This window comes from Pinus tabuliformis, chromosome Q, assembly GCF_031772625.1.
Source record: "Pinus tabuliformis cultivar Carrire ecotype Pingquan chromosome Q, CPIR1, whole genome shotgun sequence".
Lineage (NCBI taxonomy): Eukaryota > Viridiplantae > Streptophyta > Pinopsida > Pinales > Pinaceae > Pinus > Pinus tabuliformis.
The window spans coordinates 1,375,875,850-1,375,947,938 of record NC_142296.1 but is presented as its reverse complement, the minus strand read 5'-3'; the positions used below and the strand labels follow the sequence as shown (position 1 = coordinate 1,375,947,938).

At 39.0% G+C, this 72,089-nt stretch overlaps 1 protein-coding gene across 1 annotated transcript; it reads right to left on the bottom strand.

The window, feature by feature from the left end:
- Window positions 1-24,467: 24,467 nt before the first annotated feature.
- LOC149225034 (uncharacterized) lies at window positions 24,468-69,099 on the bottom strand. Its single transcript, XM_089386433.1, has 5 exons — window positions 68,622-69,099; window positions 68,439-68,531; window positions 68,148-68,299; window positions 25,014-25,124; window positions 24,468-24,925 (listed from the first exon to the last, which is right to left on the bottom strand). Exons 1-5 carry the CDS (start codon window positions 68,701-68,703, stop codon window positions 24,707-24,709), a joined length of 657 nt encoding a protein of 218 aa, XP_089242559.1. The 5' UTR covers window positions 68,704-69,099; the 3' UTR covers window positions 24,468-24,706.
- Between the last annotated feature and the right edge of the window lie 2,990 nt (window positions 69,100-72,089).

Here is a 72,089-nt window from a genome sequence, read left to right as displayed (position 1 = left end):
GTTTTATATTGGTAATTTTGGTTTCTATTCTAAATTTGTTTCATGATTGAGGAATAAATTGGCATTGGAGACCTCAAAAACCCTAGGCGTCTAGGGTTTTTAGGCTATTTTTGCAGGTTGCTTATTTTCAAATCGTGGAAAAAACCCATTTTCTAAAGGTCCTAGCCCTTACCCAACTTAAAAGGCTAGTGTCTGTGGGATCTATTTTACAAGCATTAAGGAGGCCATAAGCCTTGCAAGGGCTAGATCTCATTACAAACAAGGGTTTCTTCAAATGATTGGAATTTTATCTCTAACAATTTGTTTTGCAACAATTTTGGCTCATATATTGTGTCTTCAAGTGCCAAGTACATTGGAGAAATTTTGGTAAATTTGGGCAAATGATCGTCAAGGCCTTGGGTCTAGGGTTTGAATTATAAACCCTAGTTTTATCTCTGATTTATTACAACAGTGAAATAAATAACAATTAAGCCATAAAAGAACATGCTACATGGTCAAAATTGTTTAAAATTGCAAAATATTCATTTTCATAAATTTTGGCCACTTGGGCATCCCAGATCTAGCCTAGATCTAATTTTTATGCTTGTTAAAATTTACTGCATAACTGAAGTTTTCAGATTTCAAATTTCTGAAGCATACACTTAATAAGGGTCTAAAAATTAAAATTTCCAATTTCTAGTAAATTTTTTTATTTCTAGGCAATTTTGGCAATTGATTGTAGCTGCATTAGCTTGTTGATATGCCAATTATTCACTGTTGCAGGAAATAGATTAGATCTGAAATTTTCTGAATCACACTCTCTAAAAACCCTAAAAATTGTTTTTTTTTTTTCAAGTTTGGTCAATTTACAATTTTTGGGTATTGTCTTTGATATCTCTAGCTTGCTCATCTGCAGGTCAATTTACTGTTGTAATAACTTATTACAGGTCTGAAATATTACTGAATACATCTTCATAAAGTAAGTTAGATACATAAATTTACTTATGCTGGACATTGGAAAGTTTTGTACTTCATATGTTGGGCACATTTTATAATTTAGAGTTATTTTTCTATTGTTGTCATAACATTAATAAACGCTGAAATTTCCTGAAGTACTACTGTTGATTTAACTGTTGAGATCTAACACTACTATGGTTTGCTCTAAGTGTGTAAGATTTCTAGAATTTGGCACCTAAGCACTCCTACATTTAAGCTTTAGATTTGATCTTGTGATAATTGGAATCTAATTGGCAACCTTGTCTTTGGTAATCACTTTAAATCTTGGCATCTAAGTTTTCATTTGGCTATCTTGAATGGTGATTAGTTTATCTTAAAGTAGTATCGAACATTGTTGAAAAATTGACATTTTACATTTTGTGAAATTTTTTTGAAGTTTTGCATTTAGGTTTCTAAAGTTATTTATCTTATTCAAGATTGTCATTTCATCATTGTTAAGTACTCTTCCTATAAGCTAATTCACACTTAAGTGCTTAAATAACATAAACAATCTTAATTCTAGATAATCTCACTCATAATATCTTGCATAAGCATCATAGACCTAGCTTGCATTAAAACATACCTCCTAGCATAAGTTAAATTGATAGAAATCTAGGGCAACCCTTCTCACCTCGCTTGAGGGGCTTGGAAACTCTTCGATGGTTAACAAGGTGACCTTGTAGACGTCAGAGCCATAATCTCTGCAACACTGGAGGCATCAGTGATATGAGCACAACAAAAGGTATTGTTAATCAGGCCCTAGTCTGCTTCCTGTTGGCCTCCTTCCCAAAAACCTACCTTGGAGCCCAACTTCAAAATAGTTAAGGGAATGCCACACTTAGACTAGGAATACAATTAAAATAAACCAATATCACTGCATCTCACATAGATCCTAGGACTTGCACATCATATAGTATAGTTAATCATTCAAGCAGGCGGTGTCCATCTGGTCACTTGGTTTCAAATTACCATAAGAAAAAATTGTGACTTCATTAAGGCACTAGTCTCATACTTAAAGTCTAATCTAATCATTAATCTTGTTAAATTTAACCAAGTAACTAGGCTGCTCATCCGTGTCTGCCAAAAAAATTGGTTTCCAACTTGTTCTCCTTCACCTAATTTCACAGGGACTACCCCCCATAGCCTGTTGTTGGGAGACATCTAGAACGGAGTGGGCAGGGATCAGAGTGACAACCCTCGCCTTGAGCAGTTGTCGCGGTGCCTGTACAATCCAGACAACAACAAATCCTGCATTCATGCTTGGAATATGGCATGGAGATGATAGGCTGAAAGAAAGATTTGGTTCAGCCAATCTATGGTTAGGTGATTCATGGAAGTCCCATACTTGGTTGGCTTATGCATTCATTAATAAGAGTTCATTCTCATTGGTATTTCATGTGTAAATGTACTAGTTTATATGTGGATTTTATGGTTGTTGTATCTTTATTATTTTTGTTGTTTATATGTTGGTTATGAGTATGTTTTATGACAACGATGATGTATGACCCTCATCATGTTTTGATTTGTAAATGAATGAATAATGAATATATGACCTAATAGATGATAATTTAGTTATTGTGATGAGACATCAATACTTCTTTATGAATCTCAGATAAGTATGAGACCCCTATGCTCAGATATGTTGTTATGACTTGTTGAATGCATATTTGTGACAAGTTTGACAAAATGCTTGTCATGGCTAGTAGGCGTCCAGTCAAGTATTTGCATTAGTATTATTATTTCGATGTTACTTTTCATTTATGGAAGTTTCAAGAAGTTCTGGGTAGTAGCCTGAATCATGACCTTGAAAAAGTGGCACAAAATTTGAGGTTGCAGGGTCAGAACTAGTTGAAAAGGTCCCTAGTCGTTGGCATGCCCTTGTTGTGGGAGCGACTAGAGGCTCCCAGTCCTATGCATGCCCATGTCATGGAAGCGACTAAGGCTCTAAGTCAATAAAATGTCAAGTTACCTTGGGGGTTGGTCACCTGGAATGGTTGGTTGGCTCTTGAAGGTTCTGTAACATGTGTAGAAGGTCAGATTGGTTGTGTTTTGTCGGTTCCATTTCCTTAACTGTACATGGGGAGTTGAATCAGATCATAGTAGCCTCTCGTCACATGTTTACCCCAACATAACGATTAACTTGGGTAAATGTGGGAGGAGGGTGTTACATGGAACCTCCCTCTTCTCTGATTCCAAGCTTGTTTTCCAGACCTGCGATAAGGAGGTTCATATTACAACTAATATCTACAAACTCCTCTTCCAACCTTGTGAATCTCTCGTATATTGGATCTTGAGGGTTTCTAACTGTTAAATTTTATGGTATGTTCTATGCTTGCAATAATTACTTCAATGCTTTGTTAGCCCAATACCAACTTTACGTCATATTCGAGTATAAATCACATTAAAACTTCAGTAGCATTCACTTTGGATCATCATTGACAGTGATTGTAGATAGAACATCAACAATAAGTACAAGAAGATATGAGATGATAAGTGAATTGTGTAAAATGAGAAGTTTCAAGTGAATTTTATACTCAAGATACCCAAGAGACATGTCTCTTTATAAATTGGATCATGCATCTTTGTGAATTAAATTCTAGTAAGTTTGCACATTTACAATTTTACCCATATTTGTTAAAGTGTTGAAGAACTCGTAAATAATGGTGGCAGTAATTCCTGATAAGTATATTTATTTACATATTTTTCCTTATCCCATATTTTACGCAGGTACTTGCTTAAATTATGATGGTTAGTAACTTATAGTAAATATGTTATTTATGTGAGTATGAACTATTTTCAACAAAAGGTCATGTCTTTAGAGACATGACTTTTCAACACTAATTATTAGTTAATTATTCATTATTTATGATTGTTATATATATATATATATATATATATATATATATATATATTCATAAAAGGCTTCTAGAAAGGGGATTAGCCCCTAGTTGCACTCTTTAACACTCTATCTCAACTAGGGAGGAATTCCACATGTCAGCATTCATTCATGGATATGTTATCGTCTCCATCATGTGCCATCTATGCAACTTGTCTCGTATTTACTGAAGATTGATATCACATTCCAATAAGAAAGGATTGAAAGAGGGGGGGTCACAAGACCTTGCCACTATTGCCAAAATGACAGAGGCAAGTCCTTATGTCTAGGTATAGAACCCCTACCGATCTTGATCCTTAGAGATCAAGTTGTTGAACATCATGCATCCTAGTCATAGGCAACACATTAGTACATAACGCGTCCGTTGATAGTACTAATTAACCTTAACCACTTTTCCCAACTCATTGGCAAATGAGAGGTACTTCCCAAGAGTGCTAGACTACAAGGGTAAGATGTATGTTGGGGTTTCGGTAGGGGAAGATGAACCACTCACCCTTTTTTCATATAGTTTACTCCATAGGAGAAGGTGAACCACTCACCCTATGCTCACATAGCTCCAAGAAATACCCCAGGCCCCTAGGAGCTCCCAAAGCTCAATGTTCACCTCAATTGGGACCCTCATGGGAGAGTCTTTCCATGACTCCAAGTCTCTTTTTGAGGGCTAATCACTTGGCCTTTCCCAAAGGCTTTGTGAGGATGTTAGCAACCTGTTCATCTGTCCTGATGTGTTGGAGCCTTGTTGCTCCCCATTATACCATATCTCAGATAAAATGGTACCTAATATCAATATGCTTAGATTGGTCGCAGAACACAAGATTCTCTGAAAGGTGAATCCCACTTTTATTATCACAATAAATGATGGTGGTATCCGACAGATGCTCAAATAGTTCATTGAAGAGCTTCCTCAACCAAATGGCTTCACAACAAGCCATACCAACTGCAATATATTCAACCTCAACAATGCTTAGTGCAATAGACTTTTCTTTTCGGCTCATCCACGAGATGGAAGTGGATCCCAAAGAGAAACAACATCCATATGTGTTTTTTCTATCCACTACAATGTCATCCCAATCGACATCAGTATATCAATGTAATCTCAGATCCCCAACAACGTACCTCAGTCCATGGTTGATAATACCATTAAGATATCTTAGAATATTATTTGAAACAACCCAATGCATATGATGAGGCTCAACCATAAATTGACTCAATGTATTAACAACAAAGAACATGTCCAGTTGTGTGTTCACAAGAACATCAATGCTCCCACAAGTTTTCTATATTCGGTAGGATTTGCATAAACTACACCAACAACGTTTCCACATAGCTTCTTGAAATTTAGTTTCGTCGAGGCACTGACTTGAAGTCCACCATGCCACATCTTTCTAATAACTTCACAATATATTTTTGTTGAGAAAGGAAACCTCACCCGGTTTTTGCTAGACCTCTAAGCCTAAAAAGTAATGCATCAAACCTAGGTCCTTAATCTTGAATTTAGAAGTCAACTCCCTCTTACATTGATAAATGAGAGGGTCTGCACCAGTGAGAAATAAATCATCAACATATAAGACCAAAATAAGTGGCATGTCCTTTTCAACCTTGAAGTATAACTTTGGATCAACATAGCTCCTTGTAAATCCCAGTTTCATGAGATAGCTATCAATCTTCTCATACCATGCCCTAGGGGCTTGCTTTAACCCATAAATGGTTTTCTTAATCTCGCATACATGAGTTTTTCTATCTTTCTCTTCAAAGTCCTCAGGTTGTTCCAAGTAGAATTCTTCCTTAAGTGAGCCATGTAAGAATGCAGTCTTGCCATCCATTTGATGCAGGTTCCATCCTTGATTTGCAACAAGAACAACTATGGATCGTATAGTGGTGTATCGAGAAACTGGAGGAAAAACACCATCATAGTTGATTCCTTCCTTTTGTGAGAAGCCACCAGCCACGAACCTTGCCTTGTATTTCTCAACACTTCCATCAACTCCATGTTTAATCTTGTAGATCCATTTCAAAGTGACTACGAACTTGTCCTTGTGTCTAGGCACCACTTCCCATACATTGTTCTTCATGATTGACTCATATTCTTTGGCCATAGCATCTTTGCATACCTAGTTCTTCACAACTTCTTCGTAAGTGCAATGTTCGGTTTGAAAGATAGTACTCATGGCAACCGAGAAGCCTTGATACTTGGTGACCTTCTGACTTTCTTGAAAAGTTCCTCTTGTGGCAACATGATTTTCTGCATCTTGAAGTGTATATCGTAGCCATAGTGGTCTTTTCGTTGAGATAGAGGGATCACAAGGAGGTGGATCAAGTGGATCCATCGGGTCATCAACATCGGCCATATGTTCATCCATCAGAGGTCCTTCTTGAATTTTAACATCATCACCATCATTCCTTGTGATAGGTAGATCCCTTGCTTTTCCAAGGGCAGAGTCTTTATCAAATGTAACATCTCTACTTACTACTACATTTCTATGACTAGGTACATAAATTCAATATGCCTTTAAGTCTTCACTATATCTAACAAATACACCTTTCTTCCCAGATGCTTCCAACTTGTTCCTTTTCTCTTTTGTTACATGAAAATATATAAGACAACCAAATATTCTAAATGTGAAACATCAGGTTTCTTACCAGTGAAGATTTATTTGGGTGCCTTGAAATCCAAGCTTTTATGAGGAATCCTATTTTGAACGTACACAACAACGTTCATAGCTTCTCCCCATAAAAACATGGTAGGCCTTGATCATGGATCATGGCACAGGTGGCTTCCATAAGTGTACGATTCTTTTTCTTAGAAATCCCATTTTATCGTGGATTGTATGGAATGGTGAGCTCCCTCTTAATACTTGCCTCGTTGCAAAAGTCACTGAATTCATTAGATCCATATTTGGTTCCATTACCAGTTCTCAATGTCTTGATCTTCTTGCCTGTATGATTCTTCACCAATGCTTTGAAAGAGTGAAACCATCTAAATACTTCATCCTTCTTCTTCAAGAAATAAATCCAAGTTTTGTGGGAGAAGTCATCCACAAATATCACATAGTATAAGTATTCTCCTAATAAAGTCACAGGTAAAGGACCAACCATGTCAGAATGGATTAATTGAAGAATATCAGTTGTCTTGTTCTCACTAGAAGGAATGGTCCCTTTGTATGTTTTCCTGCTGCACAACCTTAACAAACTCCTTCATGATTCATATGAAATTCGGGCATCCCTATGACCATCTTCCTTACACTTGGTAAGGTTTGTAATGTAAATGAGCAAATATTTGGTGTCATAGCTCACATTGAATAAAAGTGTCATTTTCCAAAGCTCCCAAATGACTTCCACCAACTTGATAAAGACCATCAAGCCTAAACCCAAGAGTAAACACATCTCTAAATTTCTTATTCCATGCATGTACTTTTCCATTAGCGAAAGCTACCTTGAAGCCTTGTCCTCCATTGCATAAATAGATACCAAATTCTTCTTCAAATCAGGAATATATGAAACATCTTGAAGATGTATGGTTTGAGCATAGTTCAAGTAAAGAGTAACAATTCCGATTCCTTTCAAGGGGTAGGTGGCATTATCTCCAAGAATAATATTTAGATTAGTCTTCCTCTCAACTAAATTTGAGATATCTTCCTTATATCCAATGAAATTCCTTGAGGCTCTACTATCAATTAATCATTGATCCAAGGTGTCCGGAGGAGAGGTAGTAGATAAAGCAGAAATGGGATAATACTCATCTTGTTTTTCATCAACATTATTTTCATCATACCTAGCATTTTTTGTCCTATTGGGAGGTCGATTATTTCCTTCTCGAGTAGCATGAGCATTCCATTTTCCTTTGTAGTTAGACATATTGTTTCTTTGATTGTTGTTGTTGTACCTTGGAGGATTCTTCATGTAAGGATATTCTCTAACATAGTGGCTAAACTTGTTGCAATTCAAACATCTTCCTTTGCCTTTTCCTTTGAATCCCTTCTTAGATCTTGTTATCACTCTAAAATTTCCCGAGGGTTGCCGTGAAAGAAATAATAGAGGTAATCACAAACCTACTTTTTAGATCATGATCTAGCATTCCTAATGCTCAGAGAGGGCTCTCTCTTAACGATTTAACTTTGTTGAGTTAATTTATTTTAGGCTAGTTATTTAAGATTGGTTGGTTTTTGATTTGATTTGGTGGTGGAATCACTGATTTGGATGGATAGATAAGTGTCTTTATACCATTGGGCCATGGAGTCCAAATGTCAAGAAAACAAGACTCAATCAAGTTCTAAAGATAGTGTTCATAGGGCAAAGTAGCTGAGTAATTTCAGATCTTTTAGGTTGGATGGTGAAGTGGTTTTTCAATTGGGGTCAAGGAGTAGTCAAGGATTCCTCAAACCGGAAAATGAAGGAAATGAGAGAGGTCAATCGAACCTAGGGAGCAATGAAGAATTCCCTACTCTAGATATCAGAGGAAAACATAAAAATGAATAACTGTTCAAGAGGACTCTGAAGGTTTGTGTTTTCTTGTATTTATTTGAAAGTTTATTACTTAATGGGGTTGTGTTTGTGCAGGTAAATCTCTCCATAAGAAGGTTGAACATTTTGGAAGCATGCTTTGACTAGTGGATATCTCTGATTTAGCTTATAGGGAGAGATGAAGTATCTTGGGGTGACAAGATGCTTGGGAGGACATCTGGTTGGTTGGCCTATGTGTTGATGTCTAGATCTTGAAGTAGGGAGGGTGGCGTTGGTCTTGGAGCTCTGACCTTGGATATGGGCCTAAATCCCTGAGCCTGATGGTACCTAGAGTGGCTAAAGCTTGAGTACACCTTAGTCCCACCCGATTAGAGTATTGTTAAAATTGGCAACTAGGGCCAAACTCCATGTTGGTCATCTTATTTATGGCAGCTGATATTTTTCTTGAATCCCTCTCATTGAGAGGTGTAAGATTGATCTAAAGATCATCTGATTCTAGTAAGTATTCATGGAGTTATGAATTTATTTGCATTATAAGACAATTCGTCAAGGTCGGCCATCGACCAAATAAACCCCACATGTGCTCAACGTTTTAGTATAAATAGAGGTGGCCTTCAAGTCATTTCAACACACTTGGAATCTCTTTCTCTCTCTACTTGTCTTTGTGTTTTAGTAGGAGGAGAGATTCTAAGGAATAACGTTGCCCTGATCCAGAGGGCAAAAAGCCAGAACTGCCGGAAAATCTGGAATTGCCGGAAAAGTCGGAAATGCCGGAAATGCCAGAAAATCCGGAAAAGCCGGAAATGCCGGAAATGCGAGAAATGCCGGAATTGTCGGAAAAGCAAGAACTGCCGGAAAAGCCAGAAATGCCGAAACTACAGGAAAAGTCGAAATTGCCGGAAAAGCCGGAAAAGTTGGAAAAGCTGGAAAAGCCGGAAAAGCCGGAAATGTCGGAACTGCTGGAAAAGCCGGAATTGTCGGGACTGCCAGAACTGTCGGGAACAACCGAAACTGCGGCAACTGCCGGGAACAGTTGGAACTGCCAGAACTGTCAGGAACTGCCGAAACAACCAGAGCATTTGTCTTCGAAGGAGAGCAGCATGCAAGGGACAACTAACTAACATTGGGAGATTTGTATGGTACTTAGCAGCAAATACACCAAGCATGCAATGTTACAACTAGCATGCAAGGGACAACTAGCATGCAACAACAAGCATGCTAGGGACAACAAGCAAGCAAGGTGTAGCGTACACATAGGTCAGGATGGCAACATGGTGCAGAAATGGCACATAATGCAGTACAGTGATGGGTACAGTCATGATTAATGAAGCGTGATGAGATGCAGCATAGTGATGATGGGTGCAACATGGTGCAGCGCAGGGAGGTGCAGCATGATGACGAAATGCAGCGCAACGAAAGGTGAAGGAGTCACCTTGGAGAATTAGTCGAAGCAACATGTCTTCAACTGATCTCATGTATCATCTTCTTAGAGATGATCTATGCTCTTATCTAGATAAGTCAAAGTGTTGACTTCTGTTGTAAACGTACTATCTCTCTCTCTCTGCTGAACTATTGAAGAACTTATAAGAAGAATTGATCAAAGGTTTCCCCACTTTGGGGTTTTTCCCTGGCTAGCACCACATCTTGTGTCCTCCTGTCTTGGCTTGTCTTCTGCGAATTATGTTTATGTTCTATCCGCAGTTTACTTTAATGCTGATGTGATTGCTAATCTAGAAAAGTTATGGAGCTAACTGTGAAAATTGAAATAAATTGCTCTAAGCATAGAACATACCTAAAATTAACAAGTACCTTGGTCAGGTATCTAATCTATAGCAATGTGTGTGTTGTGAGTTTTCATAGAGCATATCATTTTGAGATCTTCCATGTACCTATGGATACATGTAATTATGAATACCTCCCTAGTTAAGAGAGAGTATTGAAAAATGTAACTAGCATCAGTCTTCATAATTGTATTTGAGTCATGATGTAATGTATTTGTCAAAAGAAAGAAAAATGAAATTTTATTATAAAAGAAACTGACTTATTAAAACATGGGTTTCATGCTTAGGTCAAAGCCTCCATTGTAGGCTTCTAGGGTTTATGTCTATTGTCCTTGTCCATGTCATAATGTAAAATTCCTGTCTTGGGATTTATCAATCAAGAAAGAAATTTATTTTAATGTAAAATAGGTCATTTAGGCCTCCTCCACCAAGACGACCTCAACCTGGATAAGTCGGCCTAATTAGGAAGGCAAAATCTACTATATAAAGGCAACAACTCGACTCATTTGGAGGGAGGAAAAATCTACAATATAAAGGCAACATCTTGACTCATTTGGAGCACATCCATAACAATTTTGATCTGTAGTAGTTGGAGGAAGAAAAATAGAGCGAAATTGCCAAAAAGGAAGAGAACATCCCAGGGAAGGAGAAGGAGACATTTGTCAAGCAATAAGAAGTTATTTTTCTCTCTTTGAATCACACGTGCAAAATTTTGAAGCTATTGGGGAGGCCGAAATTTCATATTTGCTATAGGGTCAAAATTCTGGAAGTTGGGGGTCGAAATTCAGGATTGTTGTTGGGTTGAAGCTGTTGGACAACAAGAAACTACTAAAATTTGCATAATCATCTTGGAAGGCTAAATTGATGGAGGAGGAAGGTCTTTTGGTCAAGCCTAAGGTCTTGGTTTGTCTTAATTTGATTCGAATCTATTAGTAGAAGAGTTTGATTGGGTTTTCCCCTATAGAGGGTTTTAGCCTTGGATGGGTGCCTATATTTGGTGTCCCAGATCTTCATGTTTGGATTTGATGATAGCTTGATGCAAAGAAGATAAAAGAAGAACATAAAGAAAGTTAAAAAGAATACAAGAATATCACAAGTAAATGTCAACATACGAAAATCTTTCCGACTTTTTGATTTAAGCCTATGTTATTCTTACAAGTAAGTAGTCTTTAAGCCTACGTTATTCTCCTCTTCAGTTGGTCATCCTTTGACAACAATAACAATTAATTTCTCAACAAAACCTAGATTCGTCGACCACCGTTAGGGTTTTATGACTTTTTTCTTAAACCAATCTAATCCCCTGCAACCCCCCACAATATACCCAAAGAAACCTATTCTGATACCAATATGATCTATAAACTGCCATGGATATTTCACTAGATAGTTCGTCACAACATATCTAATAAAATTATATTGAAATCCAAAATATGTATTGTGAGGGTTAATTTTCCTTAGATTTTCTAGATTTATTAAATTACCATTTTTTGCTTACTCATGCAAAGTATAAAATGAGAAAAATAGAGAATAGAAAAAACGATCACTCATAAACGGTTAAACCACAATAACTCTAAGATATGACCTATTATTTTGGCAGCTCAATGACAATTTCCAATCATTGGACTAGATTCCTCATTCCAAGAGGACCAATTTTGACTTCTGAAGCATTGGATTCGAATAAGGGAAAGTGTATTTTTGATGTGAAGCCCACAATATAACATTTGATCTGGTCGGCCTAGAGGACAAATTGTCCCTCCTCCAACGCTTATAAATACAAGTGACCTCCACCTCATTTGAACACTCATTAAATCACACATCTTCTCTCTCCTCATTGGTTTGTACAAAATTGCAGGGTCTCTTCACACATGTGGACTAGAAGAAGAATGAATTACAAGTGGCCAAAATTTGAAGCAGTTATGTAACTTTGACCAATGTTGACTTTGACTTTCTGTGGTGATTTTTGGTTTTGATTTTTTGAGGGAATTTCTATTTGGGAGGCCGCACTTTTTGGCATAAAAAATCGAGATGTTTGACTTGGATTGACTGAAAAAGAAATTGCAGACTTGACCGCAGAGTTTCTCTCACCTTTGACTGAGTTTGACTAGATTTTCGCTGATTGTTTTGGGTTGACTTGGACCAGCAATTAGAGCCAAAATTGTGGGATGTTGGCCGAGCTCTCGAAGGGTTGTTTGACAGTTGACTAAAGGACTACTTAGGGCACGTTTACTGTTGTTGAATTTTTTAGAATTGTAGACTTTAAGACAATTAACCAAATTTGGTTATTGGCACATATTTTGATATTGGTTGGTAGATTTATTATACAAGTCAAAACTTTGACTTTGATATTGTTTATGGTCTTGGGTTCAATGTACTCTTTGTTGAACATTTGAAGACAATCTAATAGAAGAAGAATTACAAAGGGTTTACCCCCTGTGGGATTTTTCCCTACTCTTTCACCAAATCAGTGTCTCTTGTTGATGCATTGATGGTCTCTTATTATCATTGCATTCACTGTTCTATCTTCAATTACTGTTGATGATTGGAAGAATTAATAATTGTTGAATATATTGCTAATTGAAGAATTGAATTGGGCTAAAGTAATTGATATAGCATAGAGTAGTGGAAAAATTAACATGGTATCAAAGCTAAGGTGAAGGACAAGCCCAAAGGAGACAAGAGTTGAAGCAATCATCTTTGGAAAAGTTGAAGGAGCCTATCTAATCAAGTCAAGATGTCTATCTCTTACTTCAAGGAAAATGAGAAGTTGGGTGACACAACTTTGTTGCTTGGAAAATCATGCTGGAAATCATATCAGATGACAATGATGTCTTGTGTACATACAAGGAAAAGTTCCCGAGCCTTCAGAAAATGCTCTCGCTATTGCCAAGAATAAGTACAAGAAAGGTGAGTTTAAAGCAAATAAAATGATAGTTGATGGTGTACAAGATCATTTAATTGCCTATGTTGGAAATTCGAAGAAGTCTAAGGATATGTATGACAAGTTGGCCAGCATGTATGAAGTCAACAATTTGAATGAAATCATCTCCTTGAAAGACCAACTCAAAGATATGAAGATGAATAAAGGATAATTTGTGCAATCCTATATCATGATGATATCTCATCTTAAAGATCAAATGCAGTGAGTTGGGGAAACTGTGTCAAATTCGGTGACCTAAATTTCTACTGCAACAACTAATTAAATTTCTCCTACTTGTTAATTTCTGAATCAAGTTATTTACAGTGTCACATAGAAAACATCGAAATAAAATCTATTGTAGCCTTCACAATATAAAATATTGCAGAAACAAAATATTGCATAGGAGAGGAATAAACACACACACAATTACACCGTTGTTTTTGGACCAATGTCCCTGGAAAGACCCAACTTGGGAAAACCGGTGCAACAATTGAGGGTTTTATTATTATGTAGTAGTTTATGACTACAAATCTTTAGATGCCCAAACTGGCAATTTGATACAAAGAATAAATTGGCAAAGAGGTAGTGAGAAATATTCTCACACTGTCACTGGTGATCCGACTCTAATCCAGGCTCTGGATGGCTAGCCCCATGCTACCTCTGCGTGGGCTCAATTGCCTCTGCGTCACAGCTTCTAGGAGCTGCGCCACCCTTCTAGCGGATCGATTTACTGGCTAGAACTCGACTCTCTGGTCCTCCGGTCTCACACCCCAGTTTCCGACACTAGATCTCGACTGCTCCCAACAAAATTACAGACTCCCTCTGAAGCACTGCGCTACCTCTCTAAACCTCTCGTTGCCTTCTCTACCTTGCACTCTCTGGAACTGGAAAAATACCCTCCAGTATACTATCCCTGCCCCTCACTGCAAGAAGATCACTTGATCTCTCTCTAGCAACTCAACACTGCTACTCTTGAGAAATTCGATCTCTAGATCTCACTATCTCGGTGTGTTCTCCAAGTGCCCATTGAGCTCCTTCTTATAATCTTTCGTTAGAGCACCAATGATAGAGATTAAAACATAATCAAAGGCTAAGATTAACTGGGTGTTGATCCTCGTCTTCTTTTAGAAGATTCACACCAGATTTAATTAATACCCTTTAATTAATTACATTTCCTAAGTTTAGACTTAGGTATACCTTAAAAATGATTAATTATTTTAATTAAACCATCTCTAGGTGGAATTTTCCCAAATGATTTCTAGGTCTTGGAGGATGCATGTGTCTTAGCTTCTCTACAAAATATTGAGGCTAGATCACATTTGATGCTACAAAAATCAACACTCCCTCTTAGCGAGGAATGTGCTCTAGTGTTGCAACCCATTGAAGCATCTCTCTATCTCTGCACCATCTCCTGCTGCACTGCTGATTTCTAGCCCCATTTCCCACCAACTACTGCACAACTCTGATTGTTGCATCTGTGTTGTTGCTAGCCCTATTGAACTACTGCCAACACTGCATCTGCATTGCAACCCTCTCCAATTGTTGATGCTGCAATTGCAACGAAAAAGCATCCATAATACTGAACTAACTGTGGTTAGTATGATGCATCCATCATTCGAGTTCTAACTACTACTAGCCTTTGTGCTGTCATTGAAGCCTCTGCGCTGCTGCGGACTCTGCTCTGTTGCCAACTCTGCTTTGCGCTGCTCAGTCTCTAACTTTCTATTAGCTATTGCATCTGTTACTCTGGCCCCTGACTGCACCAACTACTAGTGGTCCATCCCGCTACTGCTCACCATGGGCTCCCGTAGCAAGGTACTGATTTAAGAGGTGGACCTCCTCAAGAATCATGGCCATGTTGTAGCTCTTTAGGGCTACAATTCTAGATCACCCCACCTCACCCCTGGAGGCATCTCGACAATCATGGGAAACTCTTCCTCCAATCTGGAGGACAACCTATCGATCTCTATGGATGTAACCTGTTGGTCTCGCTTCTCCTCCTTGTCCTTCTTGCTAAGAGGATGTTGAGTGTGTAGTGGCCAAGCTCACCACACCTGAAGCACTCGATCTTGGAAATGTCCTTCCTCCTGGGCTGCTCCTACTGCCCCTTAGATGTGAGGGCCACATCTTCCTCCTCCTTTACTTGCTTCGTCACACTGTTGTTGCTAGCACCACTGATGGTGCTCTTCACTAGATCTCGCCTCATCTCCTCCTACTGCAGATCAACCCACACATGTTCCCAATTTGGTAGTTTCTCTTTGCCCGAGATACTCTAAACAAAAACTTGCCATTCTTCGGAAACGTTGTTCAGAACTAATCGTACAAACTCTGTAGGTTGGGGCACTATCACTGGCGATCTGACTCTAATCCAGGCTCTAGATGGCTAGCCCCACGCTGCCTCTACGCAGTCTCTACATGGGCTCATGTTTCCTCTACGTCATAGCTTCTAGGAGTTGCGTCACCCATCCAGCTGATCGATTTGTTGGCTGCAACTCGACTCTCTGGCACTCTAGTCTCACACCCCGGTTTCCGACACTGGATCTTGACTACTCCTATAAAAATTACGGATTCCCTCTGAACCACTGCACTACGTCTCTGAACCTCTCGTTGCCTTCTCTGCCTTGCACTCTCCGAAACTAGAAAAATCCCCTCCGGTCTACTATCCCTTCCCCTCACTGCAAGAAGATTAGTTGATATCTCTCTGGCAACTCAGCGTTGCTACTCTTGAGAAATTCGATCTCTAGATCTCACTATCTCGGTGTGTTCTCCAAGTTCCCATCGAGCTCCATCTTATAATCTCTCGTTGGAGCACCAACTACCAATATTAAAACATAATCAAAGGCTAAGATTAACTGGGAGTTGATCCTCGTCTTCTTCTAGAAGATTCACACCAGATTTAATTGATACCCTTTAATTAATCACATGTTTAAGTTTAGACTTAGGAATACATTAAAAATGATTAATTATTTTAATTAAACCATCTCTAGGTGGGATTTTCCCAAACAATTTCTGGGTCTTGAAGAATGCATGTGTCTTAGCCTCTCTGCAAAATCTCGAGGCTAGAGCACATCCGAAGCTACATAAATCAAAAAATTGTGTCTGACAGAGAGTTGGTGTTGGCAACTCTTAGAGATCTCCCTCCTATTTGGGAAACATTCATTACCACCATAAGCAATAACAATAGTTTCCCGTCATTTGATGAGTTTGTTGGAAAAATCACTCAAGAAGAATCAAGGATGATCTCAAGAGGTAAGATTCAAAAGCATGAAGGAGAACCCACTGCTTTTGTCGCTCATTATAAGAAAAAGAAAGGAAAATGAGGTTCATCAAGTTCAAGGAACCCTCTTCCTCGAAATTCAAATATAAGGAATGTAAGGGACAAGGAATCGTCGCACATTGGATGCTACAATTGTCACAAGAAATGTCACTATGCTCGAGATTTCCTTGAAAAGAACAATGCTCCACCATACAACACTAGAAGCAACAATAATAGGTTTAATAATCAACGACGAGGAGATGATCAAAGGAATGATCGTAATGGAAGAGATGAAAGAAGAAGAGATGCTCTGAATGATCACGATGAAGATCATCGTCCTCAAAAGAAGTCAAGAAATACCAGTATGAAAGTAATGTTGCTACTAATCAATTTGAATATCCAGATACTTCGGATGGATGTTTGGTTGATAGTGGGGCCTCTCATCATTTCACTGGGTATAAGGAGGTTCTCTCTAACTTGGTAGAGAGGGAGTCAAATTTGAAAATTATTATTGGAGACAACTCCACTCATCCCGTTAAAGGATTTAGTTATGTTAAATTCCATTTGGACTCTAGGGAATTCGTTTTGCTTCATGATGTGATGTATGTGCCGAGAACGAAGAAGAATTTGGTATCTATATCTGTTTTGGAGGACAAAGGAATGAGAGTCGCCTTCATCAATGGAAAAGTACTTGGTCTATGGGATCCCCTATGAGAGATGCTTTCACAATAGGATCTAGATTTGAAGGACTCTATAGAGTCACTGGAAGACCCCTTCTAGCAATGGTTCATGATACTAATCATCAAAGTGAGTTGTGGCACCGAAGATTGGCTCATCTCCACTATGAAGCTCTTTCGAAATTGAAGAAGTTGGTCTATGGGATTCCTGATTTTCAGTCTCACCATGATGAAGTATGTCTTGGATGTGCCAGTGGAAAGAAGACAAGGGGACCATTCCCCTCTAGCAAGAACAAGACTAATGACATCCTCCAACTCATTCATTCTGACATATGTGACCGATGCTCGTACATTCGCTTGGTGGCCATCTCTACTACATTACCTTTACTGATGATTTCTCAAGGAAGACATGGATATATTACTTGAAGCATAAGGATGAGGCCTTCAATTTTTTCAAGGACTTCAAGGCTTTGGTCGAAAATCAAACAAGGAATAAACTTAAGAACTTCAGGTCTGACAACTATGGAGAGTACATTTCAAATGAATTCATAGATTTTTGCGATAAGGCATCAAGAAGGAGACAATTGTGCCCTATAATATCGAACAAAGTGGAGTGGTTGAGAGAAAGAATAGGTATATTATGGAAGTTGCTTGAGCCATGCTCCATGATCAAAAGTTGCCAAAGTTCCTTTTGAGTGAAGCAACAAATACAATGGTATATGTTCAAACCAGGGTGCCTGATCAAGCATTGGACAATAAGACTCCCGAAGAAGTATTCACTGGTGTCAATCTCAGGAGGAGGAGGCGGAGGAAGGTCCCTTCCTTTCCCAGGGGCATCATCATCTCCTGAGAAGGAATGTGATGATATAGATATTTTAGAAGGTCCTTCCGTGCCTGAATTCGAGAGAGACATTGTTGATGATCCCATGGAGCCCATGGACCCTTTGGATCCTCCTCCATGTGATCCCCCTACCAGAAAGAGGCCACTTTGGCTTTGTGACACATTATAGGAAGAGAGACATTCCCGCCAAAGGGACTTTTAGAGAAAGTAAGAAGTCATGCAGGTACTAGGGGTATGTTGTAGCGATGAGCAATATGATTCAAGCTGAGCCTCCCACCTTTGAAAAAGTCGTTAAAGAACAAGTCTGGAAGGATGCCATGGCCGAAGAATACAAATCAATTATGAAGAACAACATATGGGATGTTGTGCCGAGACCGAAGGGAAAATCATTGGTGACTTCAAAATGGCTATTTAAGATCAAGCATGGAGCTGATGGAAGTATTGAGAAATATAAGGCAAGGTTCGTGGCAAGAGGATTCTCCCAGAAAGAGGGAGAAGATTATGATGATATATTTGCTCCTGTGGCCCGATACACCACCATTCATTCGATAGTTGCCCTTGCTGCAAGTCAAGGATGGACCCTTCATCAGATGGACGTGAAGACGACATTCCTCCATGGCATGTTATAGGAAAAAGTTTATGTTCAACAACCATAGGGATATGAAGTAGAAGATCGAAAGACACACGTTTGCAGGTTGAAGAAGGAATTTTATGGCTTGAAGCAAGCCCCCATAGCATGGCACGCTCACATAGATAGTTACCTGATGAAGTTTGGATTCACAAGAAGCAGCGTTGATCCCAACCTCAACTTCAGGGTGGTCCAAGGTATGCCCTTGATTTTAGTTTTATATGTTGATGATCTATTTCTAACAGGTAGTGAGCCCCGATGAGCGAGTGTAAGAGCGAGCTAGCCCATGAATTCAAGATGAAGGACCATGGACTCATGCACTACTTCCTTGGACTTGAGGTGTGGCAAAGGCCTAATGAGATTTTCCTTTCACAAGGAAAATACGTCGTAAAGTTGTTGGAGAGATTTGGAATGACATAATGCAAATCCCTGCCCACTCTGATGGAAATGAATTTCAAGAAGCTATGTGGAGAAGCTGCAGAACCTGATTTGGCAAATCCATCTGAGTATAGATAGTCGATTGGGGCTCTGATGTTCTTAGTGAAAACCCATCCGGACATATGTTATGCAGTGAGCATGTTGAGTCAATTTATCATTGAGCCTCGCCATGCACATTGGATTGCTGCAAAACACATTTTAAGATACTTGCATGGGATGAACACCCTTGGTTTGAGATATTATGCCAGAGACGTGAGACTTCATGGATATATTGATGTTGACTGGGCAGGGAACGTTGTTGATAGGGAAAACACTTCAGGATGTTGTTTTAGCTTTGGATCTACCATGATATCTTGGATGAGCAGGAAACAAAAGTTCATAGCTTTGAGTATTTCCGAGGCAGAGTATATTGCCACTAACATGGCTAGATGTGAAGTAGTTTGGTTGAGAAAGTTTTTTGGAGAGTTATTTAAGCAGGTCCTGGACACTATTGTGATATATTGCGACAAAAAGAGTGGGATTCAATTGGCAGAGAATCGCGTATTTCATGACAAGTCCAAGCACATAGAGATAAGATATCATTATATTCGAGACATGGTGTAGAGAGGAGTCGTTTGACTCCATCACATATCGACAGATGAGTAGATTGCAGATATTCTCACCAAGGCTTTGCTGAAAGGGAAGTTCTTGGTCTTTAGAGAGCAACTTGGACTGATGGATGTGACCCCTTCGAATGAGGGGCATCGCTGATCGAGAACATTGAGCATAACTCTTCCCCCCTTCGTTAAGCTCCCAAGCTGGGAATGTAGCATTGAGGGCTCTTGGGGTTGAGGGGTCTCTGGATAATAGGGTATCTTCCCTATTTGTCACCCATAGGGCGTATGTGATTCTTGTCCATTTTGACAAGTCAGGTATCTCCCCCTATCTTGGTCTAGCAGAGTATACCCTAGTTGGCATCATACCCACAAGTTGGGCTTGTTGGGATTGTCCCTCCCCGTCTGGCCAACAGGTTGAGGAGGCTTGGGGGTGTGTGATCCTTACCTTTGGTAAGTCGGGTATCTCACCCAAGCTCGGATTATGATGTAGGTGTTCTACCACATGACTCTTAAGGGTCATTATTGGGAATATCGGTAGGCAATGGGATGGTTGTGATCCTTGCTTGGTAAGTTGTATCTCGCCTATTGATCGATATAGGGTGGAAGCCATATGCTCCCCTATGAGATGACTTGGGGTGAGAGTGTCCCATAGGACCTTCCCTACTGTCATAGACATGAGGTGAGAGTGCCCCATAGGACCTTCCTCATTATCCTTAGAGGGTAGTAGTTGTAGCTCCCCAATGATTCTTCTTCTTTAGATTCGAAAATGTTTTAGCATATAGAGTTGAGCAGAGATGGGACATGATTTGATGACAAGAAATTTGCGATGATCACATGATGTAGTTGGAATTTTTCCCTAGCTGAGAGGGAGTGTTAATTTGGTAGCTCAATGATAAATTCCAATCATTGGACTACATTCCTCATTCCGAGAGGACAAATTTTGACTTTTGAAGCACTGAATTAGGATAAGCGAAAGTGTATTTTTTATGTGAAGCCCACAATATGACATTTGATCAAGTCGGCCTAGAGGAAAAATTGTCCCTCCTCCAACGCCTATAAATACAAGTGACCTCCACCTCATTTGGACACTCATCAACTCACACATCTTTTCTCTCCTCATTGGTTTGTACAAAATTGCAGGGTCTCTTCACACATGTGAGCTAGAAGAAGGACGAATTACAGGCGGCCAAAATCTAAAGTAGTTCTGCAACTTTGACCAATGTTGACTTTGACTTTTTGGGCTGATTTTTGGTTCGATCTTTTGAGAGAATTTATGTTTAGGTAGGCCACGCTTTTTGGCACAAAAACCAAGGTGTTTGACTTAGGTTGGCCATAGAAGAAATTGCAGACTTTACAACTGATTTTTCTCTCTCCTTTGACTAAGTTTGATTAGATTTTTTTTTACTGTTTTGGGTTGACTTGGACCAACAATTGAGGCCGAAGTTGTGGGTTGTTGACGGAGCTCTTAAAGGGTTGTTTGACCATTGCATGAAGCATTGGTTAGGGCAAGTTCACTAATGTTGACTTTTCATTATTGCAAACTTTAAGACAGTTGAACAGATTTGATTATTGGCACATATTTGATATTGGTTGGTAGATTTATTGTACAAGTCAAAACTTTGACTTTGATATTGTTTATGGACTTGGGCTCATTGTACTCTCCGCTGAACATTTGAAGACAATCAAATAGAAGAATAATTACAAAGGGTTTTCCCCCTTATGGGGCTTTTCTTTAGTCTTTGACCAAATCAGTGTCTCTTGTTGATCTGTTGATTGTCTCCTATTGTCATTTCATTTACTGTTCTATCTTTAATTTCTATTGATTGTCTCCTATTGTCATTGCGTTTACTGTTCTATCTTTAATTATTGTTAATGATTGGAATAATTAATTATTGTTGAATAGATTGCTAATTGAAGAATTGAATTGGACTAAAGTAATTGATATAGCATAGAGCAATGGAAAAATTAACATGACCTAGGAAACCCTTTTGGGAGAAAATCCCACTAGAAGGTGAGCTTGCTCTATTCTCTCTCTGAATGCAATTGGGGCAAGTACAAAGGAGTGATCCCTGTGGCTCGTGTGCTGCTACAAAATAAAAATCCTATCTATTCAACCTTTTGTCTATCCATTCTCAGGTACTTTGCTATCTTATGGAACAAAATGCACTAGAATATAATGGAACCCCTGTTCCTCCTAGTGGTTGGGTTATAACACAGCTCGATAGCCAACTTGGGGTTAAACTTGACCCACTCAACCCTCAATATGAGTTACAACTCAACCCTTCTAGACTATTCTTCATAGTGCCCATGTGGCTAGCCCCTTTTCCATGAGTAATGGGTGTTGACGTGGCATCCTCTCAAATAAATGTAGTAAATCATAATAGGTAAACTTCCAGGAGGACAACTTTTGCATCCAAACTCCAATTGATGCGATTCTTACATCATTGGAAAGGTCTTCAAGTGTAGAATAGCACCAAGGGGTTTCACACTTAAGCAACAAAGTTTTACCCCCAAAAAATATCGTTTAAGATCTCAAGTTGACCCCAAAAGGTTCCTGGCTCTAAACTGGGTCTCACAACTAAAACTACTCTTGTAAATTGATTTCTCTAATTTTTCCACCATGAAAGTGTCAAGATGGATGACACCAGATAATGATCCAATTTGGAACATATTTTTAATACAGTCCTCTCCCCCTCCCTCCCCTCGTTGCATCACATCATTCATCCCAATCATAAGTTGAGCATATCTCAACTCCAAATAATTACATGAATATCATGGTTGGTCATACATTTGTCAAATTGTGTGTCATGATGTTGGACATGATGTTATCTAAGCTCTTGAAGGATGGAAATCACAAAGCTAGGGGTTTGGATGGTTTCAATAGAGACTTACAAACTATTAACCACAATTTCACACTTTGAGCTATGATTGAGGAGGCTTGCTAGTAGTGCTCTAAAGGCTTCTCTTATGTTGTAGACTTTATGAAGGTCTTTGGGTTGGTCAACTTTGCACTACCCATGGATTTTCCAACTTTGCTTGAAGCATTATTGGAAATAATAGGCATGCCCTCTATTGCCAAGTCCCTTTTTGTGTTTACATACATGAGCTCGAGGACTTTCTTCGAAATAACACGCATGTTGAAGATTGTTGTAAGTTACATAATGTCTTGATAGCTATACTACTTTTTGGTAAGAATGTGGTCACAATCACCTATTCTCTTGATGGTTTACAAAGATCATTAGATGCTTTAGCATGCTTATGTGAGCTTCACATGTTGGTAGTTAACCTTAGTAAAGTATAACATTAAGGTAATGATCTTTAATACTTCCAGGGATGCCTTATCCAATTTCCAATTTTCCTACAAGGGAGAGCCCGTGGAGATCACAACTGCCTATATGTGCTTAGAGGTTCAATTCACCAACACATTCTTTTACCTTAAACCTATCTCTCATTTATGCATTTTTCCTTATAGTGCCAATGCTTTTTGATACACTTAGGGTATCCCTTTGAAGTGGGCTCCACTATCATTAAATCCATAGTGTTTTATGGATCATAGGTTTGGTGCCCCAATTTAGGATCTATTTGTTGGGAACATATCAAAGGGAGTAGACTAATATGCTCTAGCATATGATCTATTGCAAGCATATAATTCCTCAATGTATTTTTCTGGGGATTTGTTGTATGGCCTCTCTATCTCTAGAGCATTTCAAGCTAACATTCTATCTTCATAGAAGTCCTTGGGTGACTTAGCCTCAAGTCATGAGTGATGCCAAAATCTAACACCATCTTCTTTGAAGAGAATTACTTCTTTAGGTCTCACTGCACATTGCCAATGTTGATATTCTAAGAGCAATTTGTCTCACCAAACAATAGACATCTCTCTATTTATTGAATTCCCCCATTCACATGCTCCTGGGATGTCATGCTGAGCCTTCTTCCCATGCAAGTTGTGATCAATAAAATGGTTAGAGATGATATTTACTAGTACTATATTGAAGTTACTTCAACTTGTCCCCCAAAATCTCTTGGGCCCAAAAATGGCTTTCTATGATGAGCATTTCTTATAGATTGTCAATGGAACCACCATCAAACCTAATTATTTCCAATGTCATTGGTCACACAGCACAAAGGGATGGTTTCCTCCCACCAACTACAGGTAGAGATAGACTACCATACTCCTCATCGCAAGAGTCTATCGTCTTTGTTCTCTCTGAAGGATAGAGAATGAGGACTTAATTTTTCAAGTTCCTGTCTATTATCATATCTAAGGGAGATACCACTACCTATATAGAAATTCTATAGGCTCCTTCTCAACCTCCTCTTATTATCCCAACTAGAGATGCTTGCCTTTCTTCCTCCGAGAGGTTGTCAGCTTTAGAGATCAAGCTTTATAGGAGACCCCTAGTGCCAACCCTAGGGCTATTGGACTAGCCACCACCTTCTTTCAACCCATTCTCTACATTGGGGGCACTAAATGTTCATTACATGTTATTCCACACATAAACAGGGCAATTCAATTAGATGAACCCTGTGTTATACAACTAGAGTAACCCAATATCCATCTAGGCATCATGGATCTACTTCTATTTGAGATTGATGACCTTGACATTCATTTCGCTCACTTCTAAAGACAAGTGGACACATGCATTACAAGCTTCCTTTTTATTATCGGAGGTTCATCGCCCTTGAATGGTAGGGGCATTTCCAAGGGAGGCACTCTACCTCCTTTGAAGACAACCCAACCTAGCCCTATTAGCCTCAAGCATTCTTCCATGAATATTATCAAATTTTGTGTCAACTTCTAGCTATGGTCTTCATCTTCCCTTGAAAGCATCTCATACATGTACTTGGGCTTTTAGTTTAGGTTTACCAATCAGTTTTACACTAGTTTATCTCTTATTTCGAATCCCATTGACATAATTTGGGAATATGTGGACATTAATATAAATTATTTCCTTCTAAACCAAAATATTATCCTAGGCATCAAAAACATTCTGCATTCCATTTCAAAATAGTAAATACATTTAAGAATAGTGCATAAACCAAAAGTTTCTGAAAAATGGACTAGCAAGTCAATTTTCCCAGAGATGACTATAACATTATGGATGCTTCCAACTGCTTTCTTCACGTTGATGTATTTCTGAACATCTTCCTACTAGCTAATAATGTTATTTTTCTGAAGTGAAGGATTACATGCTTGAAAACAAAAATCTTTAAGCCACCTATTCGAGCATTAATTTGCACTATCCAGTCTTTTGGAGTGTCCTTGAGATTTCATCTGCTTCAGTCCTGATAATTTGAAGCCGCTTTAGAAGCTTTGACTTTTGCGGACTATCCAGCTGCATTTCTACATCCTTGGTCATCATTCTTAACAATTCAAAGAAGTAGCTGCCATTTCTCACGTATTCTAAATTGCCTGTGAATGTTGCTGACCGTTCTGATGCCCTGTTTTTCCGTAATAACTGTTAACCATGCAACATTTATAACTCTAATCAGAAATCTTCATATCAATATATTGAGAGTTAATAATTTATTGTTACAGATTCAAACCTGATTTAAAAGTTGTATTTCTGGGCGCAATGTCTTCCCTTTTTCATCCATTGCCACTTTTAGCGCACACTCTATCTGCTTTACCATATCCATGTTTCCATCCTTCCTGGCCTTTCCAACCATTCAAAAACAAAGAGCCCATTTCCTTAAAGGCTACACTTGAAAGTGGTAAAGAGATGAACTCAGAGAACTATTAGGCAATAAAAATGTGAACAATGAATTCAAAGAATGAACTCACTTGAAGTAGATGCATTAAGTCTGAAAGTAAATATATAGCGATCCATTTAAGCCATCATTTAGATGGAGCATTTTTAGCTATTGCAATGCTTCGTCCTTAAAATTATATTTCTATCTGACAGTGAAATGAAACAAGTTTGCAAAGCTTCTGATGCTGTTGTCTGTAATTTCTGAGTATATAGTTGGACCTTATGCTAAGAAGAAAGTGATACTTCATAAAATGAACTTTAGGGCTATCTACCAAGTTTGGCATACTTGGGTGACAAATACAGACCTGAAACAGCAAGAAGTTTGTGGCCTTAGGCAATTAATGAAATTCTACTAATTTTTATAAACAAAAAGGGGGCAAACTTGGGTGACAAATACAGACCTGAAACAGCAAGAAGCCTGTGGCCTTAGGCATTAATGAAATTCTACTAATTTTTATAAATAAAAAGGGTTGGTTTGATGAATTGAATTTGTTTCATGAACAATTAATAAGCAAACTAAAAACATAAGCTTCTCTAATCTGCGGAAACAAATAAGATGTCTCATAGAGCATACAGAAATCAAATAGAGAATTGTTTTTCACATTTGGAGCTAGACTAATTTTATAACCCTAAAATTTGTGTTGGTACCTCTATTGCAAATTTAGAAATTTCACCTCAAACAATAGGTTTCCTTGCTCTAATCCCTAAGAACTTCAGCCTTAGAGTAGATCTGAAATATTTATTTACCGTGGCATACAACAGACAATTTTATTTCACTTCAACCCAGCATACTAGGAAGCCAAAGAGAAAAGATAACCAAACATATGCCAACAAGTTTCAGAGCTTAGGGCACACTTTTCCAAGCATATGTGAGATCACTTTATTTACAGCAGAGAATCTGTTTTGTCTTATCTTATAGATATATGTTAAATTACTTAACAATTTCAGCACCATGTTATGTCAAATCAACATAAAGAACAAGCACTGGAAATTATCCAATTAAGAGGACAATGCAAGCTGAAAATCAAATCTGCAGTTACACAATTTTGGACAGCTGGAAATTTCATATATATATATATATATATATAGATGAAATGAATACATGTACATTTTCACAGCTTATCACAAGCTGGTATAATCTTAAAGCTCTCCACACTAGCACTGTTGTCTTCCTTAGATTTTACAAACTCTAACCATTTTTGCATGTAGGTTTCCACAGTTAATCATCATATTGGATCAGTGCTTTGGAGTAATACTGTGTGTTCTTTGTGAAACGTCTGATATTTGGGGTCAACGCTTCACCCATCATCAGGGATAGAAAGTTGAGTTGAGTTGAGTTGGGTGAACTCAACTTTCTATCCCTGATGATCGGTGAAGTGTTCACCCGAAACATCAGATGTTTCACAAAGAACACACAATATTACTCCAGAAACACTGATCCAATAAAACTCTAACCATGTTGCATCACACAAGTACATGGAAAGACAACTCTAGTGCTAGCCTCCAAATCTACCTGTCCATCCTAGGGTTTGAAACCTCAAACTCTGAGTCTTCAACTCTTGCATCATCACAAGCGACAAGATCTCCACGGAATACAAGGAAATAATAACCAAGAATTCTTCCAAGCATAGCATCTCAAGAGGAAGTTTTGATTGAGGGGATTTCTTGCAAAGAGGGGCAGTGAGTATCCGGAAGAAGTTATCCAGGGCTGGAGAGTACGAGGCAGAGAGAGGGAAAAACGACGTCCAGAGAGAGGCAGACGTTGGCCCACGCAAAGCTAACGCAATGGCAACGCAGGCCTTAGAGGGAGATTGAGGAGAGTACGAGGCAGAGAGAGCGTAGAACGACGTCAAAAGAGAGGCAGACATTGTCCCACGCAAAGCTGACGTAGTGGCAGCGCGGGCCTTAGAGGGAGATCGAATTCCTGCTGAGGAAATCGAGTTTTAGAAGCTGAAGTCGAGGTGTGAGACCGGGAGGCAGAGATTCAGATTCTCTAGCAAGCAGAGGGTCCAGAGAAGGAGCAGCGTGATACCCAGCGAGGGTGATGCAAGAATTGCGTAGGACTGACGCAATTTTGCGCAGAGGCTCCAGTTCAGCGTGATCAAGCTCAGATTCTCCCAGTGACAGGGTGAGATCATTTCACCATTCATTTTGTCCAGTTTCTCTCTGTATCGGATTGTTAGTTGAGCATCCAAGAATTGTACTTAGATTTTCTCCTGCATAATAATAAAACCCTCAAATTTGTTGCACCAATTTTCCCGCATTGAGTTTTTCCGGGGACATTTGTCCAAAAATAGCAGTGTCAATTCTGTTGTATTTTCTTTCTTGCTTAGTCCCTTGTTTTCGCATAATATTTAATTAAGTGAAGACTGTAGTGTATGTAATATTTGCCATAGGAAACTGCAAGTAATTTGTTTAAATCAATTTATCAAATAGAAGTAATATCATCAATTGCTGCAGTAAGGATTCTGGTTAAGGAATTTCACATGGTATCAGACATGTAGGTGAAGCAGGAAGAGCAGAGCTGGTAGATCCAGCGCTAAGCAGAAGAGGGAAATCGAAAAGCTGCAGGAGTCAGCAGTTTGAATCCCTAGAGGGTTTGCGCAGTTCTTAGCTAGAGGGTTGAAATGTCGAGGCAGTATCTCTCTCAGGGAGTCGACGGAGAGAAGGGCTTCCAAATTGATTTTTTGTCAGCGCAAAGGGAGCATCGCTGGAGCCTCAGCGTGAGGAGACCTGGTGGGATGTAAATTTTTTTGCAGGCAATTTGCTGGGCAAAAAATCGTCAGAAGAAAGAGGAGAAGCACGGTTGAGGGAATTTCTTCCTCAGAGAATTCCTAGCCAAGGAATTCGAATTCTATAGAGCTGAACAACAACAAGGGGCAACAATTTTGCTAGCTCCAGCAGGGAGTGCATAGGCTAGCCTAGTAGCAGCCAGAGGAGAGAGGAGATCATTTGACTTTTTATTTTTGGCAGATATGGCAACCAGTGGCTTGAGGGATCAGGACAGTTTGGATGGAGCATCCAACTACACCATCTGGAAGGCTAGAATGTCATTCCTTCTAGATGAGCATGCCCTCAAGACATACGTCGACAGCGTGGTAGCTGAACATGAAGACTCGGATCCGCTAAAGAAGTACAAGGCAGAGATGGTGAAGGCCAAGAGAAATATCTTGGATGGAGTCGAGGATCACATGGTATGTAACGTTGCTAGCAGAGGAACTGCTAAGGAGATGTGGGATGCCTTGGCCACGTTATATCAGGGATCTTCCAAGCAACGGAAAATGTACTTGGAGCAGAAGCTGAGATCTACTCAAATGAAGAAGGGAGAGCATGTGGATCCATTCCTCACAAAGTTGAAGGAAACCAGTGATGAGTTGTCTGCTGCAGGGCATACACCTTAGGATTCAGAGTTGGTTAGACTAGCCCTCAATTTTGTCTCAGATGAGTGGCAAGTCTTTGTCCAGAGTATCTTAGGCAGAGCAGCATTGCCGAATTGGGATGAGATGTGGGAAGCTCTAAAACAAGAGGAGCTGAGGAGAGACTTAGTCAAGGTCAAACTTGACGGAAGCAGCAACAACAGTGGGTCGAAGCCCAAGGAGGAGGAGGATAATGCAACCCTTGCATCGAAGGGACAATAGGAGCAGCGGAGACATAAGAAGGACGTCTCGAAGATCAAGTGTTTCAGGTGTGGTGAGATGGGTCACTACGCTACCCAATGTCCTCTCAAGAAGAAGGACAAGGATGAGAAACATGATCCGAAGGTTGCACCCGCGAAGATCGAAGAGGAGGAGTTCGCCATGACAGCCAAGATACCTCTAGGAGGGAGGTGGGTTGACTTGGAGTTGTAGTTCGAAAGAGCTACAAATGGGCAAGATCCTTGAGGAGTCCAACTCTTAGATCAATACCTTGCTCCGGAAGCACAATTTTACAATAGCAGGATGGACTAGTGTCGGATGGTGCCAAGGAGTGTCGAAGAGACAGTTGCAGTGGCTGGGAGCGCCAGAATTTGAGCAGCGCGGAGCAGAGTCAACAGCAGTGCAGTATATTCAGAGGGTCAGCGCAGAGACTAGCAGCAGTCAGGCTTCAACATTCACATGGCATCATACTGAACACAATTAGTTCAGTAATTTTGGATTTTTTCGTTGTTGATAGAGTAGCAGCAACATTTTGCAGTGTAGTAGCAGTTGGCAGTGGCGATGCTAGCAGCAACACAAATGCAACACTTGAGAGAGAGTTGTAGTACAGATGCAACACTTGAGAGAGAGTTGTAGTACAGATGCAATGTTGGCAGTGGCAATGGTTTGTGGACAGCATGTCAGACATCAGTAGCGCAGAGGACAATTATTCAGAGTCAGAGCAGTATGCAGCAGCGTATAATGCTAGAGCACATTCCTCGCTAAGAGGGAGTGTTGATTTGGGGTAGTATCGGATGTGCTTTAGGCCTCAAATTTTGCAGAGGCTTAGTCACAAGTATTCCAAAGAACCCAGAAAGCGTTTTGGGAAATTCCACCTAGAGACAATTTTATTAAAATAATTAATATTTTTTAATGGGACCCTAAGTCTAAACTTAGGAAATTAAAAATACTAATGGGTATTAATCTAACTATGGGTGTAACTTCTAGAAGAAGATGAGGATCAAACTAAAATGATCTTAGCCATTGATTAGCTTTTAATTTGGGCCGTTGAATGTCAACGAGAAGATTATTTAAGGGAGCTTGAGGGTCATTTGGAAAACACACCGAGAGATCAAGAGATCGAATTTCTAAAGTGAGAAGTTCTTGGGGGAAAATTATGATCGAGGAGATTTCTTGCAAAGTGGGGCAGTGAGTATCCGGAAGAAGGAAGTTTTCCTGGGCCGGAGAGTATGAGGCAAAGAAAGGGCAAGACGGCATCTAGAGAGAGGCAGACGCTGGCCCACGCAGAGCTGACGCAGTGGCAGCGCAGGCCTTAGAGGGAGATCGAATATCTGCTGAAGAAATCGAGTTTCAATAGTCGAGAGTCGGGGTGTGAAACCAAGAGGCAGAGATTTGGATTCTCTAGCCAGCAGAGGGTCCATAGAAGGACCAGCGGGATACCTAGTAAGGGTAACGCAGGAACTGCGTAGGAATGACGCAATTCTACGCAGAGGCTCCAGTTCAGCGTGATCAAACTCAGATTCTCCCAATGACAGGGTGAGATCATTTCACCATTCATTTTGTCCAGTTTCTCTTTATATCGGATTGCTAGTTGAGCATCCAAGAATTGTACTCAGATTCTGCATAATAATAAAACCCTCAAATTTGTTGCACAGGTTTTCCCGCATTAGGTCTTTCCGGGGAAATTTGTCCAAAAATAACGGTGTCAATTGTGTTGTATTTTCTTTCTTGCTCAATCTCTTGTTTCCGCATAATATTTAATTAAGTGAAGACTGCAGTGTATGTATTACGATATTTTCTGTAGGAAACTGCAAGTAATTTGTTTAAAGGATTCTATCAAATAGGAGTAATATCATCAATTGTTGTAGTGGGAATTCCGGTTGAGGAATTTTCACATGGAGAACTTATTTCAAACTCAAAATTGACTACTTGTATACTCAATGTCTTACCCCCAGAATGGAGTAGTTTTGTATCAAGCATATATTCTAGGAAGGACACTCCAGGTTTCGATGAACTATGGTCTCTGTGTGTTATAGAAGAAACAATATTGAAGGCCAGAGATGAAACCGAACCCAATGAAAGGTCTCAAGGTTTTATTGCTAGAATGAAGAAGAAAAGTGGAAGGTTTGGAAGACTTTAACCTCATCAAAGGCATAATAGAAGCAACAACAATCAACCACGTGGAAGACGAGATATGTCCAAAGTACAATGCTTTGGATGCAATGAATATGGACACTTTAAAAGAGATTGTCCCAAGGATCCTCGAAATAAGAAGAACAATAAGAAGAAGGAAAGAAGTGAAGCTCACATTACCGAAGAAAATGAAGAACCAAAAAAGAAGCCGAAGAATGAAGATCCTAAAGATCTCTACTATTGAAGATCTCCACTCTACCAGGTTTACTATCAATATGTTTTCCTTTCATTAGAAGAAGGCAGTTAGAATAGCTTGTAAAGTTACTTTTGCTAAATAATTTTGGCATCATGAAAGGAGGCATGCAGTATTAAAAGGATTAGAGTCTACATGGTCAGTTATTGGAAGCAATCATATAGCAGAATAAGCATAGAAGAATTTGGACCACTTAGCTACTCTACAATATATGCACATCACATTTCACGCAACTACTACTTGGCATCATGTTATAGAAGTAGCCAATTAGCAAGAAGGGATCACCAAGATCCATTGTTAGAAGAAGATTCTTCATCATATAAAAGAACTATTGTGACATGGCAAAAGTATATTCCACCTAGAAGAGAGCAAGCATCATAGAAGTTTGTAGATAGTTGAGTTACAACATGAAGGCATGATTGAAGCACCTCTCAGCTTGAGAAAGGAGTCTCATCATAAACATTATCTTCAAGAAAAGAAGCAGTTCATTCAGAACGATTTCATCTAGATGGATAAATGTAAAGAAAAAGAACTTTATGATAGGAATAATAGTTTCAATGGGACCTGTGAAGACTCTATTATATACAATATTCAGGAAGCACAGTGACTAATAAGCAGCATGAAGAAGAATCTTGGTACTATTTAAAGATTAAAGACAGATCATGGTGACATTAGAAGAAGCAAGAAGCAGAATTTGACATCTTATCGAGAAAGGCCATCATAATTTGCATTAGTAATAGCTTAGAAAAATATATGGCAAAAATGTGTACACTGCAAAGGCAGAAAAGGTAGCAGAGACAAGATAGTTGGTTGGTCATGATGAATTTGATGTTGATCTAGAAGAATTTCACTTTCCCGGTTCGATAGGAAGAGCTACAATAAAATTCTACATTGATTGGTTTGACAAAAAAAGTTTGATAACGAAGGTGCTACAAACGATTGTTGAAGGAAACTGATAAGTAGGGTTGACGGCAAGGACCCTGTCATAAAGATAGAAGTTTGGCTCCACAACATCCAGGAAGGTCGAAGCTCAAGAACAATATGATGATGTAAGAAGAAGGAGCCCTGTAACTGCTACTCAAAGATCTCCACGACAGAACATGCAGTTGATGAACGAAACAAACAAAGCTTATGATTGAAGTCTCCCTGATTAAAAGAGAGCAAAGGATTACCTCCCTAACTGAGACGGAGTGATAAAGGACACCATATTCTCCATGTGTCATGCACTAGACCAGTACTAACAGTTGTAAGTCTTAGTGAAGGCACTGGCAAGGAGAATGGAGGATTGGATAAGTATCTGGGGACCAATACTCCTTAAGGATTTGGAATCCATGATAGGTAGTAGTCCCATGGATCGACACTCTTTGAACATTGGACAGGGTATCCAAGATAAGAGTGGTTGAAGAGGATATTCTTTGAGGACGGGTCATCCAAGATAAGAATAGTCCTAAAAGGACATACCTGGAGAACATCTGGATTGGGTATGTTCCTTGTGAGACAATGATGATGGTGTCTAAAGGCATTGCCTCCCCAACATTGTGTTTTACTCTAGTAGAGAAATAGAGCTTGTTAGTCAAGGCCTTGCTATATTGACAATGTTGGTCATAATTATGCTTAAGATGGCTTATCAATCTGACTATTCTCATGAGAATATTTCAAAAAGAGAGTATACTTGTACCTTGTTGTGGAATTATGAATACCTCCCTAGTTAAGAGGGAGTGTTGAAAAATGTAACTATGTTTAGTCTTCATAATTGTCATTGTATTTATATTCTTGTATATTTCATGTAAAGATCAAGAGAAGAAAAATAAATATTATTTTATAAGCATGGGTTTCATGCTCATGCCAATTCATTAATTAGGTCAAGCATGTTCTTCATGCTTCTAGGGTTTATTAAGTCAAAAGAATATTTATCTTGAGTCAAAATGTTGTACTAGTCAACTCCCATTTGGACTTTGAAAAGAAAATGGAAAAAGAATTTTTATGCGTCAAAATGTCAATTTTGTCCCAACAAGGCCAAGTCGGCCCTACCTGGACAAGTTGGCCCCAAAAGTGACCTATTCGACCTCCTAGATGTGTATAAATAAAAGATAGTTTGACCTCATTTGAAGCCAAGCAAGCAAGTTCGATTTTCATGCCAAGGAGGAGAAAAACAAGCGAAAAAGGCTAAAAGAGGAGCTGAAGTCAAAGGAGAGAGATTGAAGGTCAAAAGAGAGAGAATCTGCCCTGAATCTCCTAGACGTGCACAATTCAGACCTAATTGCAGGGGACGAAGTTGCAGATCTACTATAGGTCCAAAATTTTGTTGTTGGGGGTCGAAAATTTGAAGTTTGTGCAAGTTGACTTAAGGAGAATTTGACCTGTTGAAAAAGCTTGAAAGGAGGGTTGACTTGGGTCTTGTGGGAGGTCTTTGTATTGGTATTTGGGTCTTGGATTTCTCATTTGATCTGATTCTATAAGAAGAGAGGATTTTTTTGGGTTTTCCCCTTGGAGGGGTTTAGCCCTTGCTTGGAGCCTACATCTTGTGTCCATTATCTTTTTGGGATTTTCATAGTTTATGGTTTTGGCAATTGTTTGATGATCAGAACATAATAAAAGTAATAAGAAGCCAACACATAATCACAAGCAATTATCAAGAAAAAGAGAAAATACCTTAATTGTTGCCCTAAGGATTTCTCAACATCACTAAGGGCATGTACCCATTGTCTACGAATATACTCAACTCTGACAACAAGATTGTCCCTCAATTGCATAACGTCACCAAGTGTCAATGAAATATGTTTGTTTACTCTTTAGATGTAAATGGAATTCCTTTCAATGTTGTTATTTGCCATGTATTTGCCTTGTTATGAGAAAATGGTTAAAGAAATCAAGCAAGCTCCATAAGGCCTCAAACCACAATGTGATAATAAAATGAGAACCATCACAACCAATAAGGCTTTGAGTAGAGTGCAATAAGAAAAGGTTGGGCATAAATAGGATTTAGGTCACATATAATTTTTCTGTTGTAAGGGATTAGGTGATACAATAGGAGTCATTGTCCCTTATTAAATGTATTTATAAGTCTCTTCACGGTCCTCAATTCTTGAAAGTAATAGTTTGCTTGAAAAAATATGAAGAAACATGTTTCCAATATGAGATCCTTAGAGATGTTGATGACGAGGTTTTAGGCTCATATGTAGTTCAAGTCATTATAGATGCAATAGTTGTTTGTCTTGCAACGGGTTTTATGGTGTGAAACCATTTTCAAATATGTTTTAGATCTTAAGCTAATTTAGCAGCTCAGGGACAAATTCCCTCCTTTGGTCAGCCTTCCTCATCAAGAAAGACCCCTCCTAGCCCTTGGAAGAATTTAATTTGTGTTAAATTTCAATTATTTTATGATGTTACAATCACTTTAGCCAATCTTTTCTTTAATTAGCAATCTTTCCAAAACAATTTAAACTTCCAATGATCAATAGCAATTGTAGATAGAACAGTAAAAGACAATCAAGAGCAATAACAAGAGACACCAAATTTGGTCAAAGACCAGGGAAAAACCCACAACGGGGAAAACCCTTTCAAATTCTTCTTCTTATTAGATTGTCATAAAGTGTTCAACAGAGAGATACAATGATTCCATTCATCAACAACAATGTCAAAGTCAAATCTTTGACCATCCAACAAAACCAATATCCAAAGTCCAATAGATGAGCCCAAAAGTCAAATCTGGTCAAACTATCAAATCTGCAATTTTGGTCAAAGTCAACCGCAGTCACAGATACTCACGCATTTCTTGTTCCTCATGCGCACTTCTTGCGGCAGCTTCGCACTTCCTGTGACAGCTTCACACTTCTAGTTAAACCTTCACACTTCTTGTGACAACTTTGCACTTCATGTGAAATCTTCGCACTTCATGTGACATCTTCGCACTTCCTGTGAGATCTTTGCACTACCTGTGAAACCTTTGAACTTCTTCTGACAGCTTTGCACGTCTTGCAAAACCTTCACACTTCCCGTGAGATCTGCAATTTCAGATAGAACGAACCTCCAAATGAAGAAGAAATGATGAGTGATGATGATCTCAAATGAGGGTGACTTGACTTGTATTTATAGGCGTTGGAGGAGGGCTAATTTGACTTCTAGGATGACCTAAACTTTTGTGCACTTTTGGGTTTTTACATTAAAAATTAATTTTTCCTTGACCAAATTAAATTATTCCAAGGGAAATTTGGGGCTTCTCTGGATGAGGAAGACTGTCCAATGGAGGGAATCCCTGAGCTGCCAAAGTAACACTCCCTCTCAGCTAGGGAGAAATTTCCAACTACATCAAGAATCTCATCTCAAATGTCTCGTCATCATCAAGTCATCTATCATCTTTGCTCATCTGTTGAACACTCTCGAACCTAACAGAAGAAGAATTTGACATCGTAGGGGAGCTCAAGCTACCACCCTTTATCCAAGGACAATAGGCAGGATACGACTTACCATGGAAGGTAAGGATCACAACTATCCTATTGTTTGTTGATCTTCCCATCAGGACCCTAAAGAGTCAAGTGGTACAACACCTACATCCACTACCTTGGAAGGAGATACACACTTACCATGAATGGTAAGGATGCATACTTGGGTATACTCGGTAGGGGGAGATACACACTTATCAGCATGTGGGAAGGATGCGCATTGGGGTATACTCGGTGGGGGAGATACACACTTACCATGAGGTAAGAATCAGACATAACCCTGAGATGACAATAGGGGAGATACACACTTACCGTGAGGTAAGGATCAGACACACCTAATGTCCATGAGTTTCTTCAACCCCAGGAGCTCTCCAGCTCAATTCCTCACCTTGGGAGCTCATACAGGGGGGAAGAGCATTGCTCAATGTCCTCGATCAATAGGGACCCTTACCCGGGAGGGTCACATCCATTAGTCCAATTTGTTCTCCGAAGACCAAGAACTTCCCTTTCAGCAAAGCCTTGGTGAGTATGTCTGCAATTTGCTCATCAGTTGAAATATGACGCAGTCTCACGGCTCCTCTCTGCACCATGTCACATATGTAGTGATATTTGATCTCAATATGCTTAGACTTGTCATAAAAGATGGGATTCTCTGCTAATCGGATCCCACTCTTGTTGTCGCAATATATCACTGTCATATCAAGGACCTGCTCAAATAGCTTTGCAAAGAGCTTCCTCAACCAAATTGCCTCGCAGCTAGCCATGCTAGAAGCAATGTATTTTGCCTCAGTCGTACTTAATGCTACAGAGTTTTGTTTCCTGCTCATCCATGATATCATGGCAGATCCCAAACTAAAGCAACACCCTAATGTGCTCTTCTTGTCGATGACATTTCCAACCTAGTGAACATCAGTGTATCCATGCAGTCTCACATCTCCAACAGTATATATAAGACCAAGATTGATTGTTCTGTGCATAATATCTCAACACATACTTGGCAGCAACCCAGTGTGCATGAAGTAGCTCAGTAATAAATTGAATCAAGGTGTTCACTACAAAACATATGTCTGGACGGGTGTTCACAAGGAACATCAATGCTCCAATCAATTGACGATACTCAGAAGGGTTAGCTAAATCAGGTCTAGGAGCATCTCCGCATAACTTCTTGAAGTTCATCTCCATCAAGGTGGCCAAGGATTTGCACTCTATCATTCCAAATCTCTTCAATAGCTTCACGACCTATTTTTCTTGAGAAAGAAAAATCTCTTTGGGTCTCTGCCAAACTTCTAATCTCAGAAAGTAATGCATCATACCAAGATCCTACATTTCAAATGCAGAGGCTAGCTCCCTCTTACACTCGAGCATCAAAGGCTCACTACCTGTCAAGAATAGATCGTCAACACATAGAACCAAAATCAAAGGCATTCCTTGGACCACCTAAGTAGAGGTTAGGGTCAGCATTGCTTCTCGTGAATCCAAGCTTCACCAGGTGACTGATCTAGATTTAAACAGGAACGTAACAAAATACATAGATAACCATATAGATGCAGCGGAAATAATACTTCATTTCATTAATGTAAAATACTGAAATATGCTTACAAACAGAAATGGAAATAAACCAGCTAGGGCAATGGTAGCTTATCTCTGAGATGAGATGTGGCGGCTACATGCCTCTGAACTGTGTTACAATGAGGCTCGAAGGCCTATTTATTGATGAGAAACAATGGAAAACCTTTAATATCTCAAAACCTAACCCTAGAAGATGAAACGCCAAATTGTGGGCCCCGGTTTGGGTAAGTTGGTACATCAACTTCCTAGGGCACTCGATCTTTATTTGATGCGTACAATAGCTCGTTAGAAAGATCTATCCCAGCACTACAACTTTAGGAAGAGCAACATCGGTCCATGGACCCATGTTGCTCCCAGATTTCCCAAAAAACGTCGTTTAGGGCCTCAAAATGGCTTCGGAAGTTCAAGACCCGAAAAACTGCTAAAAATAGTAAACTGTGCTACAAATACGGAAACTGAAAAACTGAAAGAGATAGTTGTGGGGGTCCAAGTGGGATAGGTGGGTGGCCACCAACATCCACCTGGATCAGTGACTGTTAATGCGGGCATACCAGGCTCTGGGGATTTGCTTCTTCAACTTGCAAACATGGGTCTTCATGTCCTTCACTTCAAATCCCTGAGGCTACTCAACATATACTTCTTCCTGTAGTATGCCATGAAGAGATGTCGTTTTTACATCCATCTGGTGAAGGGTCCATCTTTGACTAGCAAGAAGGGCAACAATTGATCTAACGGTGTTGTAGCGGGCAACAGGTGCAAAGATGTCATCATAATCTTCTCCCTCTTTCTGGGAGAATCTTATAGCCACGAACCTTGCCTTGTATTTCTCAATGCTCCCATCAGCTCCATGTCTAATCTTGTACAGACATTTTGAGGTTACGACGGACTTTCCTTTAGGTCTCGGAACAACATCCCATACATCATTCTCAATAATGGATTCATACTCTTCGGCCATAGCATCCTTCCAAACATGTTCTTTCATTGCTTTTTCAAATGTGGGAGGTGTTGACCATTGAAGTGTACCCAAAAAAAATTGAAGACTCCATGCCCAAGGATGTATCAGAGACTTCATGTACTATCAAAGTTCACCATATCATCAAAGTTTCTCAACTCTACTTCTCATCTTCTTCTGCTATACTCAGATTCCATAAGCCTTGCGGGGATGATGTAAAGTGATGCTAGTATGATGAGTTGAGTCATGTAACAGGCCTAGGTAACTTGGGACTTTTTCATCACGTGAGTTTACTCTGGGAGTTTTGTTTTCACTTGGTTAATTATTATATCAATACGGGGACTTAATATTTAATTGAGTTTTTTCTTCCAAGTATAACCCCAAAGTCGCGGTTTGGCCTTAGGTGAGTCCTAGTGTTTAGAATCATTGTCTTTTACCATACTAGATCACTCGTATAATTTCGTGGAATTTGATTAGGTCTAGGAGTCATTTAAAAAAAAAAAAAAAAATTCCCGTAGGATAGAAAATTTGAATAAAAATCTGATAAGGCAGTGTCTGATGTCTATCTGCTGGAGCAATCATCGAATACGGGATTCCTCAATAATCGAATCCCCCCTCTGGTTGTCACAGAGAATCACAGTGGTATTCATCATGTGTACAAACAGCTCACTTAAGAGCTGCAATCATGCAGCTTCACATGAGATCATACTCGTAGCTATGTATTCAGTCTCGGCGGTGCTTATAGCAACCGACTTCTGCTTCCTGCTCATCCATGATATCAAAGCAGAATCCAAAGAGAACCAGCACTGAGAAGTGCTCTAGTGATCCTCCACACTTCCTACCCAGTCAGCGTTCAAATAATCATGTAGTTTCATATTTTCGACAGTGTATCTCAATCCATGAGAGATTGTGCCCCGAAGATATCTCAAAAGATTCTTGGCACAAATCCAGTGAGGCTCAACCAAATATGAGCTCACCATGCTAACTGCAAAACATATGTCCAGATGGAAGTTCACCAAGAACATCAACGCGAATGAGTTTATGAAACTCAGAGGCATTTCCCAAATCTGGTCCGACATCACTACCATATAACTTCTGAAAGTTAAGATCCTCGAGGTAGTCACAGGCTTGCAATTTATCATTCCACATCCGGAATCCAACTCCTTCTTACTTCTGCAAATGAGAGGGTTTGCACATGTCAGAAATAGGTCGTCCTCATAAGGTGCTGGTATGAGAGGTCTATCATCCACAACCTTCGGGTAATGGTTTGGATCAGTTTCACTCCTAGTGAATCTCAGCTTCATCAGACAGCTATCAATCCTCTCATACTACGCCCGGGGTGTTTTGCTTCAAGCCATAGAGGGCTTTCTTCCACCTGTATACATGAGATTCCTGATCATGAATCTCAAACTCCTCGGGTTGTTCCAAACTTGTGGACCTGTTGCATGAGGGGAATGGTCCCCTTATAGGATTTTTCTTTGGTACATCTCAGACATGTACCTTCATGCTCTACTTGAATTCAAACATCCCTATCACCATTTGACTCGCATCAGGTAGGGTCCCATAGGTAGACCTCCGGTGTTATAGATACGATATGTCAATTGACATGATCCCCATTGGACCATCCTGCAACTTGATACAAATTGCCAACCCTGAACCCATGAGAAAAAGCATCTTTGAAAATTATATTTTTTAACACGTACCTTTCCATTGATGAATGCCACCATGAAACCATTGACTTCCATTTCTGAGATGGACACTGGGTTCTTCTTGCGATCAGGTACATAAAAGAGATTTTGTAAATGAATTGAGTTACTCTTATTCAATTGAGAGTTAACAATCCCTACACCCTTTTCGGGATAGGTGGCATTGGCTCCAAGTATAATCCCACGATTGTTTCCATCTCTACCAAATTAGAGAGTGCACCCATCTATCCGATGAAGTGCCTTGAAGCACTACAATCTATAAGCCAGATTCCCAAAGAATCTGAAGGAGAGGGCCAATACAAGATAATGCTTCTTTATCTTATCAAAAACAACATTTGATTCTTCATACCTGGGGTTCCTTGCTTTCTATGAAGAGTCGGCCATTTCCTTGATGACCTGCATTACTTGTCATTCCTTTGATCATTGAAGATGTCCCTGGAATGATTGTTATCATCATCAAGTGATGTGTCCCTGCCATTCGGACACTCCTTCGCATAATGGCCGAACTAGTTATCTGCCTTTCCTTCCACCCTGAGATCCGGTCTTCCAATGAAGTGATCTTTAGGTAGGCCATATTCCGCTACGCCATTCTGATAATATTCTCTGCTTCGACTTCGCCCTTGGTGAATTTGAAGAGGGACAATGAATCCACTGGTCCTTTTGTCCTTTCCCAACTGTCTTCGGTGATTGCTCTTTCACTCTTGCTTGGGCATTGTCTTCACCTCAGCTCCTATACCATGTTAATTTTAGGTATGTTCTATGCTTAGAGCAATTTATTTCAATTTTCAAAGTTAGCTCCATATCTTTTCCAGATTAGCAATGACATCAGCATTAAAGTAAATTGCAAATAGAACATAAACATAAATCGTAGAAGACAAGTCGAGACAAGAGGACACAAGATGTGGCGCTAGCCAGGGACAAACCCCAATGTGGGGAAACCCTTGATCAATTCTTCTTATATGTTCTTCAATAGTTCAGCAGAGAGAGAGAGATAGTACGCTTTCAACAAAAGTCAACACTTTGAGTTATCTAGATAAGAGCATAGATCATCTCTAAGAAGATGATACATGAGATCAGTTGAAGACATGCTGCTTCAACTAATTCTCCAAGGTGACTCCTTCACCTATCGTTGTGCTGCATTTCGTCATCATGTTGCACCTCACCGCGCTGCACCATGCTGCACCCATCATCACTATGCTGCATCTCATCATGCTTCATTAATCATGACTGTACCCATCACTATACTGCATTATGTGCCCTTGTTGCACCATGTTGCCATCCTGACCTATGTGTCGGCTGCACCTTGCTTGCTTCTTGTCCCTAGCATGTTGTTGTCCTTAGCATGCTTGTTGTTGCATGCTAGTTGTCCCTTGCATGCTAGTTGTAACATTGCATGCTTGGTGTATTTGGCATTTGCTGCTAAGTACCATACCACTGTCCCAATGTTAGTTAGTTGTTCGTTGCATAGTGCTCTCCTTCGGAAGCAGATGCTTTTCGGTAGTTCTAGCAGTTCCCGCTGTTCCCGACAGTTTCGGCAATTCCAGTTGTTTCCGGCAGTTCCGACAGTCCCAGCAGTTTTGGCTTTTCCGGCAGTTCTAGCATTTCCGGCTTTTCCGGCTTTTTCAGTAGTTCCAGCTTTTCCGGCTTTCTGCCCTCTGGATCACGGCAATGTTATTCCTTAGGATCTCTCCTCCTACTAAAACCCAAAGAAAAATAGAGAGAGGAAGAGATCCCAAGTGTGTTGAGATGAGTTGAAGGCCACCTCTATTTATACTAAAACGTTGAGCACATGGGTTTATTTGGTTGCTGGCCGACCTTGACGAATTGTCTTATAACGCAAATAAATTCATAACTCCATGAACACTTATCAGAACCGGATGATCTTTAGATCAATCCTACACCTCTCGATGAGAGGGATCCAAGAAAAATATCAGTTGCCATAAATAAGATGACCCACATGGAGTTTGGCCCTAGTTGCCAATTTTAACAGGTATTAGCATCAGAGAGAGGTAAGAGATCTATCCTCCTCTGCATTTTCTAGTATGAATTAGGAAAGAATGCATGTAGTTCTCTTCGGTAGTTGTTAGATCCTCCCATAGGACTAGAGGGATCGTTGCTATCCGTGGAAAGGATTGCATGCACAACAATTGATTTCCACTATAGGCTCAGCTTGGAGACATGTAGATCAAAAAGAATCCAAGGAGGGTGGAAAGCTTCATACCTTCTCCAGAACATGTACAAACAAGTAGAACTATGGGATTGGAAGACTAAGAAAACCCTCCTTGGTTCATTAGTCGTGCCAGATATTCTCTATGGTTGTGGGATATGAGGGAGCATCAAGTCAAACCACAAATGGCAACAAATAGAAAGAATTCAAAAGCATTTAATCACTAGTAATCTCAAAGTCAAATCAACGGTCCCAAATGATATTTTTTTAGCTGAGGCTGGTATGTTTCTAATTGAGACTTCAGCGATCATTCATTTGTTAAGTTACCTAAAAAAGGTTGAACATATGGATAAGCACCACTAGCCCAAAATGATTGTTGAAGAAGAGCTAAATTGTTGGAAAAAGACATGGATGAAACAAAATAAAAAGGGGTTGGGCAAATAGGACATAAAACTCCATGACTATCCTCAAACTGAGGAGATAAAAAGAAAGTAGGTGTTAGAAAAATTCAGGACTGCCATGTGGACAAAACAAGTAGGCCGGAAAAAAGCATATTATGTCAGAGAATTTAACCCTATATGGAAGCACGATGATAAAGAGGATTTGAGATCTTCAACCAAGGTAAAGGCTAAAATTTTCATAGCACAATTTGTTGAAAATTGGGGCAGCTATGGGATGAATTTCCCATGAGAAACCCATCTACCCCAAAGGAAGCCCATCTTGCACCAAAAAAGAATTCAAATTAAACAAAAGAAATATTATTATTGATATATTTGGCACTCCTTTCATTATTATTCATTGTGACAAATTTACTTGGCCAAGTAATCTTCGACACGTGGAAAATATATTAAATGTTTTCAAAAGCAAATTTGAATTTATGTTTCCCTCCAAAAATACAAGTCTGCCATCCAAAATAGACAAGTCAGATTGCCCAAAAGATGTGACCTTTCACATATGGAAACAACTATATATAGCCATCGAGCGATTAGATTTTGTAGCATCGAATGTGTTGTAGTCACGAAACTTGGTAGAGAGGCTAGAATACATGAGATCTCCATAACCCAGAAATCGTTTCTGGAAATTCCACTGAGAGATGACTTAATTAGATTATTAACCTAATTTTTAATGTTCCCTAAGTCTAAACTTAAGAAAATTGGTTAATTAATCAAAATTAATTAAGTCAAGGTGGTAATTCTCTAGAAACTCACATGGATCTACTTTGATATGATCTTGGCCCTTGATTACGTTTTAATCTTGGTCGTTTGTGCTCCAGCAGAAGATTATAAGAAAAGTCGATAGGCACTTGGAGAATACACTTGAGAAATTCAATTTCCTTGGCAGTTCGATTTCCAAAGAGCAACAATAGTTGCCGAAAAGCCAGAGATTGAAGCAAAGACAATGAGGGGTAGGGACAGTGAAGTTGGAGGAAGCTTTCCAGATCCAACGAGTGCATTTGCAGAGAGGCCGAAGTTTCTCCAGGAGGTTGTGCAGTCCTAGCACAGAAGCCTCAGAGGGCAGTTCGATTTGCTGAAGAATGCAGACGTTTTCAGTTCCAGAGGTCGAGCAGAGGTTCCAGAGTGTCGGAGAAGCGTTTTCATAGTCAACATCAAGCAGGACGGCTTGATTAGCAAATGATGTGGGCAGCACGTGTAGCAGGCAGCTTCAAGTTGACGCAAGGCCAACGTAGACCCAGTTGGATGGCTTGCTTTTCAGAGGTAGTCTAGTGCCAGAATCGCCCGGAGTGAGGGTATTACCCTCCAGATATTTTTGCTAGTATTTTCTCAGCAGGATAGCCAAATTTCGGCATCCAAATTATTGTACTAAGAATTTCTCACCACTGCATAATAATAAAACCCTCAATTGTTGCACCGGTTTTCCCAAGTTGGGTTTTTTCGGAGACATTTGTCCAAAAATTATTGTGTAAATTTTATGTGTGCGCTAGATTTTCTCAGTTTCCATTGTTATTTTCTTCCGTAGTTTATTGGTGAAAATCACAGTGTAAATTATTTGATATTTGTCGTAGCAAACAGTAGATAAATTGTTAAATAAATTAGAAATTAAAAAAAAATCCAGTTGTTGTGATAGAAGAAATTTTCACATGGTACTAGAGCGTGAGTGATCAGCCAAGAAGCTCAGAAGTGGAGAAGAGAATTTCGTTGTTCAGAGGGAGCAGCAGGCCAAAATTCTCAGAGGTTGCGCAATACCCAAATTAGTAGTTTGAATCATTGGGCAGGAGTTCGATTTTCAATTGCAAGCTTGCAGAAAACTCAAAGTTGCCCGGGATAGTGATTGCAACAGTGAGAGGGAGCAGCAACAGCTCAGAGTTTCGCTAAGTAGATTTCTGGTTGGATGCAAAGGGTTTTGCAACAGTAAAATTAGCGTCAGGTGGAAGAGAATTTGCACACACAGTAGCAGATTTCTCTCAGAGGGGTTTTAGCCAAGAAATTTGATTTTGCCAGTAGCAGGTGGTAGTCGCAGCTAACAGAACAACGCATTCCAGGTGGGAATGCGAGTAGCAGAGCAGCAGCCGAGCAGAGGAAGAGCGAGTTTCCAAACCAGATTTAGAAATGGCCACAACAGGGCTCAGAGAACAAGATAGATTGGAGGGAGCCTCCAACTATGTCCTCTTGAAGGTTAGGATGTTATTCCTTCTAGATGAATATGGTCTAAAGACCTATGCAGAGAGTGCGGTCGAAGTTCCACAGGACCCTGATCAGCAGACAAAGTACAAGAAGGAAATGGTGAAGGCCAAGAGGATGATTCTGGATGGTGTCCGAGATCATCTAGTCTCACATGTGGTAGACAAAGGGATGGCCAAGGAGATGTGGGATGCCTTGTTTGAGTTATTTTAGAGCTCTTCCGAGCAATGGAAGATGTACCACCAGGAGAAGCTGAGGAACACCAGAATGCAGAAGGGCGAGAGCATAGATACCTTTCTCACTCGGATTCAGGAGGTCTGAGATCAATTGTTAGCTATTGGGGAGACACCCAAACCCACAAAGATTGTACGATTGGCACTGAATAATGTCTCAAAGGATTGGCAGGTATTTGTCCAAAGTATATTGGGCAGAGATACCTTGCCAAGGTGGGATAGGATGTGGTCTGATCTACAACAAGAGGAATTGAAACAAGCTTTGTTAAAGAGTACCATCAGCGGCAGCAGCAGCAAGGGCGTGAAGAGTGAGGAGGAGAACGTGGCCCTAGCATCTAAGGGTCCCAGTCAGGGGCAGGGGGAGCAGAAGAAGAAGAAGGACCTATCAAAGGTCAAGTGCTTCAGATGTGGTGAGTTTGATCACTACAGCACGCAGTGTCCTCTCAAGAAGAAGGACAAGTAGGAGAAGAAAGACCAGTCAGCAACATCTGCAGAAATTGACAAACTGTCTTCCAGGTTGGAAGAAGAGTTTGCCATGTTTGCTACCATACCTCCAAGAGAGACATAGGGCGACTTTGAGTTGTAGTCCTAGAGATTGCAGAGACTGGCCAGAGTCCATTGAGGAATCCACCTCATGCATCATTACCTAGCTACGGGGGCCCACAGTATTCAGTAGTAGGATGGACAGTGTCAGAGGTGTGGTCAAAATTCCAAAGTGACAGTTGCAGACTAGTAGCAGTCAGGTGTTGAGGAGCGCAGTGCAGAGTTGGCAACAGTGCAGACAAGCACAGTGCAGATTCTTCAGTGACAGTGTAGAGACTAGTAGCAGTCAGAACTCAGGAGACAAATGCATCATACTGAACATAGTTGATTCAATATTTTGGATGCTTCTTAGTTGTAGTAGTTGCAGTTGCAACAACAACAGATGAGAAGGAGTTGCAGTGCAGAAGCAGAGTTGGCAACAGTGTGGCAATGTCAACAGCAGCACAGATGCAGCATCAGAATTGCGCAGTAGTTGGTGGGCAGTGGCAAGCAGTCACAGTGGCCAGACATCAGCAGCGTGAAAGAGAATGGTACAGAGGCAGAGTGTGCAGCAATACAACACATTCCTCGCTAAGAGGGAGTGTTAGTTTTTGTAGCATCAAATGTGTTCTAGTCACGAAACTTGGTGGGGAGGCTAGAATACATAAGATCTCCATTACCCAGAAATTGTTTTTGGAAATTCCACTTAGAGATGACTTAATTAGATTATTAACCTAACTTTTAATGTTTCCTAAGTCTAAACTTAGGAAAACTACTTAATTGATCAAAATTAATTAAGTCAAGGTGAGAATTCTCTAGAAACTCACATGGATCGACTTCGATGTGATCTTGGCCCTTGATTAAGTTTTAATCTTGGTTGTTGGTGCTCCAACAGAAGATTATAAGAAGAAGTCGATGGGCACTTGGAGAATACACTTGAGAAGTTTGATTTCCTTGGAAATTTAATTTCTAGAGAGGAGTAGCAGTTGTCAGAAAGCCAGAGATAGAAGCAGAGATAGTTAGGCTAGAGGAAGCTTTCCAGTTCCAGTTAGTGCATTTACAGAGAGGTCGAAGTTTCTCCAGGAGGCTGCACAGTCCTAGTGAAGAAGCCTCAGAAGGCAATTCGATTTGCTGAAGAGGGCAGACGTTTTCAGTTCCAAAGGTCGGGCAAAGGTTCTAGAGTGTCGGAGAAGCATTTTCCTAGTCAGCAACAAGCAAGATGGCTTGATTAGCAGAAGATTCGGGTAGCACATGTGGCAGGTAGCTAGAAGTTGACATAGGGCTTGCGTAGACCCAGTTGGATGGCTTGCTTTTCAGAGGTAATCCAGTGCCACAATTGCCCGGAGTGGGGGTAATTTCCCTCTAGATATTTTTGCCAATATTTTCTTTGCAGGATAGCCAGATTTTGGCATCTAGATTATTGTACTCGGAATTTGTCACAGCTGCATAATAATAAAACCCTCAGTTGTTGCACCGGTTTTCCCAATTTGGGTATTTCCTGAGAGATTCATCCAAAAATTACTGTGTAAATTTTTTGTGTGTGTATGTGCTAGATTTTCTCAATTTCTAGCGCTATTTTCTTCCAAATTTATTTGTGAAGATTGCAGTGTGAATTATTTGGTATTTTCCATAGTAGATAAATTGTTAAATTAATTAACAATTAGAAAAATAATTTCTAGTTGCTATAATAGGATTTCAAACTTGAAATTTTCACAAAGCCTCCATCATTTTGGCAACATATTCAGAGACCTTTTGCGGCCTATTCTTTTATGGATATGTAGCCTATATTTGAGGTTATATGTGATCTATCTCTGAGCTCTAATGTGGCCTAATCTAAGGCATCTAATGCAGCTATCTAAGGCAAGTTTTGTGCCTTAAAGGAGGTATCTAATGCGGTTATCTGAGCCAGGTTCTCTTCCATGTTTCTTTGCGGCAAACTTGTGGATCATTTGCGGCCCTTTTCTTTGACTTCTTTGTGGTAAGTTCATTCAAGCATATGCCCCTATTCTTTATGATATATTCGGCCTATCCCCTGAATTGTATATGGCCTCTCTCTGAGAAAATAAGGATTGTTCCTGCAAAGTGATGTAGCCTTTTGGTATAGTCCTAATTGTTGAAATATGTAACTAGCTTCGGTCTTCATAATGACATGTGTAATGATGATTTTATGTAATTGTGTAAAGAAGAAAAATAAAAGTATTTATGTTATGCTTGAGTCATGGGTTTCAGGCTCAAGGAATTTTATTTTATTGATGAAGCTCCCATTGTGAGCTATTTGGTTTGGTCATCAAGTCATAAAGTCTATTGAGTCAAATGTCATGTGTTAAAGACCCATTTGGGCATGTTACATATATATATTTAAGTCATTGTAAGAATACCCTCCAAGACCAAGCACTTCAAGCAAGTTAGCCCTCATTGGAAGCATCTAGCCTACACCAAGATGACAAGTCAGCCTAGCACCAAGTCAAGTCGGCCTACAAGCTGAAGGAAGATGTCTATATATAGGGCACTCTGCCTCATTCAAAGGAAGAGAACACACACAAAAGAAGTTTGATAAGGACAAGAAGATACCTCACATCCAAGCGAAGAAAGGAGGACAAAGATCGAAGGAAGAACGAGGACATTTCAAGACTTTTTTTGGATTATTTCTTTCACACGTGCAAAGGAAACTATCGTTTCCTACCCTGCTGCAATTTCAGATACTAAGAAGGCTAAATCAAGGCAAGAAAAGGAGCTACAATGAAGGTCGAAGTCACTAGCAAGCCAACCCTAGTCAAGTGAAGGAGAAGGTGAGGCTAAGTAGCCCTAAATAGGTCACACATGGGAAATTGCAGTGAATTGCAGGTTGCCGAAAATTGCAAAAGGAGAGGCCTAGAACTTCAGTCTTGTGTTGCAAGATCTAGGGTGAAAGAAGGAGGAAGTGTAGTCATCAAAGGAAGTAATTAACTTGGTCTTGGAGAGGTCATTAGGTCAAGGGTCTCGGTCTTGGTATTTGTCACTTGAAGTTCCTATAAGAAGAAGAATTCATTTGGGTTTTTCCTCTCAAGTTTGAGAGGTTTTGGCCTTGGTTGATCGCCTACATTCTGTATCTCTTGTCCCCTTATTGTTTATGATTTGGTAGTTGTTTGATGAAAAAGAACACTATAATAATCTAAGTCAAGAGAAGAACCTAATCTAAAGAAGTATAAATCATTCACAAGCAATTAAAGTAAAAAGAATTCACAAGCAATTATCATTACTAGAGAAATCACTTAACCCTAATGCCCTAGATTTTTCAACATGGTATCAAAGCTAAAAGGGCGGTTCAACAAGGGACACTCAAGCATTCAAGGACCAAAATTCTAGAAAGAGCATCAAAACAAATCTAGAAGATCATCTCATCCTAAAAGAACTTTGCAGTCAAGATCTACAAGGAAGTGTCAAAACCCTAGATTGAATAAGAAGTCAACAGAAATCTTGGGATCCTTGCTCAAGTAATCATCAAAGAAAAAGGGACCACAAAGACCCTATACCTCTAATCAAGTTGAATAGATCTACAAATCAAAGTAACTTGAAGTCTACTCATCCAAAAGAAGCAAGATCAAGGACATTGTCATTATCATCAACAAGGACATTGTCATCATCATCAAGAGTTCTAAGGTGATCTCCCTCTCTTTGGAGCCAAGAATCACTCTTGAAGAAAACTATCTTCATGAAGGAGAAGTTTTCTATTATTTATATCATCATCAAATTCAAGGAAGCAGCAAGTGGAAGAAGCATCTTCACAAGTAAGTCTATCTATGTCTACATTTGAATATGTCAAAATGTATTTTTACAAGGAAAGCAACAAGTTGGTTGGGGCTTCAAACTTTCTTGCATGGAAGAAGATGACAGATCTGAATCTCATTGAAAATGAGGTCATGGAACATGTTAAGGGCTCCATCTCCAAATCTCCAAAAGAAGATGCTCAAGCACTTGCAAGGGTCATGAACGGGGAAGTAAGGGCTCAAAGGATTCTCATAGAATCAATCAAGGATCCTCTCATTCCATATGTATCTAAACTCGAAACTTCAAAAGAAATATATGACAAACTAGTAGAGTTGTTTTCCATAACCACTATAGGAGAAGTTATCTCATTAAGGAAAAAACTCTACAAGGTAAGGATATCAAAAGAAGAAGGAATAGCCTCATACATTATGAGGATATATGAAATAAGGGATCAACATCAAGATCTGGGAGAAATAATGTCTAACAAAGAGATGATCACCGTAGTACTAAATGCACTACCAGAGGAATTAGGTAACTTCACATCAAGCATTTATGGGAAGAAGGAAGCTACTCCATTCAAGGATCTATGGTCACTATGCAAGATTGAAGCAACTAGGCTTAAGGCAAAAATTGATGTAGGATCAAGTAAGCAAAATCAAGCGTATGCTACAATGACGAAAAGAATAGGAAATTTTGGTCCTAAATATATATATATGGCCAAGGTTCAATGCTATGGATGTCAAGAATATGGGCATTACAAAAAAGATTGTCCTAAGCTCAAGAAGGGCAATAACAAAAGAGGAAGAGAAGAAGCCCATATCACCGAAGAAGTGGAGGAAGCTGAAAAGAAGAAATCCAAGAAAGAGGAAGTAAAAGATCTCTACTATGATTGAGATAGTCTTTCTCACCTAGTTCTTTTCAAATTTTTTATTGTAAGATATGGCCATCATGAGTCACTAAGGAGCATGATAGGATGCATCATGGCATCATAGAAGCATTGAAAGCAAGAGCTCGTAGAGAAGCATGAAAGATAGAAATCTATGGCAGTCACCTATGGAAGGATATAGCTCTTGGTAACCTCATTAGAAGCATAAATGGTACTTATGAGAAAAGGGAAAAATCATCTAGTACAAAGCACATCATACATCAATCAAAAGGAAAACATTTGCTGAATGAGGATACTCAAGATCCTCTGTTGGAATCTTCATTGGAAGGTTCACCGATTAAAAGGAAGCAAGTGTTTCATCAAGAATTCCAACTTGTGGGAATTCATGGGATGGTGGAATGATGTCAAAAGAAGTGAAGTAGATCAAGGAATTGAAGTTCTTTCAATCAAGGAAGTTGTTGAAGGAATTCTAGATGACCTAAAGAAAAATGAGGTATGTATGCTTATATTTGATAAACTAGAGTCATGTCATATGGTTGCAGGTAACATGGATAAATGCTCTATCTTGAGAGCATGATCAAAAGAAAGGATCTCCTCTTTTGAAAGGATGCAGGAAGGCATGGGTCACACATTGACTAGATGAAATCAACATAATATGTCCTCATATGAAATATGAGGTGGTTGACGAAAATTGGAGGAACTCTGATTAGAAGTTCCTGGAAAAGAAATGTGTGAAGAAAGAAAGGAAGAGATCATGAAATATGCAACTATGGAAGAGGTGATCAACATCCAAGGACTAAAAGATTTGACTATGATATCTCCATGAAAGATATGAAGACCCTGATAAAGTTCAAAAAAGAAAGAGACCCTTGACATTGTCTATCTTTTTGGAGATGTGTCAATATATATGCAGGATGTTGATGCAAACAAGGAGATGTCATGATAAAAGACCATCACAAAGGTAATTTTGATTTAATGTTCATTTTTTAATTTTGAACAATATCTGGATGGGCTAACGCAAAGCTACCAAGCGAAGAGCTGTAGATGTCATCTACAACTGATACTCCTATGGTAGGATGAAAAATCCTGAACGAAACATGACATAAAGAAGGTAGCGAGGTATGAAAGAAGGCCAGATATGGACTAATGGATCACTTTCCAATGAAAGAAAGAATGACATGACTGACATAATTCATGAATGAAAGTGATGGATGGTCGATGCCCTATGAAGAAGTCCCAAAAAGATGAAGACTCCTGAATAAAGAAAAAGAAGTTCATGACATCAAAAGGAGGATCTTTTCAAGCAGTTGGTTGTCCATGATCTCCACCTAAAGAGTTGTTGGACCCAAGTCCCTGGTCAAGAGGGAGCTTGGACAAGTCTTTGATTAAGAGGGAGCTTAGGTACATTCCTTTTATGGAATGGTTTGGTCATCCCTAGTTAAGAGGGAGTGACAAATATGGTTCTCTACTTCATGTGTCATGCACTAGACTAGGACTAACAACTGTAACTCTTAGTGAAGGCCATGAGGAGAGATAGACACATCATTCTTGTCTTCACCTGGGAAGATAAAATGGAGGATTGGGTAAGCATCTGGCATCCGATACTCTTTGAGGATGTGGTAGGGCATCCAAGATAAGAGCAGTCGTAGAGGACCGATATTCTTTGAGGACTGGGAATCCAAGATAAGAATAGTCCTGGTGGAACATACTCTGAGAGAACCCGGGTAGGGTATGTTCCGAGAGAGACAATGATGAGGGTGTCTATAAATCATTGGTCTCACCAGCATTGTGCTATGATCTTGTGGAGAGATAGAGTTGTTAGTCAAGGCCTTACTATGTGACAATGCTAGATGATATGAGGCTATACAGATAGGTTACCAATCCGACTCTTCCTATGATAATTCTTCAGATTGAGAATGTCCAAGTACCTTGTATGGATAATGAATACCTCCCTAGTTAAGAGGGAGTGTTGAAACATGTAACTAGGTTTGGTCTTCATAATGACATTTGTAATGATGATTTTATGTAATTAATGTAAAGAAGAAAAAAAAAATTACTTATGGTATGCTTGAATCATGGGTTTCATGCTCAATGAATTTTATTTTATAGATGAAGCTCCCGTTGTGAACTATTAGGTTTCCTCCCATTGTGAGCTATTAGGTTTGGTCATCAAGTCATAAAGTCTATTGAGTCGATGTCATATATTAAAGACCCATTTGGGCATGTTACATATATATTTTAAGTCATTGTAAGAAGACCCTCCAAGACAAAGCACTTCAAGCAAGTCGGCCCTCATATGAAGCATCTGGCCTACACCAAGATGACAAGTCGGCCTACAAGCTGAAGGAAGAAGCCTATATATAGGGCACTCAGCCTCATTCAAAGGAAGAGAACGCACACAAAAGAAGTTCAATAAGAAGGACAAGGACATACCTCACATCCAAGTGAAGAAAGGAGGACAAAGATCGAAGGAAGAACGAGGACATTTCAGGACTGTTTTTGGATCATTTCATTCACACGTGTGAAGGAAACTAGGGTTTCCTACCTACTGCAATTTGAGATCCAAAGAAGGCTAAATCAAGCCAAGAAAAGGAGCTACATTGAAGGTCGAAGTCACTTGCAACCCAACCCTTGTCAAGCGAAGGAGAAGGTGGGGCTAAGTAGCCCTAAATAGGTCACACGTGGGAAATTACAGTCAATTGCAGGCTGCCGAAAATTGCAGGAGAGGCCGAGAACTTCAGTCTTGTGTTGCAAGATCTAGGGTGAAGGAAGAAGGAGGAAGTGCAGTCATTGAAGGAAGTAATTAACTTGGTCTTGGAGAGGTGATTAGGTCAAGGGTCTTGGTCTTGGTATTCGCCACTTGAAGTTTCTATAAGAAGAAGAATTTTGTTGGGTTTTTTCTCTCAAGTTGGAGAGGTTTTGGCCCTGGATGATTGCCTACATTCTATATCTCTTGTCTCCTTATTGTTTATGATTTGGTAGTTGTTTGATGAAAAGGAACACTATAATAATCTAAGTCAAGACTCAAGAGAAGAACCTAATCTAAAGAAGTAAAAAGCATTCACAAACAGTTATCATTACCAGAGAAATCACTTAATACTAATGTCCTAGATTTCTCAATACTAATAGCCCTAACTCTCTATAGTTAGGGAAATATTTATGTGGCCTTCAAGGCCTGTACCTATGAGGCCTGATTAGGAGATCAATGCACCCTTCTTGAGGAGTCCTATGACTAGGATTCATGTGCCCTAATCTGCTGAGTTTAATAGTGATATATGGTAGAGATTTTTGTTATGTTTGGCAGTGATTTATGGTTCAGATTCTTGTAATATATGACAGCTACTGCATGACAGAAATTTTTGATAACAGTGACAATGACAACAATGTATGGCTATGATGATTACAACAATGAAAATGATGTATGACATAATAACAATGATGAATGACCATATGACATATGATAGTATGACACTTGTGATATCTTCATATGTATGGCAGTGATGCAAGTCTCGTGTGACTATGATATACATGGCAGTGATACCTATGCTTTAGTATGGCAGTGTTCTTGTATGACAGTACTATTGATGACAGTGGTAACAGTACTCTTGATGACAGTGACCACAGTAATGTATTCAGTGAAGTATTGAGAGTAATTTCAGTGATGTATGGCCATAGTCTCACAATAGTGATGTATGCCAATAATGTATGGCAATAACCTATATGACAATAATCTAATGATGTGTGGCAGTGCTTCTATGATAAAGATGTGTGGTAGTACTTTATGACAGTGATGTATAACAGCACCTCTAGGATAGATGTGACAGTGTATATGACAATGATACTTGTTACTTATGACTATGTTGACAGTGCTACTCGAGGCAGAGATCTATGCTATCTACAGTGATCTGGAGGCAGCCCTTTCAGATGTCTTGAGAATGTCTCTTTGACGAATGAAGATCATGCATGATCTCATGGTGACCTTATGAGGCCTAATGTGCTTGATGATGTAAGACTTATGTCTCATGATATTTGTACTTTGTGTCTCAGCTAAACATTTGATGAATATTTAAGAAGAAGAATTTGGTTGGATTTTCCTCCTTGTGGGGTTTTTCCTGGTCTTTGACCTAAATCCCGGTGTCTCTATTGTGCATGTTTTTCTTCTATTGTTCTTTATTGTTCCGCTGCCTTTCTGATGTTATTGTTCTCTCTACATAATTGCTAATGATAATATGATGTTATGGAGTGAATGTAATGTGAAAATGTTGAAAAAGTTTAAAATTGCAATTATCTACAGCAGAGAAAAATCTAGCCCTAAAAATTAACACAATTGAAGACTAGCTCCCATCATCTAAGATGTGAAACTAACAGATGGATGGTCCCCAAAGAAGATTGGGAAGAAAGAACTCGCATTTTTTGCGACAGAGGGGTGATAGAAACAGAATGGCATTTTATCCAAAAAGATGTGCAGCTTATGAAAACATCCGTCGTCACTTTGACAACAACCTAAAGGTGAGTAGTCTCAGTGAACTTTTTAAAGAGGCAAAACTTCACAAAACAGCAAGTTTCTTACTCAAGATTCCAGGAGAGCCAACGTGGACAAAAAATTGAATAGGGATTAAGTTGTTATTTGTTGACCCCTTAGACCACGAGGTCTCTCGACATCATTAAAATAAATTCATTTATTCATTCGATGGGGGCAAATCTGTAGCAATACCATTGAGGTTGCAATCTTGAGTTGTTCCATCCTCTAGGGCACTTTATGGATCATGAGTTAAGATGGAAGTTGGGTAGTATGTAGTAAATACCATCTCCATGTACGTGGATGACACGAGAAAAAAGTCTTTTGTAAGTGAATCCACGTGTTCTTGGGCAAATTGGTGGGGATTCTCAGTCTTGAGAAGCTCTGCCAATAGCTCCGTCGATTTCATTTGTCTCTTACGCAATTCTGCAACTCTCTCTACAGCCCAACTAAAACCCAAAGACAAGTAGAGAGAGGAAGAGATCTCAAGTGTGTTGAAATGACTTGAAGGCCACCTCTATTTATACTAAAACGATGAACACATGTGGGGTTTATTTGGTTGCTGGCCGACCTTGACGAATTGTCTTATAACGCAAATAAATTCATAACTCCATGAATATTTATCGGAATCGGATGATCTTTAGATCAATCCTACACCTCTCAATGAGAGGGATCCAAGAAAAATATCAGTTGCCATAATTAAGATGACCCACATGGAGTTTGGCCCTAGTTGCCAATTTTAACAAGTATTAGCATCAGAGAGAGGTAGGAGATCTATCCTCCTTGCATTTTCTAGTATGAATTAGGAAAGAATGCATGTAGTTCTCTTTTGTAGTTGCTAGATCCTCCCATATGACTAGAGGGATCATTTCTATCCGTGGAAAGGATTGCACGCACAACAATTGATTTCCACTATAGGCTCAGCCAGGAGACATGTAGATCAAAAAGAATCCAAGGAGGGTGGAAAGCTTCATACCTTCTCCAGAACATGTACAAACAAGTAGAACTATGGGAGCATCAAGTCAAACCACAAATGGCAACAAATAGAAAGAATTCAAAAGCATTTAATCACTAGTAATCTCAAAGTCAAATCAACGGTCCCAAATGATATTTTTTTAGCTGAGGCTGGTATGTTTCTAATTGAGACTTCAGCGATCATTCATTTGTTAAGTTACCTAAAAAAGGTTGAACATATGGATAAGCACCACTAGCCCAAAATGATTGTTGAAGAAGAGCTAAATTGTTGGAAAAAGACATGGATGAAACAAAATAAAAAGGGGTTGGGCAAATAGGACATAAAACTCCATGACTATCCTCAAACTGAGGAGATAAAAAGAAAGTAGGTGTTAGAAAAATTCAGGACTGCCATGTGGACAAAACAAGTAGGCAGGAAAAAAGCATATTATGTCAGAGAATTTAACCCTATATGGAAGCACGATGATAAAGAGGATTTGAGATCTTCAACCAAGGTAAAGGCTAAAATTTTCATAGCACAATTTGTTGAAAATTGGGGCAGCTATGGGATGAATTTCCCATGAGAAACCCATCTACCCCAAAGGAAGCCCATCTTGCACCAAAAAAGAATTCAAATTAAACAAAAGAAATATTATTATTGATATATTTGGCACTCCTTTCATTATTATTCATTGTGACAAATTTACTTGGCCAAGTAATCTTCGACACATGGAAAATATATTAAATGTTTTCAAAAGCAAATTTGAATTTATGTTTCCCTCCAAAAATACAAGTCAGCCATCCAAAATAGACAAGTCAAATTGCCCAAAAGATGTGACCTTTCACATATGGAAACAACTATATATAGCCATCGAGCGATTAGATTTTGTAGCATCGAATGTGTTGTAGTCACAAAACTTGGTAGAGAGGCTAAAATACATGAGATCTCCATAACCCAGAAATCGTTTCTGGAAATTCCACCGAGAGATGACTTAATTAGATTATTAACCTAATTTTTAATGTTTCCTAAGTCTAAACTTAAGAAAATTGGTTAATTAATCAAAATTAATTAAGTCAAGGTGGTAATTCTCTAGAAACTCACATGGATCGACTTTGATATGATTTTGGCCCTTGATTAAGTTTTAATCTTGGTTGTTTGTGCTCCAGCAGAAGATTATAAGAAAAGTCGATAGGCACTTGGAGAATACACTTGAGAAATTCAATTTCCTTGGCAGTTCGATTTCCAAAGAGCAACAACAGTTGCCAAAAAGCCAGAGATTGAAGCAAAGACAATGAGGGGTAGGGACAGTGAAGCTGGAGGAAGCTTTCCAGATCCAATGAGTGCATTTGCAGAGAGGCCAAAGTTTCTCCAGGAGGTTGCACAGTCCTAGCACAGAAGCCTTAGAGGGCAATTCGATTTGCTGAAGAAGGCAGACGTTTTCAGTTCCAGAGGTCGAGCAGAGGTTCCAGAGTGTCGGAGAAGCGTTTTCATAGTCAACATCAGGCAGGACGGCTTGATTAGCAAACGATGTGGGCAGCACGTGTGGCAGACCCAGTTGGATGGCTTGCTTTTCAGAGGTAGTCTAGTGCCAGAATCGCCCGGAGTGAGGGTATTTCCCTCCGATATTTTTGCTAGTATTTTCTCAACATGATAGCCAAATTTTGGCATCCAGATTATTGTACTAAGAATTTCTCATCGTTGCATAATAATAAAACCCTCAATTGTTGCACCAATTTTCCCAAGTTGGGTTTTTTCGGGGACATTTGTCCAAAAATTATTGTGTAAATTTTATGTGCGCTAGATTTTATCAATTTCCATTGTTATTTTCTTCCGTAGTTTATTGGTGAAAATCACAGTGTAAATTATTTGATATTTGTCGTAGCAGACAACAGATAAATTGTTAAATAAATTAGCAATTAAAAAAAAATCTAGTTGTTGTGATAGATGAAATTTTCACATGGTACCAGAGCATGAGTGATCATCCAGGAAGCTCAGAAGTGGAGAAGAGAATTTCGTTGTTCAGAGGGAGCAAAAGGCCAAAATTCTCAGAGGTTGCGCAGTACCCAAATTAGTAGTTCGAATCATTGGGCAGGAGTTCGATTTTCAATTGCAAGCTTGCAGAAAACTCAAAGTTGCCCGGGATAGTGATTCCAGCATTGAGAGGGAGCAGCAACAGCTCAGAGTTTCGCTAAGTAGATTTCTGGTTGGATGCAAAGGGTTTTGCAGCAATAAAATTAGCGTCAGGTGGAAGAGAATTTGCACACACAGTAGGAGATTTCTCTCAGAGGGGTTTTAGCCAAGAAATTTGATTTTGCCAGTGGCAGGTGGTAGTCGCAGCTAACAGAACAACGCATTCCAAGTGGGAGTGCGAGTAGCAGAGCAGCAATCGAGCAGAGGAAGAGGGAGTTTCCAGACCAGATTCAGAAATGGCCACAACAAGGCTCAGAGAACAAGATAGATTGGAGGGAGCCTCCAACTATGTCCTCTTGAAGGTTAGGATGTTATTCCTTCTAGATGAATATGCTCTGAAGACCTATGCAGAGAGTGCAGTCGAAGTTCCACAGGACCCTGATCAACAGACAAAGTACAAGAAGGAAATGGCGAAGGCCAAGAGGATGATTTTGGATGGTGTCCGAGATCATCTAGTCTCACATGTGGTAGACAAAGGGATGGCCAAGGAGATGTGGGATGCTTTGTCTGAGTTATTTTAGAGTTCTTTCGAGCAATGGAAGATGTACCACCAGAAGTTGAGGAACACCAACATGCAGAAGCGCAAGAGCATAGCTACCTTTCTCACTCGGATTCAAGAGGTCTGAGATCAGTTGTTAGCTATTGGGGAGACACCCAAACCCACAGAGCTTGTACAATTGGCACTCAATAATGTCTCAGAGGATTGGCAGGTATTTGTCCAGAGTATATTGGGCAGAGATACCTTGCCAAGGTGGGATAGGATGTGGTCTGATCTACAACAAGAGGAATTGAAACAAGCTTTGTTAAAGAGTACCATCAGCGGCAACAGCAGCAAGGGTGTGAAGAGTGAGGACGAGAATGTGGCCCTAGCATCTAAGGGTCCCAGTCAGGGGCAGGGGAAGCAGAAGAAGAAGAAGGACCTATCAAAGGTCAAGTGCTTCAGATGTGGTGAGTCTGATCACTACAGCACACAGTGTCCTCTCAAGAAGAAGGACAAGCAGGAGAAGAAAGACCAGGCAGCAACATCTGCAGAAATTGACAAACTGTCTTCCAAGTTGGAAGAAGAGTTTGCCATGTTTGTTGCCATACCTCCAAGAGAGACATGGGGCAACTTGGAGTTGTAGTCCTAGAGATTGCAGAGACTGGCCAAGGTCCATTGAGGAATCCACCTCATGCATCATTACCTAGCTACAGGGGCCCACAGTATTCAATAGTAGGATGGACAGTGTCAGAGCTGTGGTCAGAATTCCAAAGTGACAGTTGTAGACTAGTAGCAGTCAGGTGTTGAGGAGCGCAGTGCAGAGTTGGCAACAGTGCAGACAGGCACAGTGCAGAGTCAACAGCAGTGCAAATTCTTCAGTGACAGTGCAGAGACCAGTAGCAGTCAGAACTCAAGAGACAGATGCATCATACTGAACATAGTTGATTCAGTATTTTGGATGCTTCTTAGTTGTAGTAATTGCAGTTGCAACAACAACAGATGAGAAGGAGTTGCAGTGCAGATGCAGAGTTGGCAGCAGTATGGCAGTGTCAACAGCAGCATAAATGCAGCATCAGAATTGCGCACTAGTTGGTGGGCAGTGGCAAGCAGTCACAGTGGCCAGACATCAGCAGCGTGAAAGAGAATGGTACAGAGGCAGAGTGTGCAACACTACAACACATTCCTCGCTAAGAGGGAGTGTTAGTTTTTGTAGCATCAAATGTGTTCTAGTCACGAAACTTGGTGGGGAGGCTAGAATACATGAGATCTCCATTACCCAGAAATTGTTTTTGGAAATTCCACTTAGAGATGACTTAACTAAACTTAGGAAAACTGCTTAATTGATCAAAATTAATTAAGTCAAGGTGAGAATTCTCTAGAAACTCACATGGATCGACTTCGTTGTGATCTTGGCCCTTGATTAAGTTTTAATCTTGGTCGTTGGTGCTCCAACAGAAGATTATAAGAAGAAGTCGATGGGCACTTGGAGAATACACTTGAGAAGTTTGATTTCCTTGGAAATTTAATTTCCAGAGAGGAGTAGCAATTGTCAGAAAGCCAGAGATAGAAGCAGAGACAGTTAGGCTAGAGGAAGCTTTCCAGATCCAGTGAGTGCATTTGCAGAGAGGTCGAAGTTTCTCCAGGAGGTTGCACAGTCCTAGTGCAGAAGCCTCAGAGAGCAGTTCGATTCGCTGAAGAGGGCAGACGTTTTCAATTCCAAAGGTCGGGCAAAGGTTCTAGAGTGTCGGAGAAGCGTTTTCCCAATCAGCAACAAGCAAGACGGCTTGATTAGCAGAAGATTCAGGTAGCACGTATGGCAGGAAGCTAGAAGTTGACATAGGGCCTGCGTAGACCCAGTTGGATGGTTTGCTTTTCAGAGGTAATCCAGTGCCACAATTGCCCGGAGTGGGGGTAATTTCCCTCTAGATATTTTGCCAGTATTTTCTCTGCAGGATAACCAGATTTTGGCATCTAGATTATTGTACTTGGAATTTATCACAGCGGCATAGTAATAAAACCCTCAGCTGTTGCACCGGTTTTCCCAAGTTAGGTATTTCCTGGAAAATTCGTCCAAAAATTAATGTGTAAATTTTTTGTGTGTGTATGTGCTAGATTTTCTCAATTTCCAATGCTATTTTCTTCCGAATTTATTTGTGAAGATTGCAGTGTGAATTATTTGGTATTTTCGATAGTAGATAAATTGTTAAATTAATTAACAATTAGAAAAATAATTTCTAGTTGCTATAATAGGATTTCAAACTTGAAATTTTCACAAAGCCTCCATCATTTTGGCAACATATTCAGAGACCTTTTGCGGCCTATTCTTTTATGGATATGCAGCCTATATTTGAGGTTATATGTGATCTATCTCTGAGCTCTAATGTGGCCTAATCTAAGGCATCTAATGCAGCTATCTAAGGCAAGTTTTGTGCCTTAAAGGAGGTATCTAATGCGGTTATCTGAGCCAGGTTCTCTTCCATGTATCTTTGCGGCAAACTTGTGGATCATTTGCGGCCCTTTTCTTTGACTTCTTTGTGGTAAGTTCATTCAAGCATATGCCCCTATTCTTTATGATATATTCGGCCTATCTCCTGAATTGTATGTGGCCTCTCTCTGAGAAAATAAGGATTGTTCCTGCAAAGTGATGTAGCCTTTTGGTATAGTCCTAATTGTTGAAATATGTAACTAGGTTCGGTTTTCATAATGACATGTGTAGTAATGATGATTTTATGTAATTGTGTAAAGAAGAAAAATAAAAGTATTTATGTTATGCTTGAGTCATGGGTTTCAGGCTCAAGGAATTTTATTTTATCGATGAAGCTCCCATTGTGAGCTATTTGGTTTGGTCATCAAGTCATAAAGTCTATTGAGTCAAATGTCATGTGTTAAAGACCCATTTGGGCATGTTACATATATATATTTAAGTCATTGTAAGAAGAACCTCCAAGACCAAGCACTTCAAGCAAGTCAGCCCTCATTGGAAGCATCTAGCCTACACCAAGATGACAAGTCAGCCTAGCACCAAGTCAAGTCGGCCTACAAGCTGAAGGAAGATGTCTATATATAGGGCACTATGCCTCATTCAAAGGAAGAGAACACACACAAAAAAAGTTTGATAAGGACAACAAGATACCTCACATCCAAGAAAAGAAAGGAGAACAAAGATCCAAGGAAGAACGAGGACATTTCAGGACTTTTTTTGGATTATTTCTTTCACACATGCAAAGGAAACTACCGTTTCCTACCTACTGCAATTTGAGATACTAAGAAGGCTAAATCAAGGCAAGAAAAGGAGCTACAATGAAGGTCGAAGTCACTAGCAAACCAAGCCTAATCAAGTGAAGGAGAGGGTGAGGCTAAAGTAGCCCTAAATAGGTCACACATGGGAAATTGCAATGAATTGCAGGTTACCGAAAATTGCAAAAGGAGAGGCCTAGAACTTCAGTCTTGTGTTGCAAGATCTAGGGTGAAGGAAGAAGGAGGAAGTGTAGTCATCGAAGGAAGTAATTAACTTGGCCTTGGAGAGGTCATTAGGTCAAGGGTCTCGGTCTTGGTATTTGTCACTTGAAGTTTCTATAAGAAGAAGAATTCGTTTAGGTTTTTCCTCTCAAGTTTGAGAGGTTTTGGCCCTGATTGATCCCCTACATTCTGTGTCTCTTGTCTCCTTATTGTTTATGATTTGGTAGTTGTTTGATGAAAAAGAACACTATAATAATCTAAGTCCAGAGAAGAACCTAATCTAAAGAAGTAAAAAGCATTCACAAGCAATTATCATTACTAGAGAAATCACTTAACTCTAATGCCCTAGATTTTTCAACATGGTATCAAAGCTAAAAGGGCGGTTCAACAAGGGACACTCAAGCATTCAAGGACCGAAATTCTAGAAAGAGCATCAAAGCAAATCTAGAAGATCATCTCATCCTAAAAGCACTTTGAAGTCAAGATCTACAAGGAAGTATCAAAACCCTAGATCGAATAAGAAGTCAACAGAAATCTTGGGATCCTTGCTCAAGTAATCATCAAAGAAAAAGGGACCACAAAGACCCTATACCTCTAATCAAGTTGAATAGATCTACAAATCAAAGTAACTTGAAGTCTACTCATCCAAAAGAAGCAAGATCAAGGACGTTGTCATTATCATCAACAAGGACATTGTCATCATCATCAAAAGTTCTAAGGTGATCTCCCTCTCTTTGGAGCCAAGGATCACTCTTGAAGAAAACTATCTTCATCAAGGAGAAGTTTTCTATTATTTATATCATCATCAAATTCAAGGAAGCAGCAAGTGGAAGAAGCATCTTCACAAGTAAGTCTATCTATGTCTACATTTGAATATGTCAAAATGTATTTTTACAAGGAAAGCAACAAGTTGGTTGGGGCTTCAAACTTTCTTGCATGGAAGAAGATGACAGATCTGAATCTCATTGAAAATGAGGTCATGGAACATGTTAAGGGCTCCATCTCCAAACCTCCAAAAGAAGATGCTCAGGCACTTGCAACGCTCATGAAAGGGGAAGTAAGGGCTCAAAGGATTCTCATAGAATCCATCAAGGATCCTCTCATTCCATATGTATCTAAACTCGAAACTTCAAAAGAAATATATGACAAACTAGTAGAATTGTTTACTATAACCACTACAGGAGAAGTTATCTCATTAAGGAAAAAACTCTACAGGGTAAGGATATCAAAAGAAGAAGGAATAGCCTCATACTTTATGAGGATATATGAAATAAGGGATCAACATCAAGATCTGGGAGAAATAATGTCTGACAAAGAGATGACCACCGTAGTACTAAATGCACTACCAGAGGAATTAGGTAACTTCACATCAAGCATTTATGGGAAGAAGGAAGCTACTCCATTCAAGGATCTATGGTCACTATGCAAGATTGAAGAAACTAGGCTTAAGGAAAAAATTGATGTAGGATCAAGTAAGCAAAATCAAGCATATGCTACAATGACAAAAAGAATAGGAAATTTTGGTCCTCAAAAAAAAAAAATATATATATATATATATATATATATGGCCAAGGTTCAATGCTATGGATGTCAAGAATACGGGCATTACCAAAAAGATTGTCCTAAGCTCAAGAAGGACAATAACAAAAGAGGAAGAAAAGAAGCCCATATCACCGAAGAAGTGGAGGAAGCTGAAAAGAAGAAATCCAAGAAAAAGGAAGTAAAAGATCTCTACTGTGATTGAGATAGTCTTTCTCACTAGTTCTTTTCAAATTTTTTATTGTAAGATATGGCCATCATGAGTCACTAAGGAGCATGATAGGATGCATCATGGCATCACAAAAGCATTGAAAGCAAGAGTTCGTAGAGAAGCATGAAAGATAGAAATCTATGGCAGTCACCTATGGAAGAATATAGCTCTTGGTAACCTCATTAGAAGCATAAATGGTACTTATGAGAAAAGGGAAAAATCATCTAGTACAAAGCACATCATACATCAATCAAAAGGAAAACATTTGTTGAATGAGGATACTCAAGATCCTCTGTTGGAATCTTCATTTGAAGGTTCACCGATTAAAAGGAAGCAAGTATTTCATCAAGAATTCCAACTTGTGGGAATTCATGGGATAGTGGAATGATGTCAAAAGAAGTGAAGCAGATCAAGGAATTGAAGTTCTTCAATCAAGGAAGTTGTTGAAGGAAGTCTAGATGACCTTAAAAAAATGAGGTATGTATGCTTATATTTGATAAACTAGAGTCATGTCATATGGTTGCGGGTAACATGGATAAATGCTCTATCTTGAGAGCATGATCAAAAGAAAGGTTCTCCACTTTTGAAAGGATGCAGGAAGGTATGGGTCACACATTGACTAGATGAAATCAACATAATATGTCCTCATATGAAATATGAGGTGGTTGACGTAAATTGGAGGAACTTTGATTAGAAGAACCTGGAAAAGAAATGTGTGAAAAAAGAAAGAGATCATGAAATATGCAACTATGGAAGAGGCGATTAACATTCAAGGACTAAAAGATTTGATTATGATATCTCCATGAAAGATATGAAGACCCTGATAAAGTCTAAAAAAGAAAGAGACCCTTGACATTGTATATCTTTTTGGAGATGTGTCAATATATATGCAGGATGTTGATGCAAACAAGGAGATGTCATGATAAAAGACCATCACAAAGGTAATTTTGATTTAATGTTCATTTTTTATTTTTGAACAATATCTGGATGGGCTAATGCAGAGTTACCAAGCGAAGAGCTGTAGATGTCATCTACAACTGATACTCCTATGGTAGGATGAAAAATCCTGAACGAAACATGACGTAAAGAAGGTAGCGAGGTATGAAAGAAGGCCAGATATGGACTAATGGATCACTTTCCAATGAAAGAAAGAATGACATGACTGACATAATTCATGAATGAAAGTGATGGATGGTCGATGCCCTACAAAGAAGTCCCAAAAAGATGAAGACTCCTGAATAAAGAAAAAGAAGTTCATGACATCAAAAGGAGGATCTTTTCAAGCAGTTGGTTGTCCCATGATCTCCACCTAAAGAGTTGTTGGAAGCAAGTCCCTAGTCAAGAGGGAGCTTGGACAAGTCCCTGATTAAGAGGGAGCTTGGGTACATTCCTTTTATGGAATGGGTTGGTCATCCCTAGTTAAGAGGGAGTGACAAATATGGTTCTCTACTTCATGTGTCATGCACTAGACTAGGACTAACAACCGTAAGTCTTAGTGAAGGCCATGAGGAGAGATAGACACATCATTCTTGTCTTCACCTAGGAAGATAAAATGGAGGATTGGGTAAGCATCTGGCATCCGATACTCTTTGAGGATGTGGTAGGGCATCCAAGATAAGAGTAGTCGTAGAGGACCAATATTCTTTGAGGACTGAGAATCCAAGATAAGAATAGTCTTGGTGGAACATACTCTGAGAGAACCCGGGTGGGGTATGTTCCGAGAGAGACAATGATGAGGGTGTCTATAAATCATTGGTCTCACCAGCATTGTGCTCTGATCTTGTGGAGAGATAGAGTTGTTAATCAAGGCCTTACTATGTGACAATGCTAGATGATATGAGGCTATACAGATAGGTTACCAATCCGACTCTTCTTATGATAATTCTTCAGATTGAGAATGTCCAAGTACCTTGTATGGATAATGAATACCTCCCTAGCTAAGAGGGAGTGTTGAAATAGGTAACTAGGTTTGGTCTTCATAATGACATTTGTAATGATGATTTCATGTAATTAATGTAAAGAAGAAAAATAAAATTATTTATGGTATGCTTGAATCATGGGTTTCACACTCAACGAATTTTATTTTATAGATGAAGCTCCCGTTGTGAGCTATTAGGTTTGGTCATCAAGTCATAAAGTCTATTGAGTCAATGTCATATATTAAAGACCCATTTGGGCATGTTACATATATATTTTAAGTCATTGTAAGAAGACCCTCCAAGACAAAGCACTTCAAGCAAGTCGGCCCTCATATGAAGCATCTAGCCTACACCAAGATGACAAGTCGACCTACAAGCTGAAGGAAGAAGCCTATATATAGGGCACTCAGCCTCATTCAAAGGAAGAGAACGCACACAAAAGAAGTTCGATAAGAAGGAAAAGGAGATACCTCACATCCAAGTGAAGAAAGGAGGACAAAGATCGAAGGAAGAGCGAGGACATTTCAGGACTGTTTTTGGATCATTTCATTCACACGTGTGAAGGAAACTAGGGTTTCCTACCTACTGCAATTTGAGATCCAAAGAAGGCTAAATCAAGGCAAGAAAAGGAGCTACATTGAAGGCCGAAGTCACTTGCAACCCAACCCTTGTCAAGCGAAGGAGAAGATGGGGCTAAGTAGCCCTAAATAGGTCACACGTGGGAAATTACAGTCAATTGCAGGCTGCCGAAAATTGCAGAAGGAGAGGCCGAGAACTTCAGTCTTGTGTTGCAAGATCTAGGGTGAAGGAAGGAGGAAGTGCAGTCATTGAAGGAAGTAATTAACTTGGTCTTGGAGAGGTCATTAGGTCAAGGGTTTTGGTCTTGGTATTCGCCACTTGAATCTTCTATAAGAAGAAGAATTTTGTTGGGTTTTTCCTCTCAAGTTGGAGAGGTTTTGGCCCTGGGTGATTGCCTACATTCTATGTCTCTTGTCTCCTTATTGTTTATGATTTGGTAGTTGTTTGATGAAAAGGAACACTATAATAATCTAAGTCAAGAGAAGAACCTAATCTAAAGAAGTAAAAAGCATTCACAAACAGTTATCATTACAAGAGAAATCACTTAATCTAATGTCCTAGATTTCTCAATACCAATAGCCCTAACTCAAAGTAGTTAGGGAAATACTTATGTGGCCTTCAAGGCCTGTACCTATGAGGCCTGATTAGGAGATCAATGCACCCTTCTTGAGGAGTCCTATGACTAGGCTTCATGTGCCCTGATCTTCTGAGTTTAATAGTGATATATGGCACAGATTTTTGTTATGTTTGGCAGTGATGTATGGTTCAGATTCTTGTAATATATGACAGCTACTGCACGACAAAAATTCTTGATAACAGTGACAATGACAAAAATGTATGGCTATGATGATTACACCAATGAAAGTGATGTATGACATAATAACAATGATGAATGACCATATGACACATGATAGTATGACACTTGTGATATCTTCATATGTATGGCAGTGATGCAAGTCTCGTGTGACTATGATATACATGGCAGTGATACCTATGCTTTAGTATGGCAGTGTTCTTGTATGACAGTACTATTGATGACAGTGGTAACAGTACTCTTGATGACAGTGACCACAGTGATGTATTCAGTGAAGTATTGAGAGTAATTTCAGTGATGTATGGCCATAGTCTCACAATAGTGATGTATGCCAATAATGTATGGCAGTAACCTATATGACAATAATCTAATGATGTGTGGCAGTGCTTCTATGATAAAGATGTGTGGTAGTACTTTATGACAGTGATGTATAACAGTGCTGCTCAAGGCAGAGATCTATGCTATCTACAGTGATTTGGAGGCAGCCCTTTCAGATGTCTTGAGAATGTCTCTTTGACTAATGAAGATCATGCATGATCTCATGGTGGCCTTATGAGGCCTAATGTGCTTGATGATGTAAGACTTATGTCTCATGATATTTGTACTTTGTATCTCAGCTAAACATTTGATGAATATTTAAGAAGAAGAATTTGGTTGGATTTTCCTCCTTGTGGGGTTTTTCCCTGGTCTTTGACCTAAATCCCGGTGTCTCTATTGTGCATGTTTTTCTTCTATTGTTTTTTATTGTTCCGCTGCCTTTCTGATGTTATTGTTCTCTCTACATAATTGCTAATGATAATATGATGTTATGGGGTGAATATAATGTGAAAATGTTGAAAAAGTTTAAAATTGCAATTATCTACAGCAGAGAACAATCTAGCCCTAAAAATTAACACAATTGAGGACTAGCTCCCATCATCTAAGATGTGAAACTAAGAGATGGATAGTCCCCAAAGAAGATTGGGAAGAAAGAACTTGCATGTTTTGCAACAGAGGGGTGATAGAAACAGAATGGCATTTTATCAAAAAAAAATGTGCGGCTTATGAAAATATCCATCTTCACTTTGACAACAACGTAAAGGTGAGCAGTCTCAGTGAACTTTTTAAAGAGGCAAAACTTCACAAAACAGCAAGTTTCTTACTCAAGATTCCAGGAGAGCCAACGTGGAAAAAAAAATTGAATAGGGATTAAGTTGTTATTTGTTGACCCCTGAGACCACGAGGTCTCTCGACATCATTAAAATAAATTCATTTCTTCATTTGATGGGGGCAAATATGTAACAATACCATTGAGGTTGCAATCTTGAGTTGTTCCATCCTCTAGGGCACTTTATGGATCATGAGTTAAGATGGAAGTTGGGTAGTATGTAGTAAATACCATCTCCATGTACGTGGATGACACGAGAAAAAAGTCTTCTGTAAGTGAATCCACGTGTTCTTGGGCAAATTGGTGGGGATTCTCAGTCTTGAGAAGCTCTGCCAATAGCTCCGTCGATTTCATTTGTCTCTTACTCAATTCTGCAACTCTCTCTACAGCCCAACATATGCTTCAATCAATCACTGCTATACCTCAAAACCCCTTAAAACTTTTAGATTCGTCATTATGTATCTTGCACATTGTTTGCAATTTGGATTTCTGAAAAGAACGAACGGATCACTTCCAGTTTACCTGATTCCGAAGCTCCGCATGTTGTCCTGAGATGTGAAGTCACAGATGATCTTAACGCACAGCGAACTTGTGGATCGGGTCCGTCATTGCAACCTGCGTCAGGAAAGCTAACATTAATGTGAACTAGTTTAGAGAAATGATGCCCCTCTGGCAATCACCGGATGCCGAAATACAGAGACTTACTTGAATTAGAGCAACTGCCAAAGGATGTGAAATTCAAGCGAGCAACAGGTTTAATGAGTGCATGACAGACAAATAGGGCCATTGGAGCAAAGCTCTCGCCTCAGTGCCTGGACAACAGTTGATTTCTACTTCCTCGCCTTATCTTCAAACGGGTTGCCAAAAAGGGAAATGCCTGATCTCGTGACTCTGGCGTGAGCATATAGCTGCCGTATTCCGACAGACAATCCACTACCCCGTCTTCATATGTCAGGTTAATATCCGCTGGGAGTTTATGCCCACGGAACAGGTTCGAATCTCAACCAGCGGATGCTTGCAGCACTAGTACAGACAATGCACTACCCCGTCTTCATATGTCAGGTTAATATCCGCTGGGGTTTTACGTCGACGGACCAGGTTCGAATCTCAACCCGTGGGTGCTTGCAGCACTATTTTGAAACCGATAGCGAGGTTGAACCCAAACATTAAAATTGTGTTTTTCCTTTTCAACTTTTGTGACATTAAAACGAGTTTTCACGGAGCATGTGCTTGTGCCAAGAGGGAGCATGTTCTTTTTTAATATTTTTGAAATTCAATTTTTAATATTGATAAAAGAAAATCATTAATATATATATTATATTAAAATATATAACATATAAATAGTAGTTATAAATTAACATTTATTTTATTATATAAATTAAAATAATGATTATGTAATTATATTTAAATTTAATTAACCAGTGTTATTTAGTAATTAATATTTATTGTTTAGTTTAAATATAGTTAAATTGGAGACTAGGTCTTGTAAAGATGTGAGATGATCAATTAAAGTCATGAGGAAAAATAAATATGAAGAATAAACTATTTCATAGTTATAATAAATTTTTATAACTTTATTTTTTGCAGTGTTTCGTTCAAATTAATATGGAGAAATTTAGTTTTAGCTTAATGTGAATTTCAGGAAATTTGTTTTGCATGACCATTTGTCTCCTACAATGTTCATAGGCATTGTCCATAACTAATACAGAGATGAATGCAATTGTATATATCATAGTAAAAGCCAGGAAAATAGAAACAAAATTTTTATTGTTATCTCTTAAAACACATCTTATTTTAAACATTATTATTTTTTTTGCCCAACAAAATAAAATTGAGATCATTAATACCTTTTCATACTTCACATGTAAATTTAAAACTTATATTGTTTCAATATTATGCGTTAAAAAGCAAATTAACAAACACAAAACAAAATTTGATTTTTTTTATTGAGGATCTTGCACGAACGTTATATCAAAGTTTACGCATATGATGCTATCATAGCTGAGCTATCTCTCCACAATTTCATAGCTTTATTTGGATCGTTTGCAACGCTCAAGCAGATGCTTCATTACAGTATGCAAAGTATTTTCCCGATATGCCCTTCAAATTTGGATGAATGTTGAATTGCAACAAAGGCCATTCCTATTACCCTGATTTTCCTTGATTTTTTCGGAGATAAATAGTTTCTCTGAAAATTAAGGTCATTCTTATTACCCTGATTTTCCTTGATTTTTTCGGAAATAAATAGTTTCTCTGAAAATTAAGGGATAACAAGTACAAGGAACGAGTTAAAACATTTAAAGAATTCAATAAAAAGGCTAAAGTAGGAGTGTGAGAGTTCTCACTTAAGAAATCGATTTTGGAAGTTTTGATGAAAGGAAGAAAACTAAATCTGCAAAGGCGAAGCAATTCTTTAATCAATTTAGAATATGATATTGAGCTACAAGCTAGCATCCAAGAAGAAATTAGAAAAATTAATAAAGCAAGATAAACATATTACGGTCACCAGCGATAAGTTCGTCGCTATTTCTGGTGATTTTAGTCTTTACCATGCGTGGATGGTTAGAATTTGTTGTCACATATGCCTTCATTTTCCGCATTTTAGACGGAAACTTGTTAAAGGTTTATTCTTTGCAAAAGCTTTGTTAATACGAGCAGTTATAAAAAACGTAGCTGAATATTAAGATTACCTCACATCTCAACGCAAGCTCTTTTGTGTGTAGAATATTTGCTAGTTTAGATTGAGCATTGGCGTCAGAACTATAAAGGTTAAGAGTGAGTATTAAATTATTTTAACCATATCCGAACACGGATTCGAAATATGGAACTTATAAAAGGTAGCCTAGTTAGAAGAAAGTGGCATGGAAATAAGCACAAACAGGTAAAGCCGCGTAGTCTCTTGAATTTACAGAAAATAGTAACCAAGTACTGCCATGCAAGAGCTGTGTGAGTCGTAATATTTAGTGCTTACCGAGATGATTAGTTGTGAAAGTCATCTCACCATCTTGACAAACCTGGAATTCGTGACAAAACTTTCCAGTGTTGTTTTTGCAAGATACACAGCTGGGTTAGTCAGATGCACAAGAAAATCACAAGAAACCATATATATGATCTGAGTGCAAGCTACATTGAGCGATACTTAGTTCGATTCCCAAATGAAATATCAATTCCAACAATGAAACTAAATTAATGTAACACAAATGGAATAGGACAAAATCATGGATAGCAAAAAAAAAAAAAAGCATGTCAATACTAATTTTGGTTCCTATATGAAAAAAGTAATTCAATTAATTCAAAATGGAAATTACGGTAATGGAAGTAAGAATTCAAAATTGAATCTACAATGTTAATAAGTGATAGAAATTAATAAAATAATATATATATATGAATGAAATTAAAATGTGTTATTTTAAATTGAAAATATGGAGGAAAAATTATATCTTATGAAAAAAAATCAAAATTAAAAAAATGAAATAAAAGGGAAATCAAACTAAAAAAAATAGTAACTAATCGGAAAATAGAAGTCACTAAACAACACTCATAATAAGATCTCAAAAAATCACCTTACAAATAAATAAATTTAAATAATAATAAAAATTAACAAAAATTGAAGTCCTATTTTAAACAATGTTTTTATCAAAGACAAATTAATACGCATTGAAAGGCAAAACTAAATGCGTAATATATTAAGCACATATAAATTTAATATTTACAATATACCAAAATTCTATATTCACCTCATTTTACCATGGATATTATTAATTTCTAAATAGTCTTTTTTACAATACCATTGGCCAACACCATGGCTTATCAATACCACATACCCAAAAACCATAATTCATTTCAAAATAAAAATTATAAATATTTTATTTCATTTTGATTTAAATTTTTAATATTTTTTAAAATAAAACTTAATATTTACAATAAACATACAATATAACTTGATTCTTAACCAAGGAAAATTTTAAGGATAGCCATTTTTGTAAAAATATTCAAATTTATAATGATTTAATATTAATATCTATAAAATTTTAATTTTATACTATAAAATTTGGGCGAATCATTTCTAGAGAAAATGGAAATTTGGAGAATATTTTTTTTGGAAAAAGCATGGAAAATCAGCCCACCTATGAATCTTAACCATGGATATTTACTCCCCTTTACCATGGATTA

Excerpts from the sequence above, each read along its gene's own strand:
- LOC149225034 (XM_089386433.1), bottom strand. The coding sequence starts at position 68,703 with ATGGCCCTATTTGTCTGTCATGCACTCATTAAACCTGTTGCTCGCTTG. Across the intron at positions 68,532-68,621 it reads TGGCAGTTGCTCTAATTCAA|GTTGCAATGACGGACCCGAT; the intron begins GTAAGTCTCTGT and ends TTCCTGACGCAG. Across the intron at positions 25,125-68,147 it reads CATCCACGTACATGGAGATG|GCCAGGAAGGATGGAAACAT; the intron begins GTATTTACTACA and ends ATGGTTGGAAAG.